Genomic DNA, 72089 nt, shown 5'->3' on the forward strand with positions numbered 1-72089 from the left:
GAATATTGGATATGGATTTGTTGGCACAGAGACTCCTGGAACCCCCCTACCAGGGCTATAAATAGGGGCTCAGGAATCAGGGTGCTTTGGAATGCTTATGTACAACTTGTGTCGTACGTGGCCCCTGCATGCGAATAAACCTTATCTGATTTCTTTATCCTGTGAGTCTATGTGGCATTTCCTTATTACTAAAAGAATTGTTTGTCTGACAGAAATGTGATGAATTTTCACCAAAACTTGCCCATGACATTAGCAATTTGCTAAAACATGAGCCTGATACATTTTTAGTCTGTTTTGCCAGGCATAATTACACCGCAGCAAAACCTACAAAATGTAAAAAATTTATCACAAGTGATGGCAAATGGTTTTTTTTTTGCAAAAATCAGCACATTGCACTTGCTGTGTCTTAATTCTAATTTGAAGCATATATGCAATGTTACTGTTAAACTATGTCAGATGTATTGATGCAAATTTGAGGAAAAAAATTGCACTTTAGTAAATATGTAAAGATCGATAAATCTGCATGCATCTGCAAGTTTCTCATATTTTTGACAATTAAAGGGAACAATGAAAATGTCTACATGATAATACCATCATATTTATTTCAGTAGCAGCCTACAAAATAACTGTGGCAACTCTCAGTGTTTGTAATCTATAGGCTAGATAGGGATGAGCCATGTCTTCATCACAGTGGAGGGAACATGTTTCTCATATGGAATTTTTATAGGTATAGTTCCCTTGTAGGATAAGGTGTATACACACAGTAGAAGCCCCATTTTATGTTTTTCAGGGGACCAGAAAAAATGGTTTAAAATCCAGGAAAATGTAAATGCATAATATATATAGGTGGGACCACAAAACAATAATGTAAAATGAGGTAAAACTTAAAATCAGGGGATGTAAAATTGAGGTTTCACTGTAGTTTGAAGGAGACAAGAGAAACAGATCTGTTTGGATTTCTTTTATCGTCAAGGGACAGTATTTTTTGCATGGGCATGGGCATATACAACAATTCATATCAATTTATAAATATAGGCAGGTTCACAAGGTGAAGAATGTTCTCTTCACCTTGTAAACAAAGCTTACAATCTAAGCAGAAAAAGGGAAAAAAGCAGAAGTTGTATCTTGGCCACAGGGATCAGTCTGAAAAATTAGATGTGATATTTAATAATGAAGTTCAGCTAGAGGCTTATAAATTCTCCCCACCGGAGAAGTGGTACTGTTACAGACAAGCTTTAAAGGGTGTGAACATTGCTTTATCCTTTCGTAGAGTAAACTAATTTGAAATTGTGAAAGATGTTTTAGTAAATAGGGAGAGAATACTAGCTTTCAAGAAAGGTTATTCTACATGCTTTCTACAATTTTGCCCAGAAGACTCCAAACTGATTAGGGAAAAAAGTTAAGCTTCTAGCAAGTGTCCATATGTGTAGTTTAACATGCACTCTGGTTATTTACAAATCTATATACTCATGTCCTCAATATGAGTCCCACTTGCAATATACCGATTGTGAAATAAATTATTTTCAAGCATTGCCTAACCATATAGAGGCCACTCCTGAACAGAAGTACTGAGCTATAGGGATTATAACATCAACCTAAAAGCAGGATTAGTGAGACATACTGTAATTACAGCAGAAACTTCCTGTTTCAACACAGGAAATGTTGGTTTACATGTCATACCTATGACGTGTGGCATTTGGTAGGAAAAGACCAAACTGAAATGTTTGTTGTTGGGTTTTTTTCGTATAGAGTAAAATTATCCTGGCCACAGTCAATACATTTGTCAGAAATATGACTGTGTGGCACAAGGACCTCTTAACCATAAAAGAGGAAAATGCCTCTACTATTACTAAGCCTATTTAGTAAGCTAGTAGTGCGCACAGTCATTAAAACATAAATGATGTCACAGAAAAATATGGTAAGTAACAGAAATCCATAGACATCGCAGAAGCAAGTACAATGCCTAATGTGGGTCTTCATGCTATTTGTGGTGTGTCTCCATAATTCCCCTTTAAAAAAAAGTGGCATTTATTTCTTTAAAAGATAAAAGTATTAACAATAAGGTGCATCTCAAACGAATTTTTGAGGCATAAAGCTAACTTCCCAATGTAATGTGGGTCCCAGTGGACTAAATCTTAAAGGCAATGACAGACTGAGATTTTGTTGCCTGCCATTAATCTTGGCTACAGTGGGCAATAAAACGCCCCTTTTTCCTCTCTACCGTATAACATGCAAATCGCTGCTAGGGAAACATATACAACGTGGCTACTTTCCTCGCAAGGAAACTTTTCACCATGTTTGTTTCCCCAGCCACGATTCACATTAGCCGACGTTCTGTCGCACGCTGTAATCTGGGGGGCAGTGATAAAACTCACTTACCTGATACATCAGGCACGTCCTCCTGTTAGCAGAAAACAGACATATTTGGTACCCCCATGATTTCACCTTTTCTTTAAAGAAAAGCTGCACTAAAGCTAGAAACACAAAATTATTATTTCTAATTAGAGCTAACTCTTCTAATGCCTTTGAAATAAACTTTTCTGTCATCCACTGAAGGATAAAGGATATATTATGTTGTGCGTCAGCATAATAAGAACCAGGCACATGCCATATAATTTGTGGTTTAGTTCTTGGAATGAGCACATAGATCTGACTTCATATTATGTAGGACTACCCATGACTGAATATAAAACAATGTCAACATTTATTCTGCCTATTATTTGTTCTGCACATAAATTAAAAAAAAAGAATGCTAGCAATGTTTCCTTGTATTTATTATATCTATGACCTGCTTCTTCGTTAGAGACAAGATGTAATTAAACAATAGCTGCTGTAAAGAATGTCACCTGAAGCACCAACACTCAGAACTGCCGGTGCCATGAAGCAGTTCCTCTCTTGCAGTTGTTCAGTGACTGTGATAGTGGGAGGGCCATGCATGACTTCCTTGTTTTTGTTAAGTTAAGCAGGTCTGGCTAGCTGTGTTTCACAGAGTGTGTGTGTGTATGTGCTCAGGTAGTACGACTGACACAGGAGCAGCCTGATGAAGGAGGGGGTCTCATGGATGAACTGAAAGCATGACCTACAGAGCACACAGGGTGAGTTGGAGGGAAGTAGAGCTGGCAGAGGTAGAAGAGGACGAGGAGAAGACCGAATTTGAACCCCAAACAGCAGACAATGGACTGTTTTCCCTTGGGTAATTACGACATTCATTATTTCATAAACTAGGGAATTATGCATAGCCATGGCACAATAAATGTGGCGTGCCCATAATTTTACGTGGCTATTAAAGGTACCATTTTCACATTACAACATGCTTATCAGCAGTCTGTAGGTATCCCTTTCATCCAGATGTTTGCGATTTAAATGTCCTTCCAGTTTAAACCAATATTCCCTCTAATCTTTTTTCTTTTTGTAAAGACTGTCTGTGGTAAAAATGATTTGTTGCACACTTTCTAAAAACAGAAGTGCTGAATTTTGTGTGTGCCATTTTCTGTGCACTCCATGATTGTTCGTTTCTGCTGCTGTCATAAGATGTGTACATCAGGGAAGGGTGCTTTTAAGGGGAACGTCTTAAAAGATTGTTTCTGTTGCTTAGGGACGTAACATTTTACTTTCTGATTTGCAATAATAAGTCTGTTTTACCAGTTGCCATTTTTCCTTTATGGAAAGATCCCTTATCTAGAAAACCCCAGGTCATGAGCATTCTGGATAATAGATCCCATGCCTGTATAGGATCACATGGAAACCCTCATGCTAAACACAACTCCAACAAATAGAAGAATAACAATTTTAACTTTAACTTTATACTGACTGCATTCAGACTGTACTGCCACTTTATAGATTAAATCATCATTTAAATGTTTTTTTTCTTTATTCCATGAAAAATATTTTTTCCGCATTTTGCTTTTGTCATTTCTTTTCAAATTGAAACGTCTGAAAAGTACAAAAGAAATGGTAGACAACAGTAAACCTATTTACTTTTGTGTTAAGCCCCAAAAAAGACATGTCAAGCTCTTTTTTAAAAAAGATGTTAAGCTAGTACTATTTGGTATCAGATATAATACATTGACCCTTTTTCAGTTCTCTGAAGAACCTCTTGTAAAACTTGAATGCAGTTAAACTCAAACATCCTATTTAGTGATTTCTCTGTAAAGAACCCACAAAAACCATGGTATTATTTCATTGTCTGATTCATTATCAAGAAGAATTCTTAGCCAAAGTACTGAAATGGTGGCCAGATGGTTAAAAAACATTCCAAAATGTTTCCTTTAAAAAATCACTAACTTGAAATGTTGTTGGCGAAATATTTGCCTGTATCCTTAATTGTAATTGTGGCCCATAGTGTACATGTGTTGTACCGCACCGTTTGTGCATGCACGCAACTCGTGCAGATGGCAGTTTGGAGGTCTGGAGGGGGCCCTCGGTGACTGCCAGGAGGACCCTTCATATTGGAGCCCCAGTGGGCCCTCAATGCTCCAGTTCAACCCTGATCCTGACCTAATAGTAGGGCTATGGGAAGTGGAAAAGAAGCTTGTGGGCAGCTATACTAAGGTAATGACAGTTTAGATGAGACTAAAGGATTCAAATAACAGAATGCCAGAAGTTAGCAGAAGGAAAAAAAGAGGAAAATAATTGTAGATAGTTTTAGATTCCCCTCTTAACATTTTCACTAGAAATATATAAATGGAAATAATTTTACAAAGTGATTTGACAAAATTGGTGGATTTTTGTGGAAAACTAATTGTATAATTATATGCAGAGTCACTCAGTGGCTACTAAAGCAAATAATGTACAACTTAGCCTAGTAATTCAAGGGATGAAAATATAAATTTGCTTCATTATAGAACCTTGGTCCTTACCTTCAGTATGTTTTTCGCAAGATTGCTGTTTATAGGTACAGGTGAATAATACTATACAATCCCTGTTTACATTGTGGCTTGTGTGATCAAGCCCCAAGCCCATCACTTTAAAAACGGCCAATCTCATAGTGTCAAACAATTAACTTCTCCAATTTAATAGTTCCAAACAATTAACTTAGTTTTTAAACAGGTCAGAATTCACCAAAGGACTTTTTTTGGGCACTGAGCCCATAGCAAATGGGAAAATCCCAACAGCCAATCCAATAAATATAATTTTGTTTTAAATTGATGTCATACATCAGTGGTCTAGTGGAGCATACCCCACCATGTTTGGCTCACCTTGAGTATGCAGTGTAGTTTTTTGGCTCCAGTCCATAAGATGGATATTAATGAGCTGGAGAGAGTGCAAAGAAGTGCAACTAACCTGGTAACAGGGATCGATGACTTAAAATATAAGGAAAAACTGTCAAGGCGCTGCCAGGCGACATGATTACCCTTTATAAATACATTACAGGACATTATAGACAGGGCACTTAAGTACTTTTTCTGTATTTTAGTGAATGAATAGGTCTGCAACTAGCCTACCTGTTTGTCACGTACAGCTCCCTAAATTCAGAGCAAGTGCTAAGCTCCCTGGTCACGACTCAATCTTCCGCCTGTAGCAGCCGCCTTTGGCCTTGGGAGGAGCCCTCAGATACTCAGATGCCGTCAGGTCTTACCTTGAGAAGAGCGAAGCAGATGATCTGAATGAGCAAAGGGGCACATACATTTCCAAGATTTTGGACAGAAGGCAACAGTTCAGGGAATAGATGAAAATTGTAGTCAGGCAGGTCAGGGTACAGGCAGAGTTCAAGCAGGGTCAGACAGGCAGTGGTCGGTACAGGCAGCGTTCAAGAAATAGTCAGGCAGGCAAGGTTCAATACTGGTAGTGTTCAGAATAGTCAGGCAGGCAAGGTTTAATACCGGTAGTGTTCAGAATAGTCAGGCAGGCAAGGGTCAGGATAGGCAGAGTTCAGAATAGTCAGGCAGGCAAGGATCAAAAACTGGAATCAACAGACAGAAAATCGCACCCAGATACTAAGCAAGTTAGACCTAACAATGGGCAACGATAACAATCCCAAAGCCCCTTTAAATAGTTTGAATTTTGCGACATGAATGCGATGATGTCACTCACATGACCCGTAATACCCGGAAGTGTGTAGCGCGTGCGCCATAGGACAACCAGCAACGGAGGAGGAAGCCCTCCGGCGGGGACACCCACTGCATGCTTCCGCCTCCATGGCAGGTGATTCCTACGACGCGCTTGTTGGGTCTGGACGTAGGTGTGAGTGTCTTTTCCAATGATACAGCCATTGCCCGTACAAAGTTTCAATCAGAGAAGGAAATGTATTCAAGCACAGAATACAAAAGCATCCAGTAGCTCGGGAGAATTCTCTACCCAGCTGACTGTTACATAGATCTTTATAATATCACATCAGCATATAAAATATTAGCCATACGTGATTGGTTACATTCAGCATAAAGGCGTGATTACCTTTTTTTTAAAATGATTCTAGTTCTTATTCTAAGTAAACTTGAAGCTCAAGACTGTACCATAACATAATATATTGTTTATAGAACCAGCTTCCACCTTATCTAACAGCTAGCCTTGAGACTTGTTATGTTCCTGTGCAATCATTCTTCTTTCTACATACATAATCAAAATATCCAAGCTAAAAGTAAAATGAAGAAAATAATATTTTCAGCTTTACCTGACTTCTTAGGCCTTCTACTTTTCGTTCCTAACATGCAATTTCATAATAACCAGCTAGCTAAGCGTTGGCTATTCGGTTCTGCTTGTATACTGTTACATTTGCTGAAAGCTGCATCTTACAAATGATTACAGTTACATGATATATGTTTGTGCTTGGTTAATTAAAGATAGAAAATAGCATAGGGATGAACCAGTATTCAAAGGTTATATAGGTCTGAAAGCATCATAGTAGGCCATGGGCTAATCAAGATCCAACAATCCCCCCTTTGAAAATTTTTTTATTTTCACTAACTTAAGTAGTAGTGAGATTAGTCTGAATCATATGAACATACTGATGGTCACTGGGAAGAATGATGGGGAACTCATTTATTACCCAATCTCATCGGGATAAGGGGGTAGGACATCAAACGATTATATTAGTACTTCTTTAGGGGTGTTAATTTCAGACATTACCATTACCTGGGCATAATGACTATTTGACAATTTGTTGGTTTTGGTATTGCTAGAGATATGACATGACATGGCTTTTCAGAATCAATACTCTGATGATAAACAGGATTAATATGATCAGACAGATAAATACAACAATTTTAAGAATTGTAGACACAATAGAACCCCAGAAACTACCAAACAAACTAGAAAGGGACTAGGGGTACTCTTTCCTAAGGTTACCTTCTATGCGAGTGATAGTGGAAACATGTTTTTCAATTGAGTCATGATGATCAACAATGCAAAGCTAACTCCTGTTTGGGTTTCACTGAGATTAACATTTACTGCTTTGGCGACTCTATGATGTAACTGTAAAACAAAATTATTTTCAAACATTGTTACCTTTGGGAAATGAAGAAGGAAAAACATGGCAATCATAATTAGTTTGAAAGTAGAAAAATAACTCTCAGAACAGCCACCTGTATAAGGAAGAATTGTACCGTACATACTCTTACTACAATGTCTCACTAGGCAAACCACTACTAGTGATGGGCGAATTTGCGCCGTTTGCTTTGGCGAAAAATAGCGAAATCGTGCCGGCGTCTCGTTTTTGACTCCGGCGCCCGTTTTTTCGACACCGGCGCCCGTTTTTTCGACGCCGGAGCCCGTTTTTGGCAGCGCATTTTCGCGGGCGTTTCGCGAATTTATTCGCTGGCGGCAAATCGCGCAAATTCGCCGCAAATTCGCGCCTGGCGAATAAATTCGCCCATCACTAACCACTACAGCCAGTCAGTGCAGAGTCTATTTCGGGCTGAAATTGTTGTGCTCTGGATCTGGTCAGTGGAGGGCTTTGCTTTACCGAAGGTATTATGACTTTCTCACCGCTTGATTAGATGGCGGTAATAATGATTTGCAGTTTGATGCATGCACCCAGTAGGATTTGCCGTCCAATTTTACTGATGTTGGTGATGTGAGCAACACTTGGAATGGTCCTTTCCACCTTGGTTCCAATAGGGATTTCCTGATATGGTTACGATAATAAACCCAGTCTCTTGGTTGTAGTCTATGAGGTTCCAATGGATGTTCAACTGGCTGAGCGGTTTGCACCTGTGATTTAATCAGACATATTGTGTAAGAGTTATATACAGTACTGAGCTATATCATAACTACAGGTTCTGAGTTCTGTAGGGACAGTTGTGGCAACATTAGTATTCATCTTCTTACTAAACAAAATCTCATGTGGGGATAACCCATGTTTTGCTGTGGGACTGTATCTTATCGAGGTAAGTACCAGTAATTAACAGTACAATATAGCATAAAATAGGTAAAAGTGAAACAATATCTTTGGATTTTAGCACCGATTTGGACACTTGTGTCTACAACACAGGAAACAAGTAACCATTAATAAAGCAATCAATCATAGGCTCATCAGAGTAAGCACAAACTTTAAAGGGAATATGATAGAAGTAAAACAAGTTTGTCAATGCTACTAAAAGGTGTAAAACCTAGGCAAAATTGCTACATTTTCCAAAACAAAAGTATTTGCTGCTATATATTCACATACATGCTGTCTTATGTACTTAGCCAAAATAACTTTCGGTAACTTTCTGCAAAAACAAATTTGTAATTCACAATGCCAGATATCTACTACTTGCAACAATACTTACATTCTCACACTTCATTTTTCCTTTGCATTTGCACACAATGCTTTTAATCAAATAATATTACTTTCTATGAAAAAATAAATGATACTTAGCATCTGATATACCTCGTATTATCACATTATGCCAACATTAGCACACATTTTTTTTAAACCAGTATATTTTAAAGGAATTTCGGAAAGAATTTGAGGGCTGAACTGAGCGGAGGGGAATGAGTGGGCTATAAAACACAGAGAGAAGTTTCTCTTATCAGTTTCTGCTTTGGCACATACACATTTAGCAATGTCTGTTACCTTTAGGGTTAGTTCACACAAGGAGATTTGGGGAGATTTTGTCGCCTGGTGACTAATTGCCTCGTCTTCTGAGCGAAAATCTCCCCGAACTGCCTCAGAGTGTTTTCCCATAGGCTATAATGAAAAGTCGCCTGCACTAATGCACACGTGGCGATGCGTTTTCCATAGTCCCCCGAAGTTGCCTCACGGAGGCGTGTTCATTAGCGCAGGCAACTTTTCATTATAGCCTATGGGAAAACACTCTGAGGCAGTTCAGAGAGATTGTCGCTCAGAAGACAAGGCTATTAGTCGCCAGGCGACAAAATCTCCCCGAATCTCCTAGTGTGAACTAACTAAGTCTCTTGTATTCAATTCCGTAGCACAGATCTCCCACCATGTGGATGTTTCATTACCAACGCTACAAACACAAAAAAAAAAAAACAAGCAGTGACCAGTCACCCGCCCAAACAAATTGCAGATCCCGTGCACTTCTCCCTCCAGTCCTCACACACGCACATAGTCATACTGGACACATTGTTAGGACAAAACACAAATACCTTAAAGGAAAACTATACCCCCCAAAATGAATACTCAAGCAACAGATAGTTTATATCAAATTGAATGACATATTAAAGAATCTTACCAAACTGAAATATATATTTACATAAATATTGCCCTTTTACATCTCTTGCCTTGAACCACCATTTCGTGGCTCTATCTGTGCTGCCTCAGAGATCACCTGACCAGAAATACTACAACATTAACTGTAACAGGAAGAAGTGTGGAAGCAAAAGGCAGAACTCTGTCTGTTAATTGGCTTATGTGACCTTACATGTGGTTTGTATGTGTGCACAGTGAATCTTACGATCTCAGGGGGCGGCCCTTATTTTTTAAAATGGCAATTTTCTATTTATGATTACCCAATGGCACATACTACTAAAAAAGTATATTATTATGATAATGGTTCATTTACATGAAGCAGGGTTTTACACATGAGCTGTTTTTCTCAGTATCTTTTAATAGAGACCTACATTGTTTGGGGGGTATAGTTTTCCTTTAAGCAATTTCTTAGGTAAGGCTGTCAATGCAGCAACCTAAGCCTATCCACATTCCCCATCAGGAGATACAGTAGGAAGCTTCCCTTTATTTGCATATCTGTACAAACCCCTATAAAACATTCTACGATTCTATCAGGTTTCTTTCTACTTTTAGTTAAACATATGTTCGCCCAAAGTTTCGAATTCCTTTTTCTTTAACTATTTCTCATGGGTGCTTACAATATCCACCCACCCGCTGAAGCCTTGCAGCATTATTTATTACCTTCTATTAAAGGAAAATACAGAAGAGTGATAGTAGGATAGCAGCTTTTCTATCTATTAAGTAGTGTAATGTTGGGTGAGACTTGCAGTTTTTCCTAGTGAATACTGCTTATGTGTTTTCTAAAATCTGTTACTCCCTGTTCCAGGCTACTTACCTACTTCCTGTACTCATATATCTAATTAGGAAACATAGCCTGCCTCCGGATCAAATCCAGAGTTTATATCTCTTGTAGAAATGACAGCCAAAAGACTGAAAGTGGCAGAGAGGGGGGCGTGAGTCTTTTTTGGTTAAGAGAATCCTATAGATTGAACAGTGATACAGTATATATTAGAGATACATTCCACAATCATGGTCACAAGACAGTTAGCAGTATTCTTAATCAGTAACACAGCTATACCAACATTTAACACTTAACATTAGAGTATACTACAAAACAGGACTTGAGGTTACCCATAACTAAAAAAGTCGACACTTGAACTCCCGAACATGTGGCCTCTGTGTGGTTTACTAAACATATATACCTACCCTTTAACACAATTTTCTCTTTTATCTCTTCTTTCTCTTTCTCTTATCTCTTCTCTCAAGCCGGCAAAAGAGGAAGTGAATGAAGAAATACAGTTACTCTGAAATACGCAATGCTGCAACAAATGCACAGCTAGATAATTGAGGAAATCCTCAAGCCGATTATGATTTCAGAGAGAAGCATTCCTCACTTTCTTCCACTATCTAAGGCAACTAGGATCATGTACGCCCTCTTTCAGACTATACACTCCACTAGGCATCTGTGGTCTCTAAGGCACATGCTCCACCTTTACAAGCCACTAGCTCCTAGTGTATCTCGTGTATCTATGCCCTTTTTCATGCATAAATACCAGAAAGCTTAGTAAGTCGGGTATCTATGACCTTTTTCATGCATAAAATCCGACAATTCAAATTTAACTCTAACGAGTGGGAGTTGCGGTCATCTACTAATAAGGTGATAGAGCGCGTATTATTTACCACACTAAAGAATCACACTCTCACTGGGAATCTTTAAGGGTCTTGCAAAAACTTTCTGCAAGCACCACACTATTTACTTATCTATACAAATCAAAATAATGAACACTCAAAGAAGATAACCTCAAACCAAAGCCATGAAATCAATTCAAATACATTTACAATACATCACAAAATACTCTGACACAAGTAATATTGGAAGCTTCAAATGGTTCAATTCTCTGAAACAAACAGACTAGGATTCAGGCTTACCTGGACAGTTTGGAAGTAAAACCAATAGCCAGTGCAAAAATAGGTAAAAACTTCCCAAATGTTGGGCCCTTTTGCATGTGGTAGAGGTAGAACTCCAGTTCCCGTCCTCAGGCAGGTGAATCCGAGTCACGGCACCAACTGTTGGGTCTGGACCTCGGTGTGAGTGTCTTTTCCAATGATACAGCCATTGACCGTACAAAGTTTCAATCAGAGAAGGAAATTTATTCAAGCACAGAATACAAAAGCATCCAGTAGCTCGGGAGAATTCTCTACCCAACTGACTGTTACATAGATCTTTATAATATCACATCAGCATAGAAAATATTAGCCATACGTGATTGGTTACATTCAGCATAAAGGCGTGATTACCTTTTTTTCAAAATGATTTTAGTTCTTATTCTAAGTAACCTTGAAGATCAAGACTGTACTATAACATAATATATTGTTTATAGAACCAGCTTCCATCTTAGCTAACAGCTAGCCTTGAGACTTGTTATGTTCCTGTGCAATCATTATTCTTTCTACATACATAATCAAAATATCCAAGCTAAAAGTAAAATGAAGAAAAGAATATTTTCAGCTTGACCTGACTTCTTAGGCCTACTATTTTCGTTCCTAACATGCAATTTCATAATAACCAGCTAGCTAAGCGTTGGCTAGTAGGTTCTGCTTGTATACTGTTACATTTGCTGAAAGCTGCATCTTATAAATGATTACAGTTACATGATATATGTTTGTGCTTGCTTAATTAAAGATAGAAAATAGCATAGGGATGAACCAGTATTCAAAGGTTATATAAGTCTGAAAGCATCATAGTAGGCCATTGGCTTTTCAAGATCCAACACGCGCGCCACACACTTCCGGGTTTTGCGCATGATGTCATTGCTTTCGTGGCGCCTAGACCGCCAGGGTGAGTTATTATACTGTTATTTTGCCCCATATACAGATTTAAAATATAACCCAAAAGGGAAAGAAATGTCTATATTAGCAAAAAACGTGGCAGGGCTTTAGTGATGCGCCTCTTTTTTATGAAAGTTCAGTTGAGGAGGGCTTCCTACAGTTGTACATTGCTCTTGTTAATCCCCTCATCCCCGGTAGGATATTGTGTATTTTTAGTCTCTACCAAGAAGTTACACTGGAACTAGTAAGCCCTTTGCTTTGATATGGATATGCGACCTTTTACTGTTAATTAGTCTGGCTCTTTGAAACCCAGTTTTTGCCAGCAGATGTTTTAACAGAAGATCTTTGACCTTTAAACAGGTATTATGTTTTAAGTTGAAGTGTGGAAGTTGTTCTAGGAGTTTAAACTAAAATGCCCTTTTACACTTAGGAAGCTAAATCCGTATGCAGGGTATTAGGTTTCTGTAAAAGTAATGGGGATGTAAAAGCAATAATCCCATTTAGACTTGGTCCAAAGACCTCAGTCATGTTGAGCCCTGACAACTCCCTTTTACTTTTATTTGAGAGCTGACAATTGTAACTAAATTAAGCTTTGATTCTATACATCATTAATGGATTCACGTTAAAGAGAACTTTACATGCACTCGGTTAATGGTTCAACAGTTTCAGGAAAAGGAACCCCAGGCAACGCTGTCAATAATTCCCTTAAAAGGAGTGTATATTACATGCAGGACATGGCTTTAATTGTACAGTGTACCCAACAACAAAAAATCATTTTGGTACTTGAACTGGTCTGATTTAATAGGACCCACAAAATGAGTTTGAATTTGTTACATTTTATTAGGTTATTTATTTAATGACCCAGGTTTTCTATATATTTATTTGTAATTTGCGTAAATAACTTTATAGCATCAGCTGGAGGGTAGTATCGTGTTAGAATGGAGTGGTGCTGCATTGTTATATGGAAACCATCTGTCTGAACCTTTAGTCCCTTTATGTTCCAGGAAGTTGGGTCTGTTTCTGGTTACTGAGAAATACAGAAAAAGGTCTTGTTACCATCTTAAATATACTATTACCTGTGGAGACAGCAGTAGAAACCATCTATCTGTTCCTGCCCTATTTCACCCGCAATCTGTACACATTCCACATGAAAGTTCTGGAACATTGTGGTCATCCAGTGCTTGTCTATGACCCACCTCTACCACATTGAGAATTGCTGTAAGACAAATGTAAGCCATTAGTGAGGATAAATGTCGGTCATGATATCTGATATAAATGTCAAGTGCAGGTATTATTTGCTGTACTTGACCACCGCAATATAATTTTTTTTTCCCCAATAACAGAATAAATTAATTACATAGTACAGAAGGTACTTATTACAAAAGGCCATCAACTTATTACAAAAATGTAACAAAACAGTAACTTCAACTTGATCCAGCCTAAAATATAATTAATATAATTAATATCCAAGTTTTATTACATACACTGCGCATTAGCACGGAGTTAAAAAATGGTGGCAGATGTGTTGCTTTATGGGACTGAAAAGTCTTATTGAGTGTGAATATGCTAGCTACTCAGGGGGAAGACTGGCATTTCCAACTAAATGCTCTGCAGACTAGAGTTTGATGCTGATTAGAGCCCTCTGATGTGGGGTATGTATGTATGTAATCTCCAGGTTTAGGCAAAGTTGTGGCCAGCCATCCTGAGAAGGAGAGTAGGAAAGACTGCATTGGCAAGATGTGCTAGCAACACCTTTTATATTACAAAGAAAACCAAAGCAAAAGAAAAACATTTTTTTACAGGTACCACCTTTGTCTCTATGTGCATGAGGGGAACTGGCCATATTGCTAACCTCATTCATTTGCAATAGATCAAAAAAGGGCCATCGAATAGATGCATTGATATTTTGTTGACTATGATTGATAGCAGAGGCAAGCAAAATGGCTGCTTTCATATGCATCTTGTTTACAGGCAAAAAAGGAATATTCTGTTAGATGCCATTACAGTCAACAGGTGACATGCAAACCATCACCACAATGTTTTTATGCTTTATATGTTATTATCACCCTTTGCAACACATTATAGAAAAACGCCATGCTATATTTAGTAAATATTCAATCTGAATATAATATAAATAAGACATATTTTCTCTTCATGTTCTTTTACAACTGAACAGTCAGAAAGTCCTTGTTCTATTAACTAATAAGATGGGCAGATGAGGAGAGTGCTGGTATTGAGATGTGAGAATTTATTAGAAGACAAATTGTGGAAGAGATACAAACCTCTCAGTGCTCAACTGCTCTGACTAATGTCATGGATTTCTGAAGTTTCTATCTGTCAGCACAGGATAAGCAACGTCCTAGTACTAGTACAGGAACATGTCACAAAGAATATTGCTTTACATGCCTCTGCACAAAGTATAAATAAGCCCAGTGCTGCATCTAAGCTTTCCTTCTGTGAAAAGGTTATGTAAAAATCTCTTGGGCATGCTTCTTGTGTGTTTTGCCTGCTTCCTTGTGCGTCCTGCCTTGAAATATTATATAGAAGACAGCGGAGTGAATTTCCACCTGTATTAGGTTTCTAGCTGTGAATGATGTACCCTATGCTGCTAGTCTGGGTATAGAAAACCTGCTGCTTGCCAGAAACTGTTCTGCTCTTGTACTGCTCCAACATCATGAGGGATATAGAAACAAATTGTATAGCTAGTGAATCAGTAGATAAGGAAGTGAAGATGAGCTGCATTCTTTGCATGAATGATTGGGACAATAGAATAGCAGCCATACTATGAGGGACCTATACTCTCCATCTTTCATGGCCTGCCTTTTCATTGGCATGGTAAAGCTGTATCTTTATATTTACTTTGATGTGCAGCTCATCTCTTATCAGGGGCTCGTAGTTCAGTGACTGCTGCTCCTGTGACTTTACACTATTTGTCTTTGCCATTCTGTTCTGAAATGTAAAGATAGGACAGCTTTATGATGAAACAGATGAATGGACAGAGAAGTACAGTGAAAATATTTATTTATTTGGGGGTAATAGAATTAATCAAAATGTAGGGACTAAAGTGGAAAGGAAATAGATGAGCTGTATACGACAATTAGGGAGCCATGAACTGGAGAGAGAGGTTGTGGGTGATTGGATTTGAAGAATGAATTAATAATCAAAAAAAAGACCTTACTGGATGAAAGAATTGTGTGTGATGTTAATAGAATATATTTTTACTCCAGAACCAACAATGGAACACTGATTAACATTGCATAGGTTGTGTACCAAGTGTAAAGTTCCTTATCATCATCAGTTTTCAACGTCTCTGAAAGTTGATTTAAACATGTTTTAAAAACAACTCTGAAAGTTGATTTAAACATGTTTTAAAAACCTATTTAAATGAACTTTACATTCAAATTTAGAAACAAAGTGTAATAAAAGCAAGAATCTATAGTACAAATAGTTATGCTGGATTTGTGATTGTCAATTGTCCCTGGTTTTTAAAGGGGTTGTTTGCTTTCAAACACTATTTTTCAATTCAGTTGTTTCAGATTGTTCCCCAGAAATAACGACTTTTTCCAGTTACTCTCTATTTTCTACTTGTGATTGTTTTTCTAATATTGAAGTGTAAAGTTTAATTTTTCACCTTCTTAAGCAGCTCGGGGGGGGGGGTCACCGACTCATTTTAACTGTTCTAATTTGATACATTTAGTTGATACATTTGTTATCATTGTCCCTGGACTTCATTAAAGGCAGCTGTTAGAATTAGATACAATAGTTGCTAATATTCCACAGATGCTGCTGAGAAATGTATCAACTAATTGTATCAACTAAATGTAGCAAATTGTAACAGTTCAGATGCTCCCAGGTCACTGACTTGAGTTGACACTAGTGACAGGAACATTAAAATTTATACTTAAATTTCAGGAAAGCAGTAAAAAATAAAATATGGAAAGCAACTGAAAAAAAGTCTTTGTTTATGGTGAACAATCTGAAAACAACTCAACTGAAAAAGTGTAGGTGTTTGGAAGGTTAACAACTCCTTTAAGGAGAGACCCTATGGAGTATGAAGTTGGGGTATGTGATCAAAGACTGAAAAGATACAGACCCCCAGATTGAAATTTTGCCACACTCTCCTCACTTCTATGCAATTTATTTCCTCTACAACTACAAGAATCCTAGCGGACTATGTGTGTATCCTTCTATAATCCACATTGAACATATTTGTTGCATGTTACTGAAACCGGAAAATACATTTCAATAATATTTATGTATTATGTATTTTAACTTCAGAGATCAAAGTAGCATCTACTTTTAGTGGCTACAAAATACCCTGCCATAGACAATATTGAGAATTGCCTCTGCCTAAAACACACGTGGAGGCTTATTTGTTCCAGGTCAAATTTTTGTGGTTTTAGAGGTTTTTGAAACCACAACTAAACTCACAAACTCAAAAATCACGATTGTTATTGAATTTATTAAAAGATCTTAATATAAAAAGTGCAAACGGAAAAAAAGCTCTGAACAATCAGAATAAAAAATCAGAATACCACGAAAAGCTCTTAAAATTCTAGTTTTTCGGACTATTCGTAGCAAAAAAAAACCTGAAAACCCTCTAACATTCTGATTGGTTTAAAATGGTCCAGTACGATCAGCGGTTCTTCCATTGACTTCTACAGGACCTCGAGAACTTTTGGCGGCATTAAGCTCCCCATAGACGCGACGATTCTTCTTGCTGAACGACCGATTTTAAGGAAGTCCGACCAATCCTTCGAAATTATCGTGCGGTTAGTGGTATTCGAACGATCGTACATCTTACGATTTTTCGGCCGACATCTGTCAAGAAATTGATTGGGCAGGTCAAAAAATCTTTGTCGGTCCCAGTGCAATCTATCTATGTTTGCAGGGCCAAGCAGGCAGCTCCCCTTTGTTTTCCTGGTAAATTGGTCTTTTTAGTTGATGGTAAATTCATACGATCGTACGATCTTTCTGAGAAGATCGTGGTCTCACGATCAGGATCTGATCTTTAAAAATCTCAACATCTATGGCCAGCTTTAAGCATCAAAGATTTTCATGGTATTTTCACTTGATAATTCTCAAAACATTCTGTTTGAAAAATAGGATAAACACAAATTTTTCGTGATTCATGGAAAAAATATTAATTTGATTGTTAGTAAATGGGCCCTGTAGTATCTTAGGAAAGCCAATTATCACTAGTGTCTATTTTATCTACTAGTAGCTCTGTGTGTCTTCACCCTTAGAAATGTGGCTTTAGCGCTCTGGACAACTGAATGTGACAAATTGTGGTTCACAGATCTAAAAATTTAATATGCAAATGACAGGTTGCATTTGTTTTGGTATTCCTAAATATTTTGAAGATGATTCAGTAGAGTTTTTTGATTTTATTTATTGATTTGGCACAGAAAAATATTGCATATTGAAACCATGGTAAAGCACATAACAAGATCTACACAGTGGCGAAACTACCGGGGGAGCAGGGGGTGCGAGCGGGCCAGGGCCCGCACCCCCTCAGGGCCCCCCGGCAGTCCGTTCGCCACTGAGAATGCCGGCATATGCGGCCGAACAGAGGGGGGCGGGGCCCGGCTGCACGTCACGCACCAGGGCCCGCCCCCCTCTAGGATCGCCACTGGATCTACGTATATTCTGAAGTACTGCTGCTAGGAAAGCTGTCTGCATGTAGATTATATATAGTGAATAAAATACCCCCTCTTGTAAATCATAAGGATATTATAAGTTACCGAGGAGTTTCATGACCATATAAAAACACAAGGCCGAAGGTCATGGAACTCCGAGGTAACTTCTTATATCCTCATATTTTACAACTGGGGGTACTTTATTTATTATAATACACAAATTTCAGTGAGTTATGTGACAGAAATGACATCAGAACTCACCGTTTATAACTGAGGACATCAGAACTCACTGTTTCTAAGGATATAATTTACAAGATATTCATAGCTTTGGTGTATTATAGGGATATTTCTCATGCAATAAGGGGTAGATATTGGTAGTGGACTGGCTATTGATGTAGAATGATGCAGTCGTTCTGTAAGTGGAAAGACCATAATAAGAGGCTTGGGAGAGGCTAAAGAGCCAAATATATAAGAATGATGTAGGTGATAGCTTGTATAGAGCTGGCATTACAGAGCAGGACCTGTAAGCACATTTTTGAATAAGCATCTGTGGTTCCTTCTCACAGTGATACCAACGCTACAACAATCCTTTTCAGTGTCCAGGACACCACACATATGTAGTGACATCTATTAGTATACCGAGCTTGTGAACTATACAGGACAGAAAGATAGTGGTGCATCAGGAACAGTAACCCGGGCCAGTGCACTTGTCGGCAAACAGAATCACGCGGCATATTATTATCATTAATGTATTATTATTATATATTATATTACATTGATTCATTATATCCAGTGGGGGAGCCCAACACATTGACACTCCAAGCGAAGTTCACTAAAGTTACTAAGTTTATTTTGATTGCCTTTTTGCATCAGCACTGTTTTTGCCTTGCAGACTATATAGTTTCCTATTTTCTTTTTAGTCTGTGCAAACCAATATAGTATAGAACAAGTGAAAGCTTGTGTGTGTGTAGGGGGGGGGGCATCACTCCTCTCAGCATATCATTTAACAGGAAACTTGGTTGAAACAGGCTCCAGTATGCTCTGTAGCATAACTCAGGCAAACACCTACCAATACAATGAGACAAATAAATACATACAGCAGTGTTTACTAAAGATAATGTTGTGAAAATTTCATTACATAAATATATTAAGGAGAATAAATGTGTTTTATTTTAAATAGATCTATAAACAAATATACAATAATAGCTGGCATTTTATTGTCTGTGTACAAATTGTAGCCAAAAATATTGGAGCTCATTTATAAACACTGGGCAGTAACTCATAGCAACCAATCAGAGGATTGCTTTTAGTGTTCATCCTGCAGCTGACTGTAAAAAGCTAATCACTGATTGGTTGCTATGGGTTACTGCCCAGGTGCAAATTTGCCCAGTGTTTATAAATGAGCCCCATTATTTCTAACTGCATTTCAGCCTTTAGAATAAAGTAGAGTAAAGTAAAATAAACTAACAGGTGTATGTTAATTAGCTAGGGGTTAAACGCTCCCAGCTTTCTCGTTAGAGCTCCTGAGTTAAGATTAAGTGCAGCATGGTCTTGCTACTCAGTCACACTGTTTGCTGTGGGACTTGTTTTTAAATACAATACAGACATAGAATGGACTCACGTTAAAGGGCACCTGTTACCCTAAAATATTCTCTCTGACCAAAGGTGAAGGCTACTTAGAGGCCACACTCTGGATAGGGGTACTGGGAGCTCCCAACTGCTGCAAGTGTCATGTGAGCTTACGTATTGAGAAACACCTCATTTTTTTGTAACAATAATTTTTTAAAGGCAATGTGTGCTGGCAATAGTTTCCCTTCTTTTTGTGTACAAATAATGTGTTTTTATAATTTCTAGCAGCTGGTCAATTCCAGAGTGTGTGTTAGATTGAGCACTGGCACAAGGGTGCTTCTAGCAGCTGGTCAATGACACAGTGTGGGTTAGACTGAGCACCGGCAATTTCTTTCTGTGTTATCTATACTGTAATAGCGCTCTGGGATGTGGTAAGAAATATGGAGATGCCTAGCAAAATCCAGAAATCTAAATTAAGGCTAATTTCCTAAAACCTTATGAAAGTACAGGAAGTCATATACAAAAAAGCTGCATTTTTGGCCTCTTGAGACCAAGTCTGCAGCTAATTGGCCTATGAATGGGGCCTTTCTGACAGTTTGCTAAACTGACATTTGGCTAAAAATCAGACAGATCAGGAAATTTAGTTAGAGTAGAACTGAATTGGCACATTGGTGACATTCTCTTCACAGGTGCTTATTTTTGAATTTTTGATAATTTAGTTAGAGTAGAACTGAATTGGCACATTGGTGACATTCTCTTCGCCGGTGCTTATTTTTGAATTTTTGATAATTTAGTTAGAGTAGAACTGAATTGGCACATTGGTGACATTCTCTTCACAGGTGCTTATTTTTGAATTTTTGATAATTTAGTTAGAGTAGAACTGAATTGGCACATTGGTGACATTCTCTTCGCCGGTGCTTATTTTTGAATTTTTGATCTGAAGGCAAGTTTTGGTTGCCTAAAACCAAGTGTACTGCCAAGGTTGGGGACTCCTGCTCTACACCATAGTCAAAAACATATTTATCATCACAAAGTATTCAGCATACATTAAAGTAGCATTTTATGCTGATTCATAACTTTCAAAAGAATGAAGTTGCTTTCATAGAACAAATATAGTAGTTTTAACCAGAAAAATATTTATAGAATTTGATAAACTTTTTTAAAGCCACTATTTGACCATAAAAATGAGTGCAACTGCTAGGCCAACCTTAAGGGCTATGTCTCCATATACCTATGCAACAAAATGCAGTGCTGGCAGTTTGGGTATGAAGAAAAAAGACCAGGCATAAATCTATTAAGAAAAAGCAGAACATATGCAACAAAATTACAAATGACAAAATTAATTTCCTGCTAGGTGGTACCATGGTAACCTCTCACGCCATGCAGCTGAAGCTCTGCTACTTACAAATGGCCAAGATGGAAGCTACCTCCTGAGAAACAGTAATTCCAAGTCAAACAGCTACTCACTCTCTGTCAGGTAAGTGACACTCACAGCAGTATAGAGTCTGATTAAATTTTATGAATTCTGTTAAAGTAATATACAATATGACAAAATAAGGTTATTTTAACCTTAGCAGAAGCTGAGGCAAAGAAACACACAAAGATTTGTTCCGCTTTCTTCTTGTACAGTGGAATGGTAGGAAGAAAGGAAATGTTTAGATGAGCAAAGCCAGTGGTTATGCAATGTATGTGCTGAACAGAGAATGTCTTGAAATGCATTGAAGCTTTTTAATACATCTGTGGTCCCTACTTTGATTAACAATTTAGTCTGTATATGTCTATATATATATATATATATATATATATATATATATATATATATATATATATATATATATATATATATATATATATATATATTATAGAATTATAGATACAGTAGATAGATAGAGAAAGAGAGAGAGATCCATAAAATTATGAAAAGGTCATCTCCCATAGACTCCATTTTATCCAAGTAATCAAATGATTTCCTTTTTCTCTGTAATAATAAACAGAGTTTTATTTAAGGTTGACATTATTTATCTAGTAGACAAAATATGAGCATCCAAATTAAGAAAAGATTCATTATGCCCCATGCATTCTGGATAAAAGGTCCCGTACCTGTATCTGTTGAAGCCACTGCACAATCAGTGCTGCAGCAGCAAACTTAGATATGTTAGGTCTTTAAAACCTCCTATCCATGAGTCTAAAGAGCCTACTATTCTATATGGTGCTAGGGAAAACCAATTGATATCCATGGTCAGGGCCGCCATCTGAAATCACGGGGGCCCTGTACAACAAAATTTTCTCAACACCCCAGCCCATTCCCCAAACCACGCCCAGGCCCCCAGATCCCACTCACCCCAAACTACAGTAAAAAGGCCACACAGACATCAGCGCTAAAAACGGTAAAACCCCCCTTGCACAAGTTATAAAATGCCATTGGTGGTCAGGGCCCCCCTACAAGTTAAAAAACAATTAGCGCCAGGGCCCCCCATAAAAGTTTTATTTTAAAAATTAGTCGTCATGGCTTCCCTACAAATTAAAATAACATAATTGGTGGCCATGGTCCTATATAAAAAACTGATGCCATAAAAGTTTTTTTTAAAAAACATCGGTGGCTAGGGCTTCTATAGTGTTAAAAAAATACAGGGGTTTAATAAAAATAACACATTGGTGCTCAGTGGAACTTACTTTTGGCTCCTTTCATGGCTTGGGGTCTTTTCACGGCTTCAGGACTTCAACATCGGTTCTTTTGTGGCTTCGGGTCTTTTTTGCGGCTTCAGGACTTCAAGTTTGGATCTTTTCATGGGTTCGGGTCTTTTCACGGCTTTGACACCATTCGTGGCTTCGGGTCTTTTTGTGGCTTCCGGACTTCTGATCTGTGGCTCTTCTGGACTTCAGCGATGCTGTCAAGAGGCTGTCTTTAGGCCGGGTACAGATGTACCCCCTGTGCCCACCTGATGGTGGCCCTGTCCATGGTACAATATAAATGATGTAGCCAGACACAAGACATGCATACACCAAGATGGAGAATAACTTCTCCCATCCATACCTCTTACAGACCCATTCCACTACCTCAAGCTAACAACAGACAAACTGATACCAGCAAGCTGTCACATTGGACTGCCGGCATTGCAAAGATCCACTGACCCGGAGATCACGTGTACATGGTCTGCAAGCTTGTTGAATCTTTGCACCACTCCACATCACCAGCACCCCAATTTGATAGCTGCAGGGGTCTGATACAATTATGTAAAAAGAGGGCTGGGGAGATTAAAAGTTATAGTGGTGCAGAGAGGATAATGTAAAATATGCTTAAACTAATGTTCGGAATGGGTTGAGCATATGCCATTCAATAAAGTTTTCCGTGTTCCCAGTCTAACACTTTAGACTTTATACTGACCCAGTGCTCAGACTTGGAAATGCCCTCTTTCCTGATTTAAATGATTCAGAGTATGATCACTGAGAAAACAGAATGATAGGTGGCAGAGAGACAAGTATAGTTAGACTGTTTTTTTATTGAAAACGTTACAAGAGAATATGAACATAATGTAGGTCCAAAGATTAGCTTGAGTAACCGTTTTCAAAGCTCTAATTCCAATTCAGGCATGGTTAATCATGCATGGATCCTTCTCTTGATGATACTGTATACACCTCTGTATTCTAAATCAAGCAGTATTCAGATGACAGGGTGTAGGCAAAGTAGGCTTGTGGTTTCCAATACATGCACAGACTTGAAAAAATAAAGATGAGGGTTATGATAATGAACCTCTGTTACCACAAGAAACAAAACACATTTGGATTTTTAAAAAAGGTTCTTTTGATGCTTTAATTCTATTTTAATTTCTATATGGGCACATTCTACTGGTATTGATCAATCACAATTCTAAAAGTATCAATGCTAAAATGCCTGATCTTGTATTGCCAAAACTAGCTGTTTTAATTGTGGTTCTATGAGTCTCTCTGAAGTAATTCAAACACACCAGCTACGTATAGGCAAAGGTTTATTACAAACATAGAATGAAGAATATATACATTACCGAATGAGTAAAAGAGCGAAGCACCTTCTATTAGGGTTGCCACCTTTTTTAAAAAATTTTACAGGCTGCTGGGGGGCGGGGACACATAGGGGGCGGCCCGTGACGTCAAAAGGGACGGGGCGTGATGTCAAAAGGGGCGGGCCATGCCACGGACACAACGGACGCTAGAAGAGGCAAAAGAAAAGGTACGTTGCAGGGGATTGGGGGCACGCTGAGGGCTCCTTTTAATCGTATTACAAATTTACCGGCAGCTACATTGCCGGTAAATTTGTAATACCGGCCCGGCCTTGGCAGGTATTTTAACAGCTAGGCCGGTAAAATACCGGCCGGGTGGCAACCCTACCTTCAATCTGCAACCAAGACTGGGAGATCCTGGAACAGTCAGCAGATTGAATCCCTCAAACGGAGCACGGAAGGTCCTGTGGCGTCACGTGTCAACCCCACAAGTGAGATCTCAACTGACTGAATGGAGACCCCCAGTTTATATAGGCTTAGCAAACAATGAGCTCAGATAGTAATTTACAATGATAGTCAGATAGTAAAATACAATGATTTGGTTAATAACAGATCTTGCTTTCCATGCGCTCATCAGGATCTGGCCAGACTCCCAACAAGCACATCCGAAGCAGAGATCTTATCTTGCTAACTGGTAGCTGAATAGCATATTGTGTTCCTAGCTACAATAAAGGAAAGTCTGATAAGGGCTGCAGAAATCAGAAATCATATGAGAATAATGAACAAATATTAGGTCATCGACACAAAGCTTCATTATACAGGATTATGGATTATAAGGCTGCCTTGTATACTATCATACAAAGCTTTGTTATAAACAATTATACGTTATAAAGCTGTCTTTTTACACTATATTGGGCTCAACATACGACATCGGGTTCAACAGTAGAACAGTTCTTTATCAAAGTATTGCAATGAGCTATTGGGTTTAATCAGAGTATTACCATGAGCCATTATTGAAAAAACTCCCATTAATACACTAGCAAAAATAATTTTGACACATCTTTACCCCTTTTGCCTAGTTGTTGCCACAAAAACAAAAAAAGTGGATCTTTGCACAATTTACTTTTTGCAGCTATTTTTAAAACGGCAAAATATATTATGAGCGAGGACATTTACCCTGGTGTGAAAAATGTTTGTGACTTTTTGAAAAGAATGCCAAAAATCTTACTAAAATTATGACATATTTTAAAATGGTTTCTCTGAGCATATGAAAACTATTAGGGACAAAAAACTGGCAAATGCTTAAACTTATGTCTCTTTATATATGCCTATATTACATTGCATTTAAATTCAAGAAGGGCACATATATTGAGGAGTCAGTTTTATTATTCTAGTATTGTACTGAAATCAGGATGCATTTTCTCTATTGACAGGTAAAGCAATGTCCTTTCTGTCCTTGACAAGATGCAGTCCTGTTCTGCCTAATACTGGCATAGGTAGTAGTACTACTATTATGTTACTTAGCCTCACTATTATCCAATGTCAGAGAGAGAAAAAGCTCTGCTTGTTGATCTATGATCCCTACATAACTTCTCATTCACCAGATCATATATTTGGTACAGCTGCACTGGGGCCTAGTCATTCTAGGGAGGCAATTAAATGCTGAGAATAGAAGTACTGGAGAGTTGTTCTGTTCTTTCCAGTAAAACCAGTGCATTTCTAGCAGAGGAAAGTTATTGTGAGTTTAGGTGGCTCTACTAATAGCAACTAATTCCATTTGCCATTTCATTTCAGGGCCAAGGATTCCGTAAAACATTTTGAGGTTCTGCAATGTGGATCTTATTTCAAGTTTGGCTTCAATGAATTTCCTACGTTAAAACAATTTGTAGAGCATTTTGCAAACCAGCCTTTGATTGGAAGTGAATCAGGTAATTTACAGATGAGACACTGCTACACTATATGCTGCAGAGAATAATATGCTCACTGCTATATGGGTTTATTCAGAGTAATGTAAAAAAGCCAGCTGCCTTATTGCATGGCTCATCTGAGATTAAAAAAAAAAGCATAAAGATAAATGACATGTAAAGTATATGTTTGGACAGTTGATGCTTTGTTCAATTTTCCATAAGCACAGAAATTGTGTAATGACAGCGCTGTTATAATTGGAAAGATTTCTGTGTGTTTTTCATTGAACTCTGGATGAGTAATGTAACCACAGTGTCATCAGTGATTCTAGTGGTCACATGATTACCTGGACCCAAAAGGGCGATTACACAATGATTTAAAGATCATGAGATTTCGCAGCCATTTTTCCTTTAACAAAGTCCTCACGGGCGAAACGCGCATCAGGTGCTTAGCTCTGTAAATGTATTTTTTCCAAATAATGAATGGGTAATAGAAATTGAGGGGGGCTTGGAGGGAGGTAGCACTAACTTCGTCAACCAGTCGCTGGTGGTGTCAAACCAAATCCTGATGTGCTGTTGGATTCTGATATAGGGATTACGCTGTTACCATTTTAGGTGCCTCTGAGAGGCCAAAGTGTCAGGGAAAGTTTTTGGTACGTCACATTAAGCCTCTCATTTGTTTTCTAAAGGCACAACACAATTAATCAACTATATGACTAATCACGATTGATTTATTACAAAAGAACTTCACTGATAAAAATTTGCTTTGTGTAAGAATTATTTTCACATAATGCCTTGGTATACTCATTCCGTCTCTATTTTCCACACATAACATACTCTTATGTGGATTGTACGACATTAATGACTCCTCCTGGAGTTCTGTATAATGGACAAATCATTTTCTAGTATATTGTAAAGTTGTCAGTACATCCATATGGCTGGACTTCAATTGAAAGTGATGCTTTGTTAGGAGGTGCGGATACTACAAACATACAATTATAAGAAAAAATTTTGTTCAAAGCTACTTACTAAACAGAGGCCTCTCATTCTTACCTGTTTGAAAACAATTAGAAGCCTGCATGCAGTAAGCCTTTCAAGCTGAATTTTATATTGTCTTTTTTTTTTTTATTTCACTGTTGTTACAACTCTTCATTTGACCTATATACATTCCACAAGCTCCAGTGCTCTTATGAAAAGATGTAATCAATTTCTGTTTGCTTTTTACAACAATATGCAATTAGAAGCAAGGAAGCAAAATGCAAAACAACTCAGTGGTGATTAACCACCAGTGAGTTAAACCTGGAAGGGACACATTTGCCATATTTACAGGTAGTCACAAACATATTGTGTTTGGCATTCACACCCACTGAAAGTTCATACAAGGCTAGGTAGCAGGTGGCAGTATGGTTATATGGCTGTGATGCATTAAATAAAACAAACAGTTATCACACGCAGTCATGCACAAAATAAAAAAAAAAATTTGATTGCCCACAGTGTAAATATACAAGTTAACGTTAGATTGTTGGGGTGTGCCCTGGATGTGCAATGAATAGGATGTGAATGAGAAAGCTCTGCAAAATACCCTGATATTACCGCTGTTTTTGGCTGGCTGTGGGAACTAGCAAGAAGCTTTAACAGAACATTAACTCATTGGCAGCACATTATGGGGGTTATTTATCAAAAGTTCAAATTCATCTCAATATTTTCAAAAAAAACTCCGACCAAATCCGCACGGGTTTTTTTAGGTTTATTTATTAATACACTTTCCCAAAAATTTTGTTTACGGGAAAAAATCAGAAAAAATTCTGAAAAATCCGATTTTCATGATTTTGTTGAATTTTTAATCTGATTTTCACTATTTTTTCCGGATTTTTCACCTGAAAACTCTGAATTATGCCCAAAAACGTTGGGGTATTGCCAAAAACCCAGCGCACAACAAAAAAAATCATTGGGACTTCTCCCATTGACTTATATGCAACCTCGACAGGTCTGATATGCCGAATTTTCAGATTCTGACTTTTCCCATCCTTGGGGTTTAATAAATTTCCGAAACATTTGTGATTTTTTTAAAAATCCGATTTTATAAATAAAATCACAAATTTTTCATGATATTTGCATTCAGAGTTTAGTAAATAACCCCCTATGTATTCAACCGAATACATTCTTTGGCAATTTCATCATTGAACATGCGCACAGGGTCCCTGGCAAGCCACCTTCACCTGGGGCACCACCACGACCTATCATTGCCCGTGTGCTTGATTACAGCGACATGGATAACATTTTCAGGAAGTGAGAAAAGCTGGAAATGTTATGTTCCAGAATCAAAGAATCTCCTTCCACCCATTTTCTATGGAGGTCTGGAAACAAAGAACGAAGTTCACTTCAGTCAAAGAAACCCTGCGCAGATGACAAATTCCGTATTCCATGGTATTCCTGGCTCGCCTGAGAGTGATTGCAAACAATTAACTCACATTTTCACATGCACACTTGGATTGAGGCACTACCTGCAATTCCACCAGGGCAACCACCACAGCCACCATGTTCTTCACGCCAAAGACCATTGCCGGATTGACCTGGATGATGGGGAGACCTGGCCCAGCAGGCTCAGTATTTTTGCAATGAGAGCTACTCTTTCTTTATACCCCCACTGACACACTGATAATCAAAGCAAACTATGGCTCATATGTTTGGGAAAACAACTCCCTCAAGTTGGGGCAGGGCGAGTAGGGTGGGAGAATTTGTTCACGTTATTATGTTACTGTCGCTATTTTTCCTCATTATTTGGAGTCACTTTTGTAAAATACTCAAATAAACAGTCACAAAAACTCTACTTGGATACCCCTTGGGTCTGCTTTAACTATCCTACCCACCAGGTCTAGACTCACCTGGACAAATTTCACTTTCTTCAACCCTGGACCCACTGCTAAAACTTCAACCCCAAGGGGCACTGACTACTAAAGCTCCCTAGCACCTTCCCCCCTTCCTGCTCATGTCATGGCTATGATAAATATTATATCCTTCAATGTTAGGGGCCCTGGGTAGCCCAATTAGAAGAGGCTTGGTGTTCCAGGTACTTAAAAACTCTAAACCACATGGGATCTTTTTGCAGGAGACCCATCTCGATGGCTCAAAACTGCTCTCCTTAAGGAGGCCATGGATAGCAGAAACTTATCATTCCACTTACTCTAGCTATGCTAGAGTGGTTTCTATACTGATATCAAAATCTTGTGTCTTTACAATGCATAGACTAGTTACTGATTAAGAAGGCAGGTATATTATTATGCACCGTTCACTATTTTGTAAACCATATATGCTCCCCAACCCTTTAAGGAAGACCTATTAACCTACATTATGGAATGGATGGCTAGTTTTCCGGTGGCACCACTTGTATTCATGGGTGATTCTAATATGGTGATTTCAGAAAAGCAGGACAGACTGCTACCCCAAATTAATAGAGCTACACCGCTAGCTGCTTGGCAGCTTCAGCAAATATACTGCCTATAGGCATTTCGGACCATGCTCCACTGCTAATATCCCTAATGACCAATACAGCCCTATCAGAGTCCACCTAGAGACTTAGCAGCTTCTGAATTAAACTGGATTTTATATCTGAACCAATTGAGACACAACTTGAATCTCACATAAGCATCAATGCGGCCTTTGCTTCTCCCCAGTTGGAATGGGACACTCTTAAAGTCTACTTCAGGTGCCTATACATCTCCCATGATAAAGATTTTACCAAACAAGCACAACAAGAGATTCATGATTTAGAAAACAAGGCCAAATCAGAATTTGTTAAATCCCTTTCAGATACTTTTTAAACAGAAACGGTTAACCTCCCAAACGGCTTTCCAGCTGGCCCAAACCAAATTAGTAAATAAGCAGCTATTATACTAAAAAGCAAATATATTTGCTCATGGCAATAAAAGTGGTAAATTACTTGCGCGGTTATCTCGGGATCTTTAGATAAGTCAAACTTTAGCCCTTATTATACCTATGGATCCACTAGCCCTAGTCCTCAATCAGATTGGAGATATTGCCCCCTCTACAGCTGAAAACATTTGCTAACCATTTTGTATATACAGGCCAAAAGATTGATAGCTACTGTATGAGATGGAAATCAAGCTTAGCACCTACAGCTCTCCAATGGCTTGATGTAATCACCCAATACCTCCCCCTATACAAAGTTACATTTTATAAAAGAGGCTGCCCAAAAAAATTTGACAAAATTTGGTCTGTTTGGATAGATGAACATCTTTCAATAACGCAAGAATAAACATAGAGAGTGTTTTTTTTTTCTTTTCCAAATCTTTTACTCCCTCTCATATTTTCATTTACATATCAATAAAAGAGCGACAGCAGTTTAACCAGTTTTATCAGTTTTTTAAGGGTATTAAACATTAACAAATCATGTTGAGCAACGGATGGAAATGAATTAGAATTACTTGTTTACACAAATACTTCTGACTTACTATACATTGTTTAAGATAAAAAACTCAATTAAGGATGTAATATTCTTATGTTCATTTGTAAGCTGTAACCCTGGCTGATTAATCTGCTATGATTGTTATCATACCCTTAGTTCTTGTTTTGTTTTCTGCTTTTCTTTTATTATATATTTTCTTTTGTTCTTTCTTTTCTTTGTTTTATTTGAAAACTCGATGAAGATTATCAAAAAACAAAGAGGTAGAATGTCTGATAAACACTTCATCGTTTATGATTGCATTCTATAAGTGTGCATTGGCAAAGGCGATTTTTGTTCTGAAAATGTGATAATCACTGCTAATACACTGTTAATTCATTTCAAAACACGAGAAGATAAACTGTAGCCTGCCCACTATCCCATCTCTGGAGAACAAGCCCTACAGTAGACTATCATCTGATAGGAAAGGTGTTAATTCATAAGTCTGATAATGCAGCTACACTCAGCAGAATTGTATTTTTCACATACAAGATCAATGGGAGGCTTGCCAGGAATTTGGCTTGGGCAATGTACTTCTGTACTAAAATACCCGGTCAAACAGGATCAACACCAACAGTGAGTGGGTGGTTTTTCATCCATGCCAATTCAGTCACAGTGCTTTAGAAGGTGCCAACAAGGATAGTGTTTTTGTGGACACCTGTCTGCTGGGAACTGGACTGAGAATATCAACTCATAGCACTCAAGTCACGAAACAGCTGTTATCATCTACTAATTCTGTGCTGTACTTGACCTGGGTCAAAAGTGAAGTTGGTTCCTAGAGGAAAACGTTTACTGCAAGTTAACTACTTGGGAGAGGGGGGGTACAAAGTTAGCTGCTAGTGTACTGCCCAGTTGTCACAGTGATCTGTCTTTCATCAGTACTGCGCTATGATAACCCTGAATAGCCCCTTTCTTCTTAATACAATTAGGAGCCAGGTATTTCGTTTATTAGTACATAATAGTATTTAGTTATTAGACCGCACTTGCTAGCATATTTTTATGTTATCTGCAGGCTATGAGGACACACAGGGAGTTACTATGGGGTTGTCTATGAAGATTATCATTTATCCGTGTCATGTTATACAGTATCTACTAGAATTAAGTCAAAGGCAAAGGGACATTTTGGAGGTTATTTAATAAATTCAGAATTTATCTCATATTTTATTTAAAAAAAAACCATGACCAAACTCCCATGCCCTATTTTAGCTTATTAATAAAAAAAACTTGATTGGATTGTTGAAGAACTCGATAAAATTGAGCAAAACCCCAAATTGCTCATATTTTTCGGGGTCTTTCCCGAATTAATCACCCGAAATCCCAGGGAAAAATCGGATTTTCGGGCTAAACTAAGAGCAGACCACAAAAACTTGACTTATACAGGACCTCGACAGGTCTGAGATGGCGGATTTTCGGATTCTGACCTTTTGAAGCATTGGGGTATAATAAATCTCTGAAAATTTGAGCTTTTTTTCCCTCTAAAAATGTAGTTTTCTAGTGAAAAAAACTTTTTTTTTTTTTGGATTTTAATAAATAACCCCCTTAGAGTTTTTCTTGAAAATGTTTCACCACTAATCCGAGTGGCTACTTCAGTTCAACTGAAGTAGTAGGGAATTCCCCTGCATTTAAACTCTTGAGGGCACAGACATTCAATCATAATGGTTCCACTTCAGTAAGGTGTTGGCTGAAACTCACAGATGTGTAAAAGTGTTACCAAGTCACAATGGTACCATGATTTTCATTGAGGCAGGTGTTAATCTTTTAATGTACATGACTGGAATTATGAATTGTGCTTTTACAAGATAGTCATGCCCCCTTTAAGGCAAGGCATGCCCCCATAGGAGCTTGTAGGAATTGATTAGAATCTGTGCCAGTAAAACCTTCACTGAGTCTTTGGTAAAATGAAGCAATAAGAAAATGATTGTGTATTCAACTTGTGGAGGCTTACTTATTAATGGTCGGATTTTAGTGGTTTTAGAGGTATTTGAAACCATGACCAAACTCACAAACTAAAAAGATCGGAATATAAAAAGTGTAAACAAAAAAAAATAGCTGAATGATGCACTAAAAATACAAATACAGGTATTGGATCTGTTATCCAGAATGCTTGGGACCTAGGGTTTTCCAGATAACTGATCTTTCCGTAATTTGGGTCTTCATGTCTTAAGTCTACTAGAAATTCATTTAAACATTAAATAAATCCAATAGGCTGGTTTTGCTTCCAATAAGGAATAGTTATAATCTTAGTTGGGATCAAGTACAAGCTACTGTTTTATTATTACAGAGAAAAAAGAAATCATTTGTAAAAATTTGGATTATTTGGTTAAAATGGAGTCTATGGGAGACAGCCATTCCGTAATTCGGAGCTTTCTGGATATCGGGTTTCCGGATAAGGGATCCTATACCTGTACCTCGAAAACCTCTAAAAATTAGATTTTTCAGACAATTCATAGTGAAAAAATATCTGCAGACCAATCAGATCAGCTCCAGCTCCCATTTACGTCTGTAGGACCTCAACAACTTTAAGGGAGTCCGAATGTCAAAAACTTTAAAAATTTTAGTTTTTTTCTTATTATAAAATCCCAATTTTTTGTGAAAAAAACCTAGAATTTTTCGATATTAATTATACCCAGAGGATGGAAAACGTCAGAATCTGAAAATCCGGGACCTACCGAAGGTTGTATATACGTCAATGGGAAAGGTTCCTATACTATTTGGAAGTTTCTGTGGTCTGCGCTGGAATTAGCCAGAAAATGCAACTATTCTGGACTTTTCAGGAAAAAATCTGAAAAATGCTGGCTTTTCAGGAGTGATTCGGGGTAAAAACTCTGAAAAAAACGTATGATTCGGATTTTTGATACATTTTTTCATGTTTGTCCCGATCTGATTAAATTGTGATTTTTTTTTAAAATAAATAAGGTCCAATCGTGGATTCTAGTTCAGAAAAATTTGGATTTTGATAAATAAGGCCCTGTATCTTAAATTTTTGAAGCTTTTAAATATAAATAAAGGAATTATAGGAAAACCACACATTTCTCGAGATTCGTGTAAAAAAAATCTCAATTCGATTGTTAGTAAATGAGCCCCTTCGTTTACTAAGCAATCCCATAGGGAAAAAAGTTATACTGACATTTAAGGTCACTGTGCAAAATGCACAGATCTTGAACATCTCTTAAAAACATGCAGCATGTAAACCGAGAATATCAGCTGAGTGAATTAGTTTGTGCAAAACAAAAGATGGGGTGTCATCTATAGAGACTTGCATGTTACCTGCATGATAAAATGTTCATACCTTAATTATAATGGTCAGAGCAAAAAATACAAAATAATCACTTTCAGTATAACAGAAAAAAGGGACATGGTTATTGCAGCTTACTGATCGCCACCTAGTGGAATAATATATATAATTTAGTATTTATTCCCCAGTGTGGATGCCTATATCAATAGTCTCATTTTAGTGGTTTTTGAGGTTTTTACAACTAACTTAATTTCCTTTAAAACCACAAATGTTATAAAATTTATCAAAAAATCTGAATATAAAAAGCATGAATGGAAAAAAATGCTGAACAATGCGATTTGAGTTTTTCCAACAGTTACTAGCGGAAAAAACCCAGAAAACCTCCAAAAAGATATAAAAAAAATAAATAAAAATTAATAAAAATGGTTCAATCGGATCAGCGCAGCTCCCACTGACTTCTATAGCACCTCAACAACTTTTATCTGCCTAATTTTTGTATTAGAGCTTTTCATGGTTTTTACACTTTAATAAATCTAGAAATTTTCGAGCTTTAAAGAAATAAGGAAAAAAACAATTTTTTTTTGTGGAAAAATGTGATTGATAGTAAATAGGGACCAATATAGTATGTAATATTAGCATTCATGCAATATTTTTGTGGATCTCAAAATATTTTTTATCATAGTAAAAAAACCTGTTTATAAGACACATAAGGAGAATGTGAGTCAACAGTGATTAAACTGATGCTTGAAGCCGTAGTGTCTTTTTTGGGTTCAAATGGTATTTGAGATACTACCTGAAACTGTTACTGAAAGCACTTTACTGCAATAAACTAATATTGTTTTCTCCACCTCGTTTCCAGGCACCTTAATTTTATTGAAACATCCCTATCCTTGTACAGTAGAAGAGCCTTCAATATATGAGTCGGTCCGTGTTCATACAGCAATGCAGACTGGACGTTCTGAATCTGACCTTGTTCCTTTGGCACCCCCAGTACGTACTGTTTTTCTTAACAGGCCTTCTACTATCAGAACCTGCCACCATTATAGACCTTCTATCATCAGAAACTGAAATCATGATTACATTAAGTCTACAATGGGGGTAGCATATTCAGAGCTTATAGTGAGTAATGCTATTGCAAGGCACATTAGTTTACTAAGACTTGCTTTTGTTTTACAAGTTTATTTTAACATTGTGCAAATAAAAATAGACAGCTGCATTTTATACAGCAGTTTGTCTAGATCAGGCCACTCTTGACATGAGAACCTTGCAAAATGATAATTTAGTGCAGATGACTTGACACTGCAAGACAACATTTTGTTATATTAAAATTAATTTCCATTTTAATTTCCACTTGCAGATTATAAAATGCCTTTTAGGCACCTTGTCTCCCATCATCGCATAAAATAATTGGAATAAAATACAGGTATGGGATCAGTTATCCAGAAACCAATTATCCAGAAAGCTCCGAATTATGGAAAGGGTGTCTCCCATTGGGTCCATTCTATCCATCGAATCCAAATTTTTAAAATTGATTTCCTTTTTCTCTGTAATAATAAAACAGTACAATGTACTTGATCCTAACTAAGATATAATTAATCCATTTTGGAAACAGAACCAGCCAATTGGGTTTATTTAATGTTTACATTTTCTGATAGACTTAAGGTATGAAGATCCAAATTACGGAAAGATGTGTTATCTGAAAAGCCCCAGGTCCCAAGCATTCTGGATAACAGGTCCCATACCTGTTCTGTTATTTGCTTAATAACTGAAATATTAGGGGGCTGATTTTTTAAGGGTCGAAGTGAAAATTCGAAGGCCCTGAAATATTTAAAGATTATTATGCCTGCAGAAGTAAGAAGCACATGTAACAAGTTAGAATACTGATTTGAAAAAAAATATATATTTTTCTTCTAGTTGGGTACCAAAGAAGGATATCTTACAAAACAAGGAGGACGTGTAAAGGTAAGACCTACTGAAGACTTTTAATGCAAATTTAATATTTTTTCTTCATTGATCATGTCATCTGCTTTCAAAGACAATAAATACTTATGCTTTCAAAGAAAGAAAATACTTAGCCTACACAGGTTGACTGTACTTTAGACTGAGGAGAATAAGTTTGAATATATACTGCTATCATTTCTAATAATCTCCAGTTCTTGTATCACTTGGAAAATTCTACCGTTATCCCACCTACATTGCAACTGTCAGATTATTTCACTTAAATATAATAAAAAATATGCAATCGTTAATTAGATATTTATTTATTTTTTAATCATACTGTATTTAATAAAGAAAAAATTACCCATATACCCCTTTTTATGATGGCATATTGACTTCTGAATTGGTCCCGGATACATTTTTAATATTAGGCAACCATAATATTGTATACAACAAGAATAACTGGACTATCCGGCACTCAAAGGAATCCACAGGGCCAAAAGAAAAATTGTCTTTATTAGTCAAAGTTCAAAATATTCTTACATCTCCATAGGCCCTACGCATTACATACCCAAAGGGCACTTAATCATGGGCTGATAACCTTAATATTGTGTCTGTCAGATGATTATTAGAGAATATAATAAAAAAAATATGCAATTTTTAATTAGATATTAGAAATCATGAAGGATGAAAAAATGTTTCATGTTTGTGTATAACTTTAATATTTAAATTCCCTGGTCATATTGTTTGCTCTGTTTAAGACTGTACCGCTTCTTCTTGCAGGAATGCACAACTACCTAAGCTTCTCATGACTCCTAAATCCACCAGTCTTATGTTATGATAGCAAAGAGTAACTTTTTTAATTCATGGATCCTCAGCAAGTGGTGCCCTAAAACTAAATTGTCAAAAGCCAACTATGTTAAAAAGTTTAAACTGAAGCTGCATTTAGTGTACCATTAATTTCCCTGGAATAGTTAGCTGTCAAATAAGCTGCAATAGATTGTCAGTAGATCCCTGCAGTCAATAATGTGTTAAACACTGTGTTAACATGCTCATTGTATCACTAAATGATGTCAATCAGTACCTTGATCCATTTCAGAGCTGGAAAACCAGATGGTTTATACTGAGTCGAAATGAGCTGAAATACTTTAAGGACAAGGTGGTAAGTGAGAATTCTCTGAGTTTACACTTTGTGACATATAAAGGGGTAATATAATAAATCGCAGGTCTAGTAACTCATAGAAATTGATTCGATGTTTGCCACTTAAAAAGGTGGCCAGTATACATATATAGATGGTATTGGTATAACTTGACCTCGTGAAAAATGTGGCAAATTGTATTACCCTTTATTGTATTACCCTTTTCATGTTTATTCAGCTGTTCTTTATATTTTATGGGTCAAGCCGTTCATTTTTATGAATATTACATGGAACCACAACTGTACTCCTCTGTGGTTATTAAGAAATATCCTGTTTTTCAACACTGGGAAGTCACTCAAAATTTTTGCTGTTCTTGTATTTTTGTTGTATCAGAATAACCTGACAATTTACAGAATAAATCAGTGGTTTGGGAAGGCCTAGATATTCAAGTTTTATTGGCCAAACAAATGTAGATTCATGTAATAAATCAACTGCCCACCTGTGCTTCAATTCCACTGCATTGGTGGTGCTGGCCTTCCGTTGACCCAGCAGGGTCCCTTAGCAATAGCAAAAGTATTTGAACGGATTCACACACACACAAATCTTTGCAGTCGGGGAGCTTACCCCTTTTATTTTGCCAGCAACAGTATCAACGTTTCAGGGGGGGGGGAAACCCTCCCTTCATCAACCCTTCCTTCATCAACCCTCCCTTCATCAACCCTCCCTTCATCAACCCTCCCTTCATCAGGATGCAGAAACAAGTGCACAATCACCTTTAAACTTAACAGAACAAAATAAAAGGGATAAGCTCCCCGACTGCAAAGAATTGTGTGTGTGTGTTCAAATACGTTTGCCAAACAAATGTAGACCATGGGAAAAATAATCTCAGGAATAACATAATGTTCTCCAATAAATTACAATTTTCATGATGATATTGTTATGAAGAGTTAAAAATGATACTGACCCAGCACAGCATCCTCATTTTTATAGATGATTTTTCACCGACAATCAGTGCAGAGCTTGAAAAGCAGAGATCTGCAGATTGTGACTTATTCGATAGGTGCCTCAGTTAAGCAGCTATGAAGGTGTCCCCTCTTCTTCCCCATACCTTGTGCATCATTCAGACACAAAAGGTACTGAACTGCAGGAGGGGCAGTCTGCATCTGCTCTTAAGCAAGCATGAATGAGTACTAAGGGGCACACTCTTGCAATTTTAAACTAAAAATGTATTACCTGATTACAGTATATTTTAAATGTGCAGGAAATAATCTTTAGGTATTCAAACAAAATGGAGTATCTCCAGTAGTTTCTGAGGAGTGCTTTAGCCATGAGGGTAGGTGAGAAGCATGCATCGGTGGAGCATTGGGGTTGCTGATGCCTTAATGTACAGTAGTTTATAATGGCTTAAAATTTGTGATGCTTTCTCATTCTATAGTCTGCAGAGCCAATAAGGACGCTTGACCTTACAGAGTGCAGTGCTGTACAGTTTGATTATTCACAAGAGAAGGTCAACTGTTTCTGGTAATGTAGAATTCTTTCCACTTGATGAGTGTTTTTATTTAGTAGAATCAAGGAAGGTTGTAAATGAGATTATTACGTTTTCTAGAGACACTTTAGCATAAAGTGAAGCAGTATTAAAATCTGACTTGGTTCTCCTGGTCTCTATAGCTGTAGCAACATTAATAGGGTAAGACAAATTGTGTTGTAAGAAGTAAAGACATCGTTATACTCAGTTGCTTTTTCTCTCTGTGATTGAGTACCTGAATATACTTAATATGTGAGCTGTGATTATTGTTTCCTACAGCCATTTTCAGTTCAGAAGACAAAGGTGATTGGCTTCTTGTTTATTACACTATAAACAGATCAAGTCATGTGTGGCAAAGCCTTAGACCTTCCAACCCACATGCACTGTATAGTAGAGCCAGTTGTCTTCTGCCTTTGTGGAAGATCCTTTCACAATATAGTATATAGAATGTAAACTTCCCTATGTAGCATTTCAAGGTTAAATTAAAATATGGGGCTGAATTAAAACGGCGTTATCCTGAAGGCCCCTTCCTTACTCTGACAGTTCACAGGGACAGAGAAAAAAACATTAAATCCTAGTAACACACAAGCTAACCATCTGCAGGAGTTTGTGGAATCGTTTGCCCTAAAGATATATGGAATTACATTTTGTATCAGCATGAATTGCACTGTCAATGTTATCCCTCAACAGATGTACAGGGGGGGAACCTGTTTTATTAATAATAATAATAATAATAATAATAGCATTTTAGTGAGCACTATCTACATACTACATGCAGATGAGACACTTGGCCTACAACTCTACAACTGGCATGCAGAAAGATGTAGCAAGTATCTACATTGCTTCTTCTAAAGCATTTCGTCTGTACACCATAGCAAACCAGGGCATAGTATAATATATAAATATATATTTTTTACAGTATGGTATTTCCTTTAAGAACATATTACCTTTTTGCAAAGACCGGAGCAGAAGCTGATGAGTGGATTAAGATATTACAATGGAAACTGGTGAGTAGATTATGTACTGTGAAAGCCTGCACACGCACACACACACACCAGCAAACCTTCTTTAAACCTGATGTGTAACATTTAGGGGCAGATTTATCAAAGGTCGAGGTAAAATTTCACATTCAAAAAATCTTATTTTTTGGGAAAAACTTCGATTTGAATCCGATCTAATGCGATATTACTTCGATTCGAATGATTCGAAATTTGGCCGAATTTTTGAAGTTTTTCAAATTCTAAATTTGACCCTTGCTAAATATGCCCCTTAGGGTTATGAAATACAGGGTTTTTTTCTCAGATTGTGCTAAAACTGATGATAACAATAGCATGATCTAGTTGTATCAAACGGGTTCTATAGTTCATGTACGTCCCCTTTGTGAAACACCCTTCTTTTATGTCTCATAGTCACAGATTAAGAAACAGCCGCAATAAAGGAAACAGCTGATCCTTACTCCTGGAAATGCCCATCAATAAGAAGGAGCAACCATACAGTGACTTTTTCTGTGAAGTGAATGGTACATATTGCGCAACTCCACACAGTGACTTGTACAATAAATGTTACACTGGTATTACGATTTAGTAAAAGAGAATCTGTTTGTTTTAACTGACATCTGCTAAAACTGATTGGCAGGCAACCTAAAATGTGTAAATCTGTATACCAGCAGTTACAATTTGTATTATATAATTTAATATGGCAGTAACCTAATATACAGTATATATAAATATATATTACTAGGGAATTCTTCTGACCATCACCATTTCTCTCTAATTCATTTTAGGCTGTGCATACAATTTCTTCTGTGCAAAGGGCAAATTATTAATTCACATACAATTTTTTTCAATGCTCTACAGGTTGCACTGTGGTTTGGGGCAGGGCCGGACTGGCAATCTGTGGGTTCTGGCAAATGCCAGAGGGGCTACTATAAATTCCCATAGAAAGTCAGTATTCACTTTTACTTCTGTAACTAGAATGAGCCCTATAAGACGCATGGATTGGTATTTTGAAAGAACAGGTCAGCCTTGCAAGGTGGCCATGGGCATTAAATATAAATGCACACCACTGTGTGAGTGTCACCTCGAACACCAAACATGAGCCAAAAGTACAGACAAATACTACACCAAATAGACAATTGAAGCAAATCCTGCAAACTTTTACATATCATTAAATATCATCTGTAACTCCTTAGGAAACTTTGTTAAATGCAAATGTTTTAGTCATAGAACTGTTGTATAGCATTGAACATCTTATGGTTTTTTTTTGTCAATAGCCATTGAGTTTATTAAATTTGTATGTTTTTTAAGACAAAGTGTGTTGGTGTTTATTTCATTATATTTACAACAATGTTTCAGTGCTTTAACACTATTAGGTTGATAGCATTGTGTCCAAAAGGTTATCAGAAGATTGGTCTGGGTTCTTATAGCCCTAAAATAAAGACAGGGTGACTTTCTTCTTCAACTTGATCAGCACAAACCCAAATACTTTTGAACCAGAGAGCACTATGATAAAAATTCCTAAAGGTAAATAACTTGAATAAAGATCAAAGCTTGTACAAAGTGGATATTTCCTATGTTCCAAAATGTTGTGGCTTCATACTGGTTTATAAGATTTAGGGAATAAGACAGAGAGAGGCAAACACATACACACAAATATAGCTGATCAACAGAAGGGTGGCATATGTGAACTATAAAGCAGGGATTTGTACTCAATTGATAAACAAGACTCAGGAAAAACAAAATCAAGGAGTACAAAAGCCACAATTAATGCAGAAAAAGCAGATTTGCCAAGTTGTGGGGAGCAGGAAAGATTTGGCACAACATATTACTACTAGGAGTGCTGCTGTATTTTTAATTCTGGAAAAAATGGAGTGTTGTACATCGAATCAGATACTAGATAGTATTGATTGGCCAAACCCTTTCCTGCTTCAAAATGGAGAAAGTAACTGAATACGGGGCCCAGGGCCAAAATTTGCATCAAGATATAAATCTTTGGCTAAACCCCTGTCCTTAGAAACCTAGCAATTTTTCCATGGTGCCACCACAGTGTCTCAATCCGCTATCTCTTCCTGAAAATGCCTACTAGATGGTAGCAATATATTGAAATAAATTGTTGTAAATTGCTGATTTGAAAATAAAACAAAGGACATAAATATACGATATTGCGTCAACTTGATACTACAGAGCTTGTATCCAGAACTCCAGAAATAATCCCTTTACCCCACCCTGAGCATGATAATGACCCAGAAACCTAAATCTTTGTTCTCAAGGGTAGTATTAACTTGGGAAGCACATCATCCTGTTGACTTTATTATCCCAACCCTTTTGTATTAGTGAGTAAATAGGGTATGCATTGCCACTCAGCATTAGCATCTAGCGCAGTATAATTACTACAGATACATATTAACCCCAAACGTGAGCTTATAACTACTACAAGAAATGCATAATCACAGACTTGCCAGTATAACGACTGTAGAAATGGTCAATGAGTGCTTGCAGACATTCAGTAAGATGAATGCAGAAATTGATAGATTGAAAGCATTCCCACTTGTACTCACACTAACACCGATTCCAACCAGAATACCAATGCCATCTGCTGCTCCCATAACTCTTGTCACTGTCTCTCTGCCTTCCTCTAACTGGTTCATGTAAAAAATCCAAATGGCAGTGCATTCCACAGTGTGACGCAAAGCCATTGTAGTTTCTCCAGAAGCATGGAGCTGAGAAAAACCAAGGACATTTAAACAGTTATCTGAAATATGGTGCTGTAAACTGTGAGGTATGTATTTCAGGAGGAGGCAAGTGTCCTCTTCCTTTGCTCCTATTTTCAGATGCCCATATATTGCTTGATACTTTTATGAAATAAGATTGTGAAATTTACCAAGTGTCAGAAATATGTTACAACTATTAATTTATTGGCCAGGTGAGCTTGCACATATGGCACTCACATAAAACCAATAGGAAGATACAAATTTAAGATAAGATTCAAGCAGGGCCAAACTGGCATGTTGGAGAACCAGAGTATCTTCTGGTGGATTCAAACCTTTCTGATTTCCTTAAAAGCATGTGTAGCACCTTCAATATTGTCTACTGTCTAAAATGTATTGTTGTGAGAGTGGGCGCTGAATGTCAGGTCAGGGGTGTCACCTTTGAGACTGGGTTATTTACTGAATGACTTCTAACATTAAATTGGACATATTGCCATGGCTTCCTACTGGGACAAAAGCAAGGCTTTACATAATTTCAAGGATTATGGAATATCCCTGCTATTATTTTGTATCACAACAGACATATTCTTCTTTTATAAAGAAGAATGAATTGCTTCAAGTGAAAAACATTTCTGGAAAAAAAAATACAGGTTATTGAAATTAACTCTTGGTACCACGTTCAAGGACTGGCCTGATTGCCATCTTGGAAATCTTCTATCTTGTAATTGATATTGGAGACAATTCAAATTTTGTTTTCACCTAAAATGGCAGTTAGGCAGCCTTACTTGGAAAGCATAGGCCAAAACTGATGTACGTGAGTGTTTTTTCTACTATGTTACTATGGGTGTAAATAAGCAAGGACCTACTGGCAATGTTTATTTATGGACAAATCCTATAAATAATATTACAGATAAGTCTCTATTTTGTACTGCCATATAAAATGCACATACAGTAGAAACCCCATTTTATATTTTTCAGGGGACCAGAAAAAATGTAGAAAATCAAGGAAAATATAAAATCTGGGAAATGCATTTTATATGAGGGAAACTTAAAATCAGGGGATGTAAAACTGAGGTTGCACTGTAATCTACTAGTGCTAGCAATATTGGAAAAAGATAAGGTCCAAACGGCAGACATTCTTTTCACTCCTCTTCTCTGCATTACACCTGCCACCATATAACAATCATAGTATCATGCCTGACATAAAACAGGGATTTGTCAATACATTTAAATTATATTAATATGGATATTACGGGAAACATATGACTCATTTATTCTACAGTATGCACATGGGTACAGTAAATATTCCCTTTAAAGGAGAACTAAACCCTAAAGTTAAAAAAACCTTACCCCTCTACCCTACATAGACCCCCCTCCCTCCTCCCCCCAGTGTTACCCCGGCAAATGCCCCTAATGTTTTACTTACCCCTCTGTTCAGATTCAGGCATTGGAGCTCACGGGCACCATCTTCAGCCTCTTCTGTAATCTTCCGAATGAGGCTGACGCTTTGGCAATATTCGTGAGTTTTGCTGCATGCGTAGTTTGTTGCATAACAGAGAATTGCTCCAACTGCGTATGCGCCGTCACGCCAGTCTCGTTCCGAATATTTCCAAAGAGAAGAAGATGGCACCTAATGAGCCTAAGAGCATGTATTATAGTAACATTATTCCAATCTGTCAGTCTGTAATATAAGCTGCATGCAAATAGTAAAGGGAACAATATGGAATAACATTGCATTTATAAATGAATCAGGACAGGAGAGAAAACACCAATGTACTCTGAACTACCCCATGTTTAGTTAGCATTGAAAAGCGCAACATCTGCCTGGTCAACAAGTGTGTATTTGTGGCCCATAATCTGCCCTGTGTGCTCCCTGACAATCAGAGGATTCCATGCCTATCAGTGCTAATATAAAACATGATTGATCAGAACAGAGATCCACAGTGCATATTTTTCTGCACCACAAAAGCTGTGTGGGAACTGGAATGCAGGAAAATGTCTCTGTTCATAAACATATTCTCAAATCTTTTTCTTTTGCATTTCCACATTTAAAATACTTGCAGTCATAGTACAAACGTGCAATTATATTTGCGCAATGAATACACCCATTTTTCCTAGCTTTTAAAATATAGAAACACACAGGGCTAATTTGTTTTCTGTGTGAATTATTCAGTGCAGTGTTATGTTTATAAATGAGCCCCAGAGACTTTATTGGGGCGGCGCGGGTCTATAATAGGAACGGGGTGAACAGGCACGTGGCTATAAAACCGGAGCCCAGAAGTCGGGAGCTGGAAGTATAAGGTGCAATTGGGGTGCGAGGTCAGCCAAACCCCACCGACCTGTGGGTCCCACGGCCGGGTATTAGGCTGGCCCCCTCATCACTAAAAGCAAAGTCACCAGTTCTTGCACTGATTTACATGTAAAGGGCAGGAAGTGACGTTACACAGGAAAAACAGGAAGAGCCACGAGGGGGATACACACGCCGGCAGGGCCCCTAGATCGAGAGTGCAACCGGTGCAAATATCTTTTCCTACTGTATGTGCGATCATTCTTCACACTAAATGTGAGTGCAAATTTGTTTTAAACTTTTTTATACTTTTTAATAAATGGTGTTACACTATCCTGGCTTTATATCTCTCTATGGGAACATGAGGAGCTGACAGGAGAGGGAGAGACCTGCTAAACACTACGAGCCATATACTATACCTACAGTTTGTAAGTAGGCAATCCAGCCAAACGGTGGTGGAAAAATTGGAGAAACTTTGCATGTCACTAATAACAGTGGAAATTTAAAGGGGAAATACACCTAAAAAAAAAAAACCTGGACACTGGGTGTTGGTGTGATATTGAAACATATTGCGATATTTTTTTCTGTTTATTTCTCTGTTGCCGTAGGGGCTGATCTGCATATACATTTTTGGATACTTTTTTTGTGCAACTGAGAGACTGTGGGAAGATCGGCAAGAGAAAGTGATTTTAAAGGACTTTTTTCATTTTTCTTAATTATTCTCTGTTAACTGATTTACATGTGTTTGGTGTCCATATCACTGAGTTAATAAACACAACATTTCAGACAATCATTTAGGGCAAATTCTGTTTTTGTAAACTTTAGCTTGTTTTTTTTAGAATATCTGTCCAAAGGTTTCTTAGAGTTATTTTTTTCTTTTAAATAATTAACTTTATGCTAACAAACCTTTAAAAAGTATATATATTATGTGTGATATAACAAAGAGAATCTAAATCTATCATTGCCTAGTGAAAACTACATGGAATCAGCAGGACAAGTAAGTGTATATTTATAATAAGTAAATTGTGCTCAGTTTTTTTTACAGTTCAGATAGCTATGTTACCTCAACTCGCATTAGAGAGTAAAGCATGAATCTTGAGTCACAGCTGCCAGTGTATTTGAATAGTAGGGCATCCATGAATATGTTAACAATACAGGTATGGGACCTGTTATCCAGAATGGTTGGGACCTGGGGTTTTCTGGATAAGGGATCTTTCCGTAATTTGGATCTTCATACCTCAAGTTTACTAGAAAATCATGTAAGCATGAAATAAACCCAATAAGTTGGGATTGCTTCCAATAAAGATTACGTATATCTTTGTTTGGATAAAGTACAAGGTACTGTTCTATTTTTACAGAGAAAAAAGAAAACATTTTAAAAAATTTGGATCATTTGATTATAATGGTGTCTATGGGAAACAGTCTTTCTGTAATTCGAGCTTTCCGGATTGCAGGTTTCCAGATAACGGATCCCGCACCTGTATTTTAAAAGGAGATGGGATAGAAAGAAATACAGTAACGGTAGTTGGCTTATTCCTCCCTGTCCATTTTCTTTTCCTGTTCACCTTCAAAGTGCACAAATCGAGTTTATTCATGGGATACTAAATTCTTTTCAAGATTAATCAAATGAAAAACACTCAAATAAAAAAATACGTGGCCGCTAACAACTGAAAAGCTTCTGTAGAAGTCAATGGGAGGTGTAATTTCTAAATTCAAGCTACTTTAAAAATTCGAGTTTTGAGAAAAAAAATTGATTGAAAGTATTTGAAAATAAATGTAGTAGAAAGTGATTTCGGTGTGATTTATGCAATTACGTTATTGAGATTTTTAAGATAGCAATCGTGAAAATCAAGTGTTACTGTTCAGAGTTTATTTTTAAAAGTCTACAACTCAAAATCAAACATCTTCAAAAATTTTAAAGAAAGTTAACTTTGTTTTTTTGCTCTTTTCTAAGCTATCTTTTGTTTTTTAATTTCTATTATTTTTTTCCAGACTTGCAATTTAAAATGCTATCTGGTTGCCAATATCATTGTCCCTCAGGAATACTGATGGGGGGTTCTATAATATTAAGTTAGCAGAGCCCTCCCTTCCAAAGGCGCCCCAATTATTGCTCACCTGGGGCACAGGACTGAGGGCCCTGCCAAAAAGTAGAATGGAATCCCAATAATAAAAAAAAAAACTGAGGATACATTGTTACACACCCAGACCAACCCACAATTAGCCCAAACCTGCACAATCTCCTGCAAGCCTTGAAGCATTTGCTTTTGTTTTGAAAAATGCTCCTGAACTTCCACATAGTTTTGAATGAGACATCCTGCCTCTTCTAATGAATGGTGCACCACTGAGCCTTTTGACACTGGAGAGCCTTGGAGCTAATGGCACCCTGTATCTGGTGGCAGTTGCACAGCTCCCACAGTGGGCTGCTTCAATAGGTGCATCAGACTTATGACCAGAGCACTGGATGCAAACACCATTTTGTAAACATATTTTGGAAGAGAAGCAACCCTTACTCTGAAAATGCGAGATGCAGCTTTAACCTGATTTGCGGCAAAATGCATGATCATCTGTGTCCATTTATATGCATAAGATGCATTCATGGTGGCCACAATTACAATAGAATCAATTATGAGGGGAAATGCTGCATTATGAGTTAAAATGTAAAATTGCAAATTGCACAATGCACACACATTCCTAAAATACCCCATATATCTTTTTCAGGTTATCAAATGCAAGGCTGCAGTGACTTGGGGAAAAAATGCACCCTTTTCGATTGAGGAGATAGAAGTTGCTCCCCCAAAAGCCCATGAAGTCCGTATTAAGGTAATAATTCTTCCATTTACTATATGGAAGGTTTTTCTGGAAATCACATCAGCACCCCCTGAGTACAGGAACAAAAAGTTTTCATCTTATGAAGGTTGAAATTAAACAATATTATCAAATAAGGCTTCCAAAATTGCTGTTGATGAGACTTGAGTTTCTAAGTATGTACAGAGCATCCAACCTAAGTTTAATAATTTACTTCGCTGCCTTCGTTTGTTTAACTATTTTATAAGCAAGTTTCTTTGACATAGTTTGCTAAAAATACATAAAAATGCATATCTGTTCATATTCAGGAGAATCCTGAGTTAATAGATCATAAGAATAGTAGATTATTTGGGAACCATGCAAATATCACAGTTATGGAGGCAATACAAGCATTTTATTATACTGTATACACTTTTTAGATGATAGCAACAGGTATCTGTCGGTCAGATCACCATTCAATTGAGGGGAAATTTTCATCTGTAAAATTCCCAGTTATTGTTGGCCATGAAGGAGTTGGTATTGTTGAAAGCATTGGCGAAGGTGTGAAAGACATTAAGCCAGGTATGTAAAAATATATATATATCCTTTATACAGAAATGAATACAAAATGCTGTTTTGAATACATAGACATTACTGAATACAGTAAGAATGAACTTCTAGTCCTGTGATTGTCTTGTTATACCACAAGTGGCAGCCAGTCCAGTAAGAAAATAAGCTTCACTCGCATAACTAAGCACCATTTATAATGATACATTTTCGTTTTATTTTTCTTATTAAATAAACAATTATTTTGCCCCATTGTAAGGGAGTTGTAGTCACAGAGGCCACAGTCAAGTGTTTTTAAAACAGCTTAAAAGGGTTTATACAAATATTATGTCTCTTTAGCATTGCTTTTTTTTCTTTAGGAGACAAAGTCATTCCACTTGTCACACCTCAATGTGGACAGTGTCAGTGTTGTAAGGATCCAAGGGCTAATAGATGCCTCACAATCAAGTAAGTATTATATTTTTTTTTCTTTACTGAGGTGTATCTATTATCCGTAATAAATAGGATATTGGGTTTTCTAGATAAGGGATATTTCCTTAATTAGGATTTTCATAAGTTAAACCCACTCAAATCCCTGCATTGTGGTGTGTTTTGCTAAAAATAGTAGAAAGAGGGAGAGAAGACGCGCTCTATTTTTCAAATAGTAAAGATAGCAGCACCTCAATAAATGTATCCACCAATCCTTGTATGAGTTGTTTTGCTAAAAGCTTTGCTTGAATTTATTAATATGAATTTTTACTGTGGATGAAATGCACAAATAAATGTTTTAAGTAAGAAACTGTACATGTTTCTATTTTATATTTAACCCATAGTAAGAATGAAGTACAAATTCTACAGTATTGTTTTATTATAAGAGAGGGAAAAAAGGTAGGAAATCATTTTTATTTTTTGATTAAAATAGTTTCTGTGTTAGATGGCCTGTAATTAAGAGTTTTTTTGAAAACAGGCTTTGGAATAAAGGATCCCACACCTGTAAAATGTAAAATTCTTCTTTACAGATCTCTTAAATAGGACCTAACCCCCCAAAAAAAATATTAATTTAAACTTATTAGAATCTTTTACTAGACATTTTTTGCAATTTACTGTACTGTTTTAATGGTTTCTGACTTATTTGCATTATTAGACTGCTAATACCAGACTTTTGGCTCAATTTAGAATCAGCAAACTTGGGTGACTATAGGAAGTGTGTTGACAGGGTTGCTAGCACTGACCTGCAGAGACAACTGCTGTCTTACACTACTAACATATCATAACCCAATAAACACTGCATGTATTCATTTACATTTACCTTTCCTGTAGCAGAGAGGGTCCGGGGGAGGCTGCATCACTAGTGCAGAGAGTGCAATTGCGCTGGACGGAACTGGAAAATATTATTTTAATACTCTTGGGTATTCGTTCTCTAGAAACCAGTAACTTGTAAGTCAACTTGAAAGGTTAATAGGAAGGAGTCTCAATATAACATATTAAAAAAGTAGCCTAAAAATCAGTTTTTGATTAATTTACTTGTGAATGTCAAGCCAGTTCTTAGGTGAATCAAGACCCACATTACCCATCACACTAGCTGGAGGCTTGTCTTAATATTGGAACAGGAAGCACAGCAGTGGAGAGAGGCCGGAGAGAGCTGATGTACTGTATGTGCACTGGGAGATCTCTTGGTATTCTTATTAAAGAAGAATGCCAATACCTGTACTTGCAGCAAACTGGGTGATCCCAAATTTATTCAATGGTGCTACACAACACTTTTCAAACGATCTCTTGTTATTCTTACCTCCCGGCGCTTCTCTTCCTCTGTTTCGGGGCGCAGGAGCGCTTGGCGATGACATCATCTTCCCTAAAGTGACACCGGCGTCACTTCGCCAGCGTTGGTTGTGTCATGATGTCATCAGTGGCCGCGAAATTTGAATTTTGGCGCCAAAATCCCCTTTAAAAGACCAGTTTTCCATTTTTGCAGTGCCCAAGCTGGTTTCAGTTTTCTGTTCCTGCTGAAGCATTTGGATTTTGTTTTGAATTACTGGTTTTGACTTCTGCCTGACTTGTGACTCCGATTCCTGTCACCTGCCTTGATCCTTTGCCTGATTCTGACTACGTCTTCTCTAAATCCCTGCCGGTACCTCGCTTACGTACTTGATTCTTGTTACGCACTTCCTTGTTGGTTCCCGTAGCCGAAAGCCCGGGGCCCCAAAAGGGCGTCGGTGAACACCGGGATCCACAGGGTTCATCTGTGCGTCTAAAGGTACCCATCACTGTGTAAGGTTTCCGAGAACGTGAAAGTTGCAGCTGAGTAAGCAAATATCATGAGGGTTAGGTAAAAGCGGAGTTGACAGATTAGGTCCAGGGCAGGCAGGAAGGTTTGTAAATGAAAACTCAGGTCAAAAACAGATTAAGTCTTCTTAAGTAATCAGGAAATGCCAGGCAGTGTCGGACTGAGACACCAGGGGCCCACCAAAAAACCTTATACCAGGGGCTAACCAAAAAAAACTTTACCCAGGGGCCAACTCTCTAATATTTTATTCCTCTCCTTACTCAACCTCTGTTCTGCTAGACTCTTTTCTTTACATACTGCAATAATTTTCCCATCTATTTTGCCTTTATGTTCTCATAAAAATAAGGAATGGCCAAATAGGCCAAATGTTTAGAAGCAAGAGGGCTCACTGACACCTGGGCCCACCGGGAGTTTTGCTGGTATCCCAGTGGGCCAGTCCGACATTGACAACAGGAGATAAGACTGAACATGATAACCAAGCAATATGTAAAAAGTACCTTGTGTCACTATGGAGGTGTGAACGTCAGTTCTGATGCACCTTGGAATGCTTCCGATTTTGACACAAACTATGAGGGACCAGGTGACCTGCCAGCAGACCGGTAAGGCACCTTACAGTGAAAATAAAGATTGAGTATAGGAAGTTAAAAAAACCAAAACAACAATTAAATATGTATTTCAATTATGAAGAAACCATTTAAAAGTGAATTTCCCCTTTAAATAAAGTTGTTTGTCAAAATAATACATATATTTTTTATTCCCAGACTGGAAAGGCAATATGGACTCATGGCTGATGGCACCAGCAGATTCACCTGCAGAGGGAAGCAAATCTACCACTTCCTGAACACCAGCACCTTTACTGAATACACTGTAGTTGAGGAAATAGCAGTTGCTAAGATTGATGATACTGCAACAATGGATAGTGTCTGTCTCATTGGCTGTGCTTTCTCCACTGGCTATGGGTCTGTAATAAATACTGCCAAGGTAAAAAAAAAAAATCGAGTACAAGCTGTGAATTATTTGGATAAAATGGGGTCTATGGGAGATAGCCTTTCCGTAATACGAAACCTTCTGGATAATGGGTTTCTGGATAACGGGTGCCATACCCGTACCAGTTTTATTACATTTCAGATGGCCTTTAAGTATAGAATTTGATAAACTGAAACAAATTGTCTCACCTTTATAAGTAAACAGGGTATGCTGAACATACATTCAAGCCTAGAGACATAAATGATCAATAGAACTTTTAACCACTTGAATTTTATAGCATTTAGTCATCCTTCAGAAAGACTATGGGATACTGCCACAGTTGTAATGATATATATGTATTACATTGCAGGTGCACCCAGGATCGACGTGTGTCATATTTGGTTTAGGAGGTATTGGGCTTGCTGTCATTATGGGATGTAAGATAGCTGGGGCTGGTCGCATTATTGGAGTAGATGTCAATCCTGACAAATTTGACAAAGCAAAGGAACTAGGAGCTACTGAATGCATAAACCCCAAGGATTATGATAAACCAGTAGCACAAGTGATTGTGGAGCAGACTGGAGGTGGTGTAGACTATGCATTTGAATGTGTTGGCCACGCTGAGACTATGGTATGAATTTAGCTTTTTTATTACTCTGTATCACATAACATGTAACTTGCTTTCTTTTTTGTTTTGTTTTTTTCTTTAGGGGAGGGGTTGTATTTGATTTTGAGTGAATCGTAGTTTTCCAGATATTTTTCTGTGAAATTAAATAAATGTATAATATTATTCTCACACTTTCTTTTCCAGTTAGCGGCATTACACTCCAGTCACTTTGCATATGGAACTACAGTCATAATTGGAGTATCTGCATCAACTCTTTCCTGTGATCCAATGATCCTTTTGTCTGGTCGCACACTGAAAAGCTCTATGCTTGGAGGTACAGCATTTTGATTCCTCCCAGCTTGTATATATATATATATATATATATACACACACACACACACACACACACAAACACACACACTAGGGGGCAGATTTATCAAGCGTCGAATTTCGAGGGGTTAAATCCCTCGAAATTCGACTGGGGAATAGAATCGAATAGGGAATTCGGGCGAATTTACGCGCTGGCGAATAGTCAAATGGGTGAATATTCGCCCGGCGAATAGTTGAGCGATCGAATATTCGATCGAAGGATTTTCATTCGATCTAATGATCGATGGAATGCCTTTTTATTCGATCAAAAACTTGGGACTTTCCCATGGGCTTTTAAAACAATTCGGTAGGTTTAATTTGGTGAAGTAGGCAGTCGAATGATTTTTAAAAGAGACAGTACTTCGACTATCGAATGGGCGAATAGTGGCAGCATTTTTTCGCACAATCTATTCGAATCATTCTACTCGAATTTACGCCAATTCGATAATCGAGGAGGACAAAAAACTCCTCGAAATTCGAGTTTTTTTCCCTCTATTCATTCACCCGAGCTTAGTAAAAGTGCCCCAAGATCTCAAAAAGTTATTGTCAACACAGCCCTTTCCTTTGTTTTCCAATGTTTCTAGGCTGGAAATCCAAAGACTCTGTTCCAAAATTAGTTTCAGATTACTTGGCAAAAAAATTTGACCTGGAAAAGTTGGTGACGCACCGATTACCTTTTCAGAAGATCAATGAAGGATTTGATCTTTTGCTTTCTGGAAAATGGTATTTACTTTCTGCATCTTACATAGTGCCTAATATTTTAAAGAATAAGTAAACGTTTAAAGTTTTGAATGTTGGAGGTTATTTATTAAAGTAAAGTAAATGTTTAAAGTTTTGAATGTTAGGGGGTTTAGCATCTTGTCCAGATGCTAAAAATTAGAAACATTTTAGTTTTTTTAGTGGGAAAAAAATAATTTTTTCAAGATTTGTTATACCCCGAGGATGCAAAAAGTCAGAATCCAAAAATCCGTCATCTCAAACCTGCCGAGGTTGTATAGAAGTCAATGGGAAAGGTGCCTATCCTATTGGGAAGTTTCTGTGGTCTGTGCTGGAATTATCCCAAAAAAAAACTATTTCGGACTTATTGGGCAAAAACTCTTTTTTGGGAAAAAATTGTACAATTCGGCTTTCCGCACGATTTTATCCAGTTTTTCCCCGATCTGATTGAATAGAACTTTTTTTTTATTAATATTTTGGTCAAATTAACTGACTTTTTTTTAAAATAAAATATCAGAAAAATTCAGATTTCGATAAATAACCCCCTAAAACTGCTCAGGGTGTTTTTTTAAACACTTTTGCAATTTACAGTCTGATTGTACAGTCAACATTGTATATATTCAGAAAGAAAAAAGAGAAGTGTTCTGATGGTGCTCTGGTGAGTGGAAGGTGAGTGGAAAGGGCATCTGAGGATGTTAAACTCTTTCATGAGCAGAGCCACCAAAGAACACTAGAGATGGGCGAATTTGCGTAACGGCGAAAAATTTGTGAAACGGCGGAAAAATTCGCAAAACGGCACCGGTGTCTCGTTTTTGACGCTGGCGTCAGTTTTTTTGACCCCGGTGGCCGTTTTATGATGCAGGCGTCCGTTTTTTTTTTGACACTGCGACTTTTTTTTTTTTGACACCAATGAATTTTTACCACCGAATTTTCACGCCCGTTTTGCGAATTTATTCGCCGGTGGCGAATCGCACAAATTTGCAGCGAATTCGCGCCTGGCGAATAAATTCGCCCATCACTAAAGAATACTTCTCTGTTTTTTTCTAAAGGTACATCTCTTTGACTGTACAGTAACATGTGGTGCTGCTGTTGTTACAAAAGTTATATTAGCAGTTAATACAAACTAAATAAATGAATAGAATAAAACTATTAATAAATGAAGATTGCAAAAGTGCTTAGAGCAATTTTATATTAAGTTTCAAAGGCATCTTTAATACATGCTTACTTCAGGTTCCCAGTGTATCCTCACAAGCGTATAGCTGCATTATATCTTATAATGTCATGGAGGCACTAAATGCAGTTTATCCTAACTCTGGATGCTAATTAGTTATTGGGGAGTTAGTCTTAGGAAGGGATCCAAGCTTCACTTCAGAATTTTCATTTTCATGAAATACCCGTTTAGGTTGAAGTTCATTTAGTGGGTCTCTAAAGCACAGCACTTGATGGTAATTGATGATCAGATCACAGTTGCAAACTGAGTTTGCTCTTACTGAGTCTTTTAGAGCTCTCGAGTACACTGCAAGGGTTTAAGGAGACCCGGTCCTTATTTGAATGCAAAACAGCAGGAGTCTTGGAAAGAAAACCTGTAGAATTTTTTCTACTGCTTTTCACATAATGCCCCTTCCCCAGCTTGCCAGTACGGAACATTGTATGGTCAAGTTTCAGGGCTTGTGGGTGTTGCAATCCCATAATATCTAAGAACTTTATGTTAATTAGCCATGATCTTCAACAACAGCCAGTAATTAGGATTACATACACTCTATCAGAGGCAAATGTCATCTGTCTTAAATTTAATTTACACTTCAATATTAGAAAAAACTGACATACATTGAAAATAGATAATAGACTAAATTGGAAAAAGTCTTTATTTCTGGTGAAGTATCAGAAACCAACTGAAATGAAAAAAATGTTGGAAGGTGAACAACCCCTTTAAAGTAGTGGTTTACTCGGGCAAACATTTCAGCTTTTAAATGATTTTAACTGCCAACAGTATTGTTTTCTTGAGATAAAAATGCTACAGAACAGCAACTCAGCACAGAGATTGTACTTTAAACAGTCATAAAGATGTTTAAACATAGTGTTTGAATATATACAACTGTGGTTTTGAGAAGTTTTCTGGAGAACATCTCACCTGTTATCCAGAATGATCGGGATTGGATCTCCATGCCTTATGTCTACTAGAAAATCATGTAAACATTAAATAAACACAATATGCTGGTTTTGCTTCTAATAAAGATGATTTCTATCTTAGGATCAAGTCCAAGGTACTATTTTATTATTACAGAGAAAAAGGATATCATGGAAAATGTACTGATCAATGTGTTGCCAAAAATGCTCCAAACATCTAACAGAATTGCAATCAATGAATATGATCTATTTAATGTTACCCGAAAACGTTTCTCTTTTCAGCATTCGGACAATCTTAACATTTAAAGCAGTGGATTGAATGGGCGGCATTCTTCTCTGTGATGTCAATTTCCATGACCCAAAGAAAGATTAAAAAAAGAGGATTTGTGTGATTTTTGTTTTTTACTGTGTCTAACTGGAACAACTGTTTTGATAAAAACCCATTAAATATAATGACATGAAATACATCATACTGAAGTGTATGCGTATGAAATGTGTACGATGCTAATCAAAGTACCGGTATTACTGTAAGTGTGGGGGCATATTTTTAAAGGTAAACTGTATAGGGGTAAGTAAATTCCCACAGAAGTACTGTGTATAACTAGCAGCAATGGATAAATGCCCCAGAAAATATTTTTTTTAAAAAAACATTGGTGGCAGGGGCCTATAGAGTATAAAAATAGTACATTGGTGGCCAGGGGTAGGGATGTCGCGGACTGTTCGCCGGCGAACTTGTTCGCGCGAACATCGGCTGTTCGTGTCCGCCGCAAGTTCGCGAACGTCGCGCGACGTTCGCCATTTTGGGTTCGCCTTACCTGGCGCTTTTTTTTGACCTCTCACCCCAGACCAGCAGATACATGGCAGCCAATCAGGAAGCTCTCCCTCCTGGACCACCCCCACACCCCCTGGACCACTCCCCTTCCATATATAAACTGAAGCCCTGCAGCGTTTTTTCATTCTGCCTGTGTGTGCTTGGAAGAGCTAGTGTAGGGAGAGAGCTGCTAGTGATTTCACTGATTTGAGGGACAGTTGATAGTAAGTTTGCTGGCTAGTAATCTACTTGATACTGCTCTGTATTGGAGGGACAGAAGTCTGCAGGGATTTGAGGGACATTTTAGGGTAGCTTTGCTGGCTAGTAATCTACCTTCTACTGCAGTGCTCTGTATGTAGCTGCCTGCTGTGGGCACTGATCTCTTCTGATCTCATCTGCTGACTGCTGTAATAACCCAATAGTCCTTGTAAGGACTGCTTTTATTTTCTTTTTTGTTGTTTTACTTTGCTACTTTAACAGCCAAGTGCTATTAGTCTAGCAGTGTTGGGGAGTGGGACTGGTGTGCTACTGTGCTGCTCCTAGTAGTTCAGCAGCACCAACCCGAGAATATATTTTTTTTTTAATATACATATAATTTTTTTTTTATTTTACTTATCTTACTGTTCTTTAAGGTGTCCAGTGCTGTTTGCTGTTCTTCATAGTAGTGCACCAATAGTAGTGCACTTGCAGGCATTATTTGCCCAGTGGCCATCTAGCTGTGTGAGCTTGTTCACATTCTGTCTAAATATCAATAATAATACCGTCTCCAGAAACACCACCTGAGTGACGTTTTTCAAGCAGCAATAATATATTCCGTATCCACCACTGCTGTAGTGTATACGTTGACCTTGTAGGCATTATTTGCCCAGTGTGTTCTTCATTTTCAAACCACTGCCATCTAGCTCTGTGAGCTTGTTCACATTCTGTCTAAATATCAATAATAATACCGTCTCCAGAAACACCACCCGAGTGACGTTTTTCAGGCAGCAATAATATATTCCGTATCCACTGCTGTAGTAGTGTATACGTTGACCTTGTAGGCCTTGTTTGCCCAGTGTGTTCTTCTTCTTCTTCATTTTCAAACAACTCCCATCTAGCTGTGTGAGCTTGTTCACATTTTGTCTAAATATCAATAATAATACCGTCTCTAGAAACACCATCCGAGTGACGTTTTTCAAGCAGCAATAATATATTCCGTATCCACCACTGCTGTAGTGTATACGTTGACCTTGTAGGCATTATTTGCCCAGTGTGTTCTTCATTTTCAAACCACTGCCACTTAGCTGTGTGAGCTTGTTCACATTCTGTCTAAATATCAATAATAATACCGTCTCCAGAAACACCACCTGAGTGACGTTTTTCAAGCAGCAATAATATATTCCGTATCCACCACTGCTGTAGTGTATACGTTGACCTTGTAGGCATTATTTGCCCAGTGTGTTCTTCATTTTCAAACCACTGCCATCTAGCTCTGTGAGCTTGTTCACATTCTGTCTAAATATCAATAATAATACCGTCTCCAGAAACACCACCCGAGTGACGTTTTTCAGGCAGCAATAATATATTCCGTATCCACTGCTGTAGTAGTGTATACGTTGACCTTGTAGGCATTATTTGCCCAGTGTGTTCTTCATTTTCAAACCACTGCCACTTAGCTGTGTGAGCTTGTTCACATTCTGTCTAAATATCAATAATAATACCGTCTCCAGAAACACCACCTGAGTGACGTTTTTCAAGCAGCAATAATATATTCCGTATCCACCACTGCTGTAGTGTATACGTTGACCTTGTAGGCATTATTTGCCCAGTGTGTTCTTCATTTTCAAACCACTGTCACTTAGCTGTGTGAGCTTGTTCACATTCTGTCTAAATATCAATAATAATACCGTCTCCAGAAACACCACCTGAGTGACGTTTTTCAAGCAGCAATAATATATTCCGTATCCACCACTGCTGTAGTGTATACGTTGACCTTGTAGGCATTATTTGCCCAGTGTGTTCTTCATTTTCAAACCACTGCCACTTAGCTGTGTGAGCTTGTTCACATTCTGTCTAAATATCAATAATAATACCGTCTCCAGAAACACCACCTGAGTGACGTTTTTCAAGCAGCAATAATATATTCCGTATCCACCACTGCTGTAGTGTATACGTTGACGTTGTAGGCATTATTTGCCCAGTGTGTTCTTCATTTTCAAACCACTGCCACTTAGCTGTGTGAGCTTTTTCACATTCTGTCTAAATATCAATAATAATACCGTCTCCAGAAACACCACCTGAGTGACGTTTTTCAAGCAGCAATAATATATTCCGTATCCACCACTGCTGTAGTGTATACGTTGACCTTGTAGGCATTATTTGCCCAGTGTGTTCTTCATTTTCAAACCACTGCCACTTAGCTGTGTGAGCTTTTTCACATTCTGTCTAAATATCAATAATAATACCGTCTCCAGAAACACCACCTGAGTGACGTTTTTCAAGCAGCAATAATATATTCCGTATCCACCACTGCTGTAGTGTATACGTTGACCTTGTAGGCATTATTTGCCCAGTGTGTTCTTCATTTTCAAACCACTCCCATCTAGCTCTGTGAGCTTGTTCACATTCTGTCTAAATATCAATAATAATACCGTCTCCAGAAACACCACCTGAGTTGTTGTTGTTTTTGTTTTAAAAATAATGCCAGGCAAAGGCAGGCCGCCACGCAGAGGCACTAGGGGCCGTGCTGCTATGCTATCCTGTGGCCCTAGGAAATTGCCCAGTTTTAAAAAGGCAATGACCCTGAACTCCCAAAATGCTGAAGAGGTAGTTGACTGGCTTACACAGCACACCCCATCCTCTACCGTTTCTAACTTTACCACAACATCCTCATCCTCCACTGCTATGGGCACCCCACGTAACACTTCCTCCACCACCGGCGCCCCTTCTTCACTGGAGTCAGAGGAGTTATTTTCACATGAGTTTCTTGAACTGAGTGATGCGCAACCATTATTGGCAGAAGAAGATGAAGGAGATGAGGACGTTACACCAGATTTAATTCTGGCAGAGAACACAACAGAGATGGACATAATGAGTGATGACGAGGAGGTCCCCGCTGCTGCTTCCTTCTGTGAGCTGTTAGAAGAAATTGATGCATCTGAGGAGAATGATGATGAGGAGATTGATGTTTTGTGGGTGCCCAGTAGAAGAGAGCAAGAGGAGGATAGTTCAGATGGAGAGACGGAGAGTCAGAGAGGCAGGAGGAGAATAAGACTTAGAAGAAGCAGGGAGGACAGCTCGCAGGGAACAGTAGGGCAACAACATGTATCGGCACCTGTGGTCAGCCGGCCAACGCACCCGCCATTGCCGCCAACGCCGCCGACTTCTACTTTTACCCCCAGATTGCCAGCCTCAAAAAGGTCAGCAGTGTGGGATTTTTTTAATGTGTGTGCCTCTGACAAAAGCGTTGTAATTTGCAATGAGTGCAGTCAGAAACTGAGTCTTGGGAAGCCCAACAGCCACATAGGTACAACTTCTATGCGAAGGCACATGAACGGCAAGCACAAAGCACTTTGGGAGCAACACCTCAAAGGCAACAGGCAAACTAAAAGCCACCCTCCTTCTGGTCCAGCATCTTACTGCTCTACCTCTGCTGTCCTTGACCCGTCTGAACCACCCTCCACTCCGCCTTCCACCTTGACCACCAGTTCCCATTCCCAGTCATCTGCCCCCAGCCAAGTTTCTGTGAGGGCCATGTTTGAGCGTAAGAAGCCAATGTCTGCGAGTCACCCCCTTGCCCGGCGTCTGACAGCTGGCTTGTCTGCACTCTTAGCCCGCCAGCTTTTACCATACCAGCTGGTGGACTCTGAGGCCTTCCGCAAATTTGTAGCAATTGGGACACCGCAGTGGAAGGTACCCAGCCGCAATTTTTTTTCAAAAAAGGGAATACCACACCTGTACCACCATGTGCAGAGCCAAGTCACCGCATCTCTGTCACTTAGTGTTGGGCCAAAGGTCCATATGACTACTGACGCATGGTCCTCCAAGCATGGTCAGGGCAGGTATGTCACCTACACTGCCCACTGGGTGAACTTGGTCATGGCTGGGAAGCAGGAAATGTGTGGCTCAACAACGACAGTGGAGTTGGTGTCACCGCCACGGATTGCACGCGGTTCTGCCACCACCTCTACTCCTCCTTCGCTCTCTACCTCGTCTTCTTCCTCTTCTTCGTCCTCTGCTGCTGGGTCCTCCTCCTCCTCCACACCTGTGCACCCCCAGCTCCCCCTAGGCTATTCGACGTGCCAGGTACGCCGTTGTCATGCTGTCTTGGGGATGACGTGCCTGGAAAGCAAAAACCATACCGGATCTGTACTCCTGTCATCTCTGCAGTCACAGGCCGATCGGTGGCTGACCCCACACCAACTGAAGATCGGAAAAGTGGTGTGTGACAATGGAAGCAATCTGTTGGCAGCACTGAGACTGGGCAATTTAACACATGTGCCCTGCATGGCACATGTTCTGAATTTAATAGTACAACGTTTTGTCTCAAAGTACCCAGGATTCCAGGACGTTCTCAGGCAGTCCAGGAAGGTGTCGGCCCATTTCAGACGTTCCTATACAGCCATGGCACGCCTTGCTGACATTCAGCAGCGGTACAACATGCCAGTCAGGCGTTTGATTTGCGACAGCCAGACTCGCTGGAATTCAACGCTCCTCATGTTGGAACGTCTGCTGCAACAACAAAGAGCCGTCAACGAATACCTGTTTGAACTGGGTGGTAGGACTGGATCTGCAGAGCTGGGGATTTTTTTCCCCCGTTACTGGGTGCTTATGCGCGATGCCTGCAGGCTCATGCGCCCTTTTGAAGAGGTTACAAATATGGTCAGTCGCACCGAAGGCACCATCAGCGACCTAATACCCTTTGCTTTCTTCCTGGAGCGTGCCGTGCGACGAGTGACAGATGAGGCTGTAGACCAGCGTGACGAGGAGCAGGAAGCGCACGATTTCTGGTCGGAATCACCAGAACGAACCCAGGCACCTGCTGCAACGCAGGGAGAGGTGTCAGAAGTGGAGTCAGAGGAGGAAGGTGGCTTTGTGGAGGAGGAGGACCAACAGGAGCAGGCTTCCCAGGGGGCTGGTGGTGACCTTTTGGGGACCCCTGGTCTTGTACGTGGCTGGGGGGAGGAGACCGTGGATGATGCAGTCCTTGATAACGAGGAAGCGGAGATGGATACCTCTGCATCCAACCTTGTGAGAATGGGGTCTTTCATGCTGTCATGCCTGTTGAAGGACCCCCGTATCAAGAGGCTTAAGGAGAAGGACCTGTAATGGGTCGCGACTCTACTAGACCCTCGGTACAAGCATAAAGTGGCAGAAATGTTACCAACATACCACAAGTCTGAAAGGATGCTGCATTTACAAACCAGCCTGCAAAACATGTTGTACAATGCTTTTAAGGGTGATGTCACTTCAGGAACTCATCAACATTCCAGGGGCAGAGGTGCCAGTAATCCTGCCACGAGCGCACCTGCAAGGACAAAGCACTTTGGCCACTCTGTAACGTCAGACATGCAAATGTTTTTCAGCCCAAGGCAGCGGCAGAACCCTTCGGGATCCACCCTCAAAGAACGCCTCGACCGGCAGGTAGCGGACTACCTGGCATTAACTGCAGATATCGACACTCTGAGGAGCGATGAACCCCTGGACTACTGGGTGCGCAGGCTTGATCTGTGGCCAGAGCTGTCACAATTTGCCATGAACCTCTTGTCTTGCCCCACCTCAAGTGTCCTCTCAGAAAGGACCTTCAGTGCAGCAGGAGGGATTGTAACTGAGAAGAGAACTCGCCTAGGTCACAAAAGTGTGGATTACCTGACCTTTATTAAAATGAATGAGGGGTGGATCTCGGAGGGTTACTGCACGCCGGAAGACTTGTTCTGAGTTTCTGATTCTGACTCCCCATGCAGCTGTCCTTCTCTGCACGCCTCATGACTCCACATACAGCTGTCCTTTAGCGTCCTCCTCCCTCCACCACCGTTACAAACTAGGGTGCAAACCCTACTGGTTTAATTTGAATCCAGGTAAATCCTGAGTTTTTCTGGCCTCTGTGCTTCAGTGGCTGCGACCAAAAAAACAGAATATTTTCAGCATTTATATGGCATATTTTTCTGGCCTCTGTGCTTCAGTGGCTGCGACCAAAAAAAACAGAATATTTTCAGCATTTATATGGCATATTTTTCCTGGCCTCTGTGCTTCAGTGGCTGCGACCAAAAAAATTGAATATTTTCAGCATTTATATGGCATATTTTTTCTGGCCTCTGTGCTTCAGTGGCTGCGACTAAAAAAAACTGAATATTTTCAGCATTTATATGGCATATTTTTTCTGGCCTCTGTGCTTCAGTGGCTGTGACAAAAAAATGAATATTTTCAGCATTTATATGGCATATTTTTTCTGGCCTCTGTGCTTCAGTGGCTGCGACTAAAAAAAACAGAATATTTTCAGCATTTATATGGCATATTTTTCCTGGCCTCTGTGCTTCAGTGGCTGCGACCAAAAAAACAGAATATTTTCAGCATTTATATGGCATATTTTTTCCTGGCCTCTGTGCTTCAGTGGCTGCGACCAAAAAAATTTATATTGTTAGCATTTATATGGCATATTTTTCCTGGCCTCTGTGCTGCAGTGGCTGCGACAAAAAAAAATTTATATTGTTTGCATTTATATGGCATATTTTTTCTGGCCTCTGTGCTGCAGTGGCTGCGACCAAAAAAAAACCAGAATATTTTCAGCATTTATATGGCATATTTTTTTCTGGCCTCTGTGCTTCAGTGTCTGCGACAAAAAAAAATTATATTGTTAGCATTTATATGGCATATTTTTCCTGGCCTCTGTGCTGCAGTGGCTGCGACAAAAAAAAAAAAAATATTGTTTGCATTTATATGGCATATTTTATATGGCCTCTGTGCTGCAGTGGCTGCCACAAAAAAAAATTAATATTTTCAGCATTTATATGGCATATTGTTTCTGGACTTCTGGTTCAGTGGCTGCGACAAAAAAAACATAATTTTTCAGGAAAGTACACATGCCTAATTTTTCAGGGTTCTGCAACAGTGGCAAAATCGCATCTTTTATGGTCACCGCAGGTGATCAATAAAGTAGACCAAAACTGGGCCCACACTGCAGAATGAGTGTTTTTTGGTTCGCTTCACTGTACATTGAATTACCTCTGCCTGACCGTGCACGTGCGCACAAGCACGGTGACTGCTAAACACACCACTACAGAAATATTGCCACCAACAGGACGAACATCCTGGAGGTGACAAGCAACTAGTAATTAAAAACTATTATTTGCTCACTTGACGGTATCATTCATTAAAGCTCTTTGCGTCTTTTTGCGTTGCAGTAAGCACCGCGTTTCGTCTTTGCGTGTGAACAGGCTGTAACTTTTACACGACTTGATTGGCATGTAGACGCCGGACGTTTTAAAGCATTTTATTACACAGGTTTAGAAATGTAGTGTGATTTCTGCCCTTTACAGCACAAAACGCAGCGCTGTGTCAACAATGGATTTTTTAGAAACATTTTTTCCCTTGATCCCCCTCTGGCATGGCACTGTCCAGGTCGTTGCACCCTTTAAACAACTTTAAAATCATTTTTCTGGCCAGAAATGTCTTTTCTAGCTTTTAAAATTCGCCTTCCCATTGAAGTCTATGGGGTTCGCGACGTTCGCGAACCGTTCGCATTTTTGACGCAAGTTCGCGAATATGTTCGCAAACTTTTTTTCCGACGTTCGCTACATCCCTAGCCAGGGGTTAAATAAAAAAAACACATTGGTGTTCAGTAGAACTGAATTAGTGGCTTCAGGTCTTTTCGTGGCTTCAGCTCTGTTCATGTCTTCAGGTCTTCGGGACTTCAGCACGACTTTGGAGCTGTCAAGGGGCCTCCCTTTTAGACCTGGGCCTGGTCCAACAGTACCCCCTGTGCCCCTCCAATGGCGGCCCTGTGCAGGCGCATAATGATCGAGTACCGCAACTTGCACATTACGTCAGAAATGCATTTGCACATGCACTCTCACTGACATGGCCCTTAACTCCACTAGTGTTTTAAAAATCTATTTAAATGTTACTGTAATTAATAGCACTATTACTATGCACTATCGATGTGCGGGCCGATATCCGCAGGTCCTGCCTTAAGATCAAAGGTAAAGCGGTCTATACATCTTTTTTTTTTTTTTGCTGTATTTTTCCTACAGGCAGAAAAAAGCTGCTTTTTATTTATAGGAGCTATGCTAAGCTCTTATAACTCAGCATGGGCAGATGCTGTACATTTGTTTTAAAAGTAAAATCTATATGGATCCTTTAACATGACCCTGGAGGTGAATGGTAGAACAACAAGGGGCATTGAGGGTCTGATGCACTTTGCACCTAGTGCCAAATTGGACTGCCCCATCCTTATTATCTTTCAAAGATCGACCTATGGCCATTGATGCTACCTTACTTGAGCCTCTGGATTACTTTGTTAAACTTTAGCTCAGTAAATCAGTGACCGTAATATGCTTGTGGAAGTTAGATTACCTATTTAACCACATTCTGTCTCCTAATTAACTCCCTGTGTAATGATTTAATATGACTGGAGGGAGAGAGAAGATTAATATAAAGACTTTATCTCTTCTTAATCTAACATCGCCTGCCCTAAGATTAAAGCTAATGGTAGAGGGGTCTGTGCATCTTAACCTGTCTGCATTTTTCCTACAGAAAAGCTGCTATGTAAGCTGCTATGTATGTATAAAGCACAAGAATCAGACAGTGTGCTACCTTAATATTTCTATTCCAGTATTCACTCAGTGTGTCTACACACAGGCCAACTCCATGCCTGTCAGGAGCACATCAGCTTTTCTTTGCCTGTAGGGGAAAATGCAGATGTAAAAAAAAAAGCTAATGCACAGCCCCATGTGCTATTAGCATAAGGAACAAGTTGTATCATGGCAGGATTAGGAGTTGAATTTGTAGTAAAGTTTGGAAACACTCACAAACGCAGCTTAACTGCAATTAGGCTTTTATTCCATTACCACACGCAAGAATCTCTTGAATCAACGCTAATCAGTGTAAAAAGTCTTTTTGGAGGATTAGGAGTTGGTGTTGAGCAAGGATAATAAGACAATTGACAAAGATATTCTAGGCATTGACAAAGATATTCAGAATTTTCTTTCTTCGGCCATGGTTCTAGGACAAGCAGTAAGTGTTTACTCTAGATCTCGTTGTAACTGACCTTCAAAGATGGGTTTTCAGATATTTCTATGAAGGCAAGCCTAAATGCTCCCCAAATCTAACTGGAATTAGCCATTAGGCTGGGCCCCTCTGTCCCTGCTCTAGTGTACCCCTAGGTGACTAGCCCCACTGTGTGGGGACCACTTATTTAAACAAATCATTAAAATGTACTTTAAAGGGACACCTACATGTAGTTTATTCTGTAACTTAAAGGGATACATTCAAAAAGCATTAGTTATCAGTGCTGCTCCAGCAGAATTTTGCACTGAAATCCATTTCTCAAAAGAGCAAACATATTTTTTAATATTTAATTTTGAAATCTGACATGGGGCTAGACATATTATCAGTTTCCCAGCTGCCCGCAGTCATGTGACTTGTGCTCTGATAAACTTCAAGCACTCTTTACTGCTGTACTGCAAGTTGTAGTGATATCACCCCCTCTGTTTCCCCCCCCCCCAGCATCCTAACAACAGAACAATGGGAAGGTAACCAGATACCAGCTCCCTAACACACAATAACAGCTGCCTAGTAGATCTAAGAACAGCACTCAATAGTAAAATCCAGATACCACTGCACAGGTCCGGACTTAAAACAGGACCTTCCATTTCAGGTACACAGAGGCCCAATCAGCCCACATAGAGGCCCAAACAGCCCCCACCAGCCCACTAAATAGTAACTTTCTATGGCGCCTTATAGCAGCCCCTCTGGCATTTGCCAGAACCCACAGATTGCCAGTCTGGGCCTGCCACTGCAACACATTCAGTTACATTGAGTAGGAGAAACAACAGTCTGCCAGAAAGCAGTTCCATCCTTAAGTTCTGGATCTTTCATGACCAGGCAAAATTACCTTTAAATACCTTTAAAGCATATAGGAGGGCAAAAGAAGTAAAGAAACAAATTGGAAAGAAGAAATCAGCAATATAAATGAGAGGTAGGGAGAACTGAGCACTCATTTGTGTCCTAAAATTAGCACATTGTGCAAAACGCAATATCATCATGTTTTTATGGGGATAAGCAGCTGCTGCATTTGCAGCCAGTGAATTAATATGTATGTAATTGCACTTGTACTTTGAAGTGAATCGGACACAATTTTGATGAAAGTCTTTGGTATTCGAATAGCATCAGTTCCATCTTTAAAATTACATCTGCACTGCTTTTTAGAATCAGCCAACTTTGGAAGTAGTAGTAGCTCCAGGGTTCAGCTGCATTAATAGGTGCACTGCACAAGATTCATAGGAGGGGGAAGGACACACCAATGCACAATGAAAGTCTTTTTTGTTCAGATTATGCCACTGCCACCATCAAAATAAAATCTGCTGGTTAATCAAGCATCAATACCTGCACCGCACACTGTTCTCAAGAGGGGGCAGGGCACACCAAATGCAAATATAAAATGCACGTATACATGTATGATCAGATAATGTTTTATTTTAATATTCATTCATAGCTTATGGATCTGGCATTTAGTAAAAGTTATGTAAAAGATATAATAGTTTTTTTTAGTGAATTTTAATTTAACCTAGAGTGTCTTTTGTTTGAGGTATTTACCTATGTTGTTTCTTAATATAATGTCTGGTTTCCAACTAATAGATTATAAAATGCAAGGCGGCTGTAGCTTGGGAGATAGGAAAACCCCTTACAATTGAAGATATAGAGATTGAAGCTCCAAAAGCCAAAGAAGTTCGAATCAAGGTAAATTAAATATAAAATAATGCTAATATTAATTTATTTAATAAAAATAAAATTACACCGAATATTAAATGCTTGCAAGAAGCTATACCCTTTTTATTTTTTTCCTTTTACTGGTTAAAGGACTATTAACATCAAAAAAAAAATTGTAAAAAATTTGTTAGTAAACCACGTACAAAAAAACCCACCAAGACAAATTAAACTTTAAAACCGCACAACCTTAAAGAAACTCTGCTTGCACTCCTCTTCAGAAAAGGCAACACGGCGACGATCCATCTTGCGGCACTCGATTTCTCCTCCCTGGCTATCTCCTATAAGGAAGGCAGGGAGGAGAAATCAAGTGCTGCACGATGGATCCCCAGATTGCCCTTAATTATGTTTTGATCTATAGCAAGTATAGATAAATATGTCCTGCATTTTTCACTACAGTTTCTTTGCAGGTCTGTAGAGTAAATCAAATTTACATGCAGTTTAGGCCACAAGGGGTCAGCATTGGATCCTGACATGAAATTAACTCAATCCTGCTACTGTGTCCTTATTTTTGTTACTAAAATCTTTCCCACAGTTCGCATGCATGGAAAAGATCATAACAAAAAGGCACATTAGTACACATTCACTGTATATATAACATTTTACTTCATAGAAACCCAGAGCTTTTTTTTTTAAAGTTTTTTTAAGGATATCATTGTGGTGAACTTCTTGGAACACCAATATTTGATATTAAGTTAAAATGCCTTTATCTTAACTTATGTCAGTACAGCAAAGTACAATTTCTTGTGCATTATAAAATGTTGTTGAAAAGGTAATATTCAAACACAGGGGATCTGGTTCTTGCATTATTGGCATAAGCTCCTCAGTCATTAGAGTGTCAGCACAGATGGCTAGCTTCACTATTCATCAGGCACATTCACCATAGCTGGTTTTCACGGGAGTCTGGATAACTGTTTTCCAGATAGTAAACACATTTATTACAAAATACTAATTAACATCTATTGTATGTTGCTGGTTTAGGTTGGAAAAGCAAGGAAAGTGTCCCTCGACTGGTTGATGAATTCATGGCAAATAAATTTCATCTTGATGGATTGGTGAGCCACAGGTTGTCTTTTGATCGGATAAATGAAGGGTTTGAGCGTTTGCACTCTGGTAACAGTTGTTGTTTTACTTATCCTGTAAAATTTGTTTAACTGTTCTTACACACAGACCTTATATTTATGCATTTATAAGTGCATGCTGAACACATAAAAAACCAAATATTATGTTTAAAATGCAGCATGTTACATACACAACTCTAAACCAGGCAGAATATAATGGCAACAGTTAACAGATGCAGGTTGCAGGTTGGCTAAAACACACTAAGAAAAATTCCTTAGGGCTCTTACACACAGCTTTTTTTATGCGTTTTTTAGATGTAACATACTGCATTTCCTTGTACACATGTTGAGAAGATAATAAAATGGAACTGATAAAAATGCACTTAATACATAAACTATAATATATGTGTTTTATGTGCTCAGTGGGTGTAAATACATTTAAAAAAGAACAGTGTGTACGGACCCTTAAAATTATTTTAAACATATATTGCAAATACTGACTGTAAGATGCTTTTAGAAAAACCACGAACATTAGATTATTTGAATGTATATGCACTGAATACAGATGATATGTGCAGTTGATGCAAGTGCGTATCGGCTTCAACTATGAAAGCTTAGTGTCAGTGATTGTATACAGAAGAACATTCCTTTGCAATGCTTTTAACAGATAATGAAAATGGAGATAACCTGGGGGGTGCAGACTGGTACAGACCTGGTGGGTAGAGGGTGGGTCAAATTTTGACTGTTTCTTGGTAGCCTTCAATATCACCTGTTACCTTGTTAGGTTAAAATATTGTCCACCACCCAAATTTTTTGCCCCTGCCAGCACTAGGACAACTGCACCAGGAGGGAACTCCCAGTTTGAACGACCATGTTGGGGAACACACAAGCAAATACTTCGGACGACTTCGGAAAATGAATCGCTGCGTATGATTAGCGCCGGCATTTTTTCATTTTAGCCGGCGCAGAGCGAGGGAAGGCACTTGGGGAGATTGGTCGTTGCAAGAACGAGGTGATTAGTCGCCAGGCGATCACATCTCCCCAAAACGCCCAGTGTGGCCTTACCCTTAATCAGTGTTCCAGCAACCAGCAAGCCTGATTCTTTGTTTACATCTTTCTAAAATAAATCCTTAACTGGGCCAACAAAGGTTTGTTTGAAATAATTATTACTGTTGCCCTTTTTTGGTTTTGTGAAGCAATGCTATGTTACAGATTTATGACTGCTTGTTCCTTTTTTATGTGCAGTAACCAGATTTATGATTATCATGATCTACTTTCAAATTACTACCAACTCAGACTACTGCAGAAAATAATTTCCTCCTATTCCATAAGTCCCCTATCGATAACTACTGCACTGAAGAAAAGGAAAGGTTATTTCACTGGGGTATAACAACATATTACCGCAAGTGAAATAAATTGGATAAAACTGCTCCAACCCCGATTAACGCAAGATTGCTTGCAATGCAATTTACCTTTTCCCAGGAAAGTACATTAAAATCTAAATGCATGTTATGCCCCAGTCTCAGTTATCTGGGAGGTAAGTAAAATATCAGCTCAACACTGTTCTTATTTTGTGGGCTTGGTGCAGGATCAAAAGAAAAAGCACTGTCCCAGCGAAAAACAGTGATTTGGATTACAATTTGGAACCCCTCAGTGAAATAGTTTTTCCTATCAGATTTTGATTGCACGTTACAAACACCAAATAGAACATATTAATTTGGCTGTTCGGGATTGTTACATTATTTTAGTGTAGCTGACTATTTGGATCATTTAAACAAGTGTCATCATTTCTATTTGCCCAGTACAGCTGTAGTCGTCCTAAGGATGCCTTGTTTTGCACTGTTGAGATCAAAACAGTCTAACTATAATATGACTTTGTAGCACTTGTGACTTGTTATTTTATAGCATTAAACTAGTCATTCATTGGTCTATACATATACAAAACAATTCCTGTCTTCACCCACAATTCCTGAAACAAAAGGCTGTTTTAAGACATTGGTGAGAACTGAGCAAAGATCCAGTTGGTGGGCCTCCGCACTCTCTAGCAACACTTGAAGTGAAACACAACATTATAATGTACGCATGTATTAGTAGCAGCATTTTATAGGAATGCACCAAATCCACTTTTTTTGGGGGATCCCAAACCAAATGTGAACCTTAATTTACATGAGGAAGGGCCAAAAAGATCCAATTTCCTCAACCTAAAGTCACATTGTTTGATTTTAAGGATTAGAAAATGGACAATAATCAGATTAAGCCCAGACATGCCAGTAAAATCACTGCAGAGATGATTCTGCAAATATGCAGAAAATGTATAGATTCAAAGCATTACCTTACAACATACATAAGCAGAGTTCCTCAAAACTTTCCTTCTTTCTAAATTCTCCCAGGCTCTTATCTCTATCTCTCTCCCCAACTGAAATTCCAGCAGATTAATGGTTGTGCATTTCATTGTGGAATGTATATGTCAAATTATTTTTATCCTTATGATTCCTTTGCTCATACACATTATTTTTACCTTGTGCTGTATGTTTGTTTTTTGTTTTTTTAAATTCTTTCCAGTTTGATATATTGCATACTTTAATGTTCTATCTGACATTACAATAACTGTATACTAATGCTGACCTTCTGTCTGTCGTTGTTCCACTGTTCTGGGTCCACATATTTTTCCAATTCTATTGAAGCTCTTCAATCCTTTCCCTTTTATTCTGATTCTGTCATTGTATTCAGTTGTTTTCTCTCGCCTTTTGCTCTATTTGAAACTGCCATTTTTTGCCACCTTTTGTTTTGTTCTGCTGTTTTTCTTCTCCACTTCTTAGTTAAAGATCCTGATTGAAGGCAGGAACCAGGAAGTAGAGGAAGTAGAGGAAGTAAAGTAATTACTCCTGCTCCTTTCCTTCAGCACTTTTCATACTGCCAGCCTTCCCCATTCCCTGTGTTCAATAAATGCTGTGGCTCTGCCACTTACTGTCCCACCGAAAAATGGTAATGGGCAGTGCACCTGGACAGATAAAACTATTGGTGATTGTAAGAAAGTTCATGCAGACCCTAGAATTGATGGGCCATGGGCAAATGCTCCTTTTGTCCCTTTATCAGCCCTACTTTAATATTGGTTATTTTATGATAATATCCTTAGGGAGCTGAAGAGGAAGAAGATATCTTATAGCAACCCTAATGGCAGGCCAAGGGAATACATTTAAGTACAGCTTAATCAGTCACAGATGCATTGGTTTTCATTAGCTGGCATCTCCTAGTCTGTAAATGAAATAAAGAATTAAACCATTTACCCTTACCACTAATGATATGTGATCTTAAGCTCCAAACGGAGCATTTCTTTATATCTGCAGTACAAGGATTCTGGAACAGTTCTGTTTGAACTGGGATTTCTATGTTTTGTTTTTAAATTCACTGACAGCACTACAAAAGACAGGTATGTTTTCTATGCAGTCGCACAATATACAGTTGCCACTTCATGCTCCAACATGAGGAAGAAGACAAATTTAAAGTGAGATGCAGAGCAGGTAAGCCCAGGCTAGCCCTTTTTTTCTAGATGCAGCAGACTAGTGCCTCGTGGCTTTTTGGCACAACAAAGGACTAGCAGAGGGATTGCTTGTCAGTTTTAGCTCCAAATACTATCCTACTGGGTTCTTCTACAGCTGTTGCTATACTGCACTGGATCTAGCCACTTCATATAGGTCTGTTGTGGATATGTGGCATTAGAAGCAGGGTTAGGGTAGGCGAGAGACTGGAAATTACACAGAAAGAGTTACTTACTACTTTCAAGGTTTCCAGAGCAACCCCAAACATTTTGACTGTAAAATAACTAAAGATTCTGCTGTCATTGATGGCAGCTATGCACTTGCTCTTAATTTTGCTGTGATATAATATGTACAAGGTTAAACACATGTAGGCAGAGTTTTGCTAATATCTGCCAAGTTAAACACATTTAGGCAGAGTTTCATTTATTTAAGTTCTATATTAATTTGCCATATTTTTTGTTCAGTTGCAATAGTAATGGATGTACAGTTACAGATCTGTTACTGATCTGCCAGTCAACAGATACAATTGAACTCAAGCTTTCAGGGGAAGATCCCCTTCAGGTGAATGATGTTTTATGGGAAACTTTTTTTTTCCACTTTAACCTAGATATACTGTATTTGCTAGGACTTTTGTCACCCTTACTTGCATTAGTGGTTCCCTCCATATATTCTAAAGAAGCTTCTGTTTATTTCTCCCTTGCCAGATTTGTTTCAGGTCTTACAAGCTATTTATTTGATATGATGACTTTACCAATGTTTCAGAGAAGGAAATTGGTGTCTTCTTTTCACCATGCTTGGACTATTTCTACTTAGCATGATAACACAAGGAGGAAGATGGCCATTCACAGAGTAGCTTAGATGGGTCACACATGCAGTACAAAGTGTGTCCCCCAAAGAACGGAATGACAGAAGGAAGGCAGACATGTGGATGGTTGGATCTAGCTACTGGGCTACCACCTATAACAATAAATTGATTTGCAACCTGTGAGATTTCAGGTAGCAGGAATCTTGACCACGGCACTTTTGTAGCACAGAATCAGCACACAGAGCCTTAGTTCAGTCCAATTCAGCCTGGGCTGCTTTATTTGAAGCCGTTCACACAGACAGCATAAAGAAAAGGTTTCAGCAGGTTGAAATAAAGCAAATAAAACGTATCACAGTCCAGCACTTACTGATTCAGCTCAGTTTCCTCAGTGTCTGGTGTGCCAAGCAATGGCTCCAGGCTTGTAGTTTTAAACAGGCAAATCTGTAATGATCTCTCTGTGTCACTCTCAGTTTGAGTTCACAGCAGGCTCCTCAGCCCCTCACACACACTGAAATTAGACACCTGATTAATTTATGAGCAGGTAGCTAACACCACACCCAAGTCAGTCTGGAGTGGAATGGAAGGCCCGCCCAGATCCTTCCCTCCATTCCAGCCCTGGATACCCTAAAGAAGAATAACAATGCAGTTTCTTAACTGCCATATCCTTCATCCAGGGCCCTTAACCCCT

At 38.5% G+C, this 72089-nt stretch overlaps 2 protein-coding genes across 3 annotated transcripts; both read left to right on the forward strand.

Moving 5' to 3' along the window:
- Positions 1 to 2931: 2931 nt before the first annotated feature.
- Positions 2932 to 40137, forward strand: dapp1.S (dual adaptor of phosphotyrosine and 3-phosphoinositides S homeolog). The gene is made up of 9 exons (XM_018243397.2): positions 2932 to 3193; positions 21005 to 21127; positions 25422 to 25555; positions 34088 to 34218; positions 35143 to 35190; positions 36266 to 36328; positions 37741 to 37826; positions 38750 to 38837; positions 39240 to 40137. Exons 1-9 carry the CDS (start codon positions 3075 to 3077, stop codon positions 39264 to 39266), a joined length of 819 nt encoding a protein of 272 aa, XP_018098886.1. The 5' UTR covers positions 2932 to 3074; the 3' UTR covers positions 39267 to 40137.
- A 4605-nt stretch (positions 40138 to 44742) lies between these two features.
- Positions 44743 to 54690, forward strand: adh7.S (alcohol dehydrogenase 7 (class IV), mu or sigma polypeptide S homeolog). 2 transcript variants are annotated; one of them, NM_001093434.1, is given in 9 exon segments: positions 44792 to 44820; positions 46542 to 46643; positions 47048 to 47189; positions 47534 to 47621; positions 50199 to 50418; positions 50774 to 51034; positions 51215 to 51344; positions 51964 to 52102; positions 54506 to 54690. In NM_001093434.1, coding segments are annotated over 9 exon segments (1137 nt in total). In that variant the 5' UTR covers positions 44792 to 44802; the 3' UTR covers positions 54543 to 54690.
- Positions 54691 to 72089: the final 17399 nt, after the last annotated feature.

The sequence above is a fragment of the Xenopus laevis genome, chromosome 1S, assembly GCF_017654675.1.
Source record: "Xenopus laevis strain J_2021 chromosome 1S, Xenopus_laevis_v10.1, whole genome shotgun sequence".
Taxonomy (NCBI): domain Eukaryota; kingdom Metazoa; phylum Chordata; class Amphibia; order Anura; family Pipidae; genus Xenopus; species Xenopus laevis.

Bases quoted from the DNA above. Each gene is read 5' to 3' on its own strand.
- dapp1.S (XM_018243397.2), top strand. From the start codon at position 3,075: ATGACCTACAGAGCACACAGGGTGAGTTGGAGGGAAGTAGAGCTGGCA. The intron at 3,194-21,004 runs GTAATTACGACA...ATTTCCTGCTAG, and splicing joins AATGGACTGTTTTCCCTTGG to GTGGTACCATGGTAACCTCT. The intron at 36,329-37,740 runs GTAAGTGAGAAT...CTCATTCTATAG, and splicing joins AATACTTTAAGGACAAGGTG to TCTGCAGAGCCAATAAGGAC.
- adh7.S (XM_041575634.1), top strand. The intron at 47,190-47,533 runs GTATGTAAAAAT...TTTTTTCTTTAG, and splicing joins TGTGAAAGACATTAAGCCAG to GAGACAAAGTCATTCCACTT. The intron at 47,622-50,198 runs GTAAGTATTATA...TTTTATTCCCAG, and splicing joins AATAGATGCCTCACAATCAA to ACTGGAAAGGCAATATGGAC.